The 64,402-nt window shown below is 42.5% G+C and overlaps 1 protein-coding gene and 1 long non-coding RNA gene across 2 annotated transcripts; one reads left to right on the top strand and one right to left on the bottom strand.

Moving 5' to 3' along the window:
• The first annotated feature begins 25,373 nt into the window (after positions 1 to 25,373).
• Positions 25,374 to 28,950, top strand: LOC133136933 (uncharacterized). The gene is made up of 3 exons (XR_009709569.1): positions 25,374 to 26,529; positions 27,844 to 27,952; positions 28,886 to 28,950. It is a non-coding gene; the product is annotated as an uncharacterized LOC133136933 (long non-coding RNA).
• A 25,172-nt stretch (positions 28,951 to 54,122) lies between these two features.
• On the bottom strand, positions 54,123 to 56,053 carry LOC133136697 (beta-galactoside-binding lectin-like). The gene is made up of 4 exons (XM_061254343.1): positions 56,010 to 56,053; positions 55,720 to 55,891; positions 55,228 to 55,321; positions 54,123 to 54,139 (listed from the first exon to the last, which is right to left on the bottom strand). Exons 1-4 carry the CDS (start codon positions 56,051 to 56,053, stop codon positions 54,123 to 54,125), a joined length of 327 nt encoding a protein of 108 aa, XP_061110327.1.
• Between the last annotated feature and the right edge of the window lie 8,349 nt (positions 56,054 to 64,402).

Raw genomic sequence — 64,402 nt, 5'->3', positions numbered from 1 at the left:
AAAGCAAACAGTGTCGTATTATTTTCGGGTGAGAGGGTAAGATGTCATTAAAAATCGGACGGACTGAGTAGATACGTAGGCGCTCCGCGCGTAAGCCACTGTTCATTCTTATCAGTGGAGAAAGGAGGGGGGGCCGCGCCCTGTGCTTGGCAAGCGCAAGCTCGCTGATTCGAATCCGACCCCGGCCCTGGCCCTGGCCCTGAAATTGCCGAGTTATGTGTATGCAGAATTCAAGGGCCAAATAGTATAGGAACTATTTCTGTACTGGCACTATATTAGTAACAGGAACTATATGTACATGTCTAGGCATTATATCATTAACTGCATTGGTACTATGAATATGCAGAATGTCAGAAATTCTAATTGTAAATGTGCATAATTTGAATGTCAGGAATTTGTAATGAATATGCAGATTGTCAGAAATGTTCATCAGTGATGGGAATTCCGGCTCTTTTTAGAGAGCCGGTTCTTTTGGCTCGGCTACCTAAAAAGAGCCGGCTCTTTCGGCTCCCAAGTGGCTCTTCAGATTTTTTGGTGTTTAAATTAATTAATTACCAAAAATAACGTAAAATTATATGTAAAATGAATTACTAATGTAAAAACCATACATTATATCAAATGTTTATTATTTATATGGCTTATTATACTCAATAAGGAGCAGAGTGCTACAAAAAATAAATTATAAAGTACAAAAAACAAAGACCCAACTCAATTAGACAAAAGGTCCAATCTCTGATTGTATTATTTATTAACTTTTAACTATTTACAGTGAAACAACAAAGAGAAGCTTAGAGAATCATACTTTACAAAATAATAACACAATAAGGTTTTTGAAATAAACAATAATAATAATAACTAGAAAAAATTCCAGGGAAATTTTAAGGGTGCTGCTGCTGGTGCCCATCCCTCACACAAACACAGATGTAACCCACAATTTGGCAGAGGCAGAACATACATACAGTTCAACAGCATCACAAACTACAGATAACAAACAACCAAATCAACACCTCTCTAAAATAATAAAAACTTTATAGAATATTACACTGCATTAGTTTTGGTAAATATAAATTACAGTGACAGTTCACTAATCAGCTGGGCTTAGTTAGCCAGTCAGCTGACTAGTTAGCCAGTCAGCTAGCTAGCTAGTTAGTTAATCAGTCAGCTAACTAGTTAGCCAGTCAGCTAGCTAGTTAGTTAGTCAGTCAGTCAGCCAACTTGTTCGTTTGTTAATCAGTTAGTAACAGTCACTTAGTTAATCAGTTAGTCAGACCGTCAGTTAGTTAGTTAAGCTAGCTAGCGCCGAAGCTAACGCTAACTAGCGCGACGAAGCTAACGCAAGCTAGCGCAACGAAGCTAACGAAAGCTAGCACCGAAGCTAACGTCAAACAAATCGCTGTATCTTGAAAACTATAACTCACTTTTTTTTTTTAAATCATTTTGAGTGAACCGAGACTTCAGTGGCGAGATCGATCTATGAGATGTGTCGGTAGGATTTAGAATCCTAGGAGTTGTGGCAGTTTAAAAATCGCCATATTTTACTCTGCAGTTTACCACTCAGATAACATGGGAAGCTAGCCAAGGCTAGCGCTAGCTTCGGCTACTTCCGGTTCTATTCCGGTCACAGGCTGTGAATGCTGCGGTTAAAACGAGTGATACTACATGTATTGTGCTTATTTGTGTCAGTTTAGACTTCATATTTATGTTGTGGTCGAAGCTAGGGCTAGCCTCGCCTGAACATACAAGCATGTTGCAGCCTGCTATGTGTCAGGGCCGTTGCTAAGGCAACCAGCACGCGCGCGTGTGTCTCTGGTGATTCGTAACCACATTTTACAACTTTGTGTAAATGTTTAACTGCTTACGGCCTGAATGCTAGTGGTGAAGCTAACTGGCGCTGGTGCCGAACAAATCCATGTATCTTCAAAAGTATAAGTCAGATCTAATTTATTTTTGTATTTTGAGCGACCCAAGACTTCAATGGCGATTCCGATCTATGAGATGTGTCTGTAGGATTTAAAATGCAGGAGCGGTGACAGTTTATAAATCACCATATTGTGCCTACTTTACGTGGCAGTTGACGCTTCAGATAACATTGGAGTCAATGAGAGCTGGATCCGGCACTCTCTGCACTTTTGACGTAAAGAAGCCGTTTGTGGCGAGTCCTAGGACAGGGAGACACTGAGTTGGAGGTGCTAAAAGGACACTTGGTCCAGTCCTCTGTACCTGTGCTCCATGTATCAGCCTGTAACTTGGTATCTGTGTCATGAGGGGGCATGGGGGGGGGGTAATGCTTCCACAAATGCCCTACAAGCATAGATTGCAATCATAATTTCTCCCAATTTCTATCTTGATTATTTTAAATGTGTACAGAATTGTTCTCATTCATGCGATCTTCATAACATTTGTGAAATCAAGTGAATCGCTGTCTGGGATGGGTGTCACAGGGTCTGCACTTGCTTGGTTTTCCTCCTACCTCTCTGGTCGTTCCTACCAGGTGACTTGGAGGGGCTCAGTCTCTGACCCCCACCCCCTACAAACTGGAGTCCCGCAGGGCTCAGTTCTTGGTCCTCTCCTCTTCTCGCTATACACCATGTCTCTTGGTTCTATTATATCTTCCCATGACTTTTCTTACATGGGTTTGGAAGAATCCATGCACTTGTGAGTTGGTTTGGATTAAAAGCGTCTGCCAAATGACTAAAATGTAAATGCAAGTGCCTTCTGTGTGGGAGAGAGCAGACTGGAATGGGTGCTGACACAGAGTACACTGGGAGGGAGCGTCGCTCCAAGCCAACTGTCACACACCCTGATACTATTTGTTTGATAACCACATTACTTTATTTAACAACACAGTTGTTAAATAAAAACTCCTACAGGAAACAATGAACAGGATTGGCAAATGAAAACTGATAATTATCATTGTGTGGATCTGGAGAAGGCTGATGATTGTTTTCTCTGTAGTATCTTGTTGCATTAGTGTGGGGTGCCGGGGTAGTGAACAGCACACTGTTAAGGTATACAAGTACAAATATCCATCAATCAACATACATTCACAAAAACATTTTGGTGCCTCAGAGTGGATCCTGAGGTGTAGTGGGTGGGCCCAGCTGCAAACCAGACACGGGAGTCAGCAATTATCAAATGAGCAAATATTTCTCTTTTTTTTTTTTCTCTTTTCTTTTTTTTCGGGGTATTGGTGATAGCGCCCCCACTCAGGGCAAGGGTAGGGAAAACTGGAGAAATAAAAGGGGCCGTTCAGGCAAAATCTTCCTGCTCCAGAACCTCCTTCCCCCTTCCCTCTTGGACCGCGTCAGGGCTGGGGGGAAGCACAGAGGTAGAGTAAGTATGACGGGGCTTTATTAGGCTCAAGTGGCAGTCTGTTTCCAGGTCTTTGGGGTTGCCATTCGTAAAAGGTAGGGTCTCCTTCAGGGTCAGTACGGCAGGGCATAGACGGTCCTTCCTCTCTCTGCCTTTCACACTCTCACACGCTCAGGAATGGCACCGACTGACTCTGTTTGCAGCCTCGACCGTGCCTTAAATACCATTCCCTGCTCATTAGGAAACAGGCTGCAGCTGAGTCAGTACTTTTCCACTCTGCTCACTCGCTGAGTCCTGGACTGCAGGAAGAGGGATCTCTCTCCAAGGTGCTGATCTCCCCATCACCTCTCGAGGAAGATACACTCCTTCACACACCTCTCCCAATGCGTGACGTCTGCGCGGTTGACCTGCACGGGCCCTTCCAGGGTTCTCCACCCACGTGGCACAACATGCAGGAGCAGGGGTGCCACAGTGTGTATGTGTGTGTGAGCATGTGTGTGTATTTGAAAGAGTATTAGGAGTGAGGGGCTCTGTGTTTGTAGACTAAGTGCTGTAATACTAAATCAGCGAATGTACGTACTGGTGATGTCTAAATACTGCTCTGCAGATTTTTCTCATATTGCTCAATAGATGTCTCTCTGTGCAACGTACTTATTCAAGGTTTTATACATGATTGAAATATTGACTTAAACTGCATTAGATGTTTTTGGCAGTTGTCTGTGACAATATTTGTCTGTGCGTAGGTGTGAGCCAGTTTTATTAACAGTTATATGTACGCATTGTTACATAATGTACCCCATTGTTAATAGATGCAGTAAAAGGCCATGGGTAACATCCACCAGTTTTTCAGCATTCTACAGTTAAATACCCTGCTTACTGAAAGTATGCCTTCGTCATCTCTTTGTTCCGACAGCTAGTAATGGACCAAGCCCTCCAGGAATAGAGGTGCCTGTGTAGGTTTTGGGTGAGACAAGGAGACTTGTCAACCCCATTTTATTTATATAGCTCCTTTCTGGAATCAGGCTCCTTGTTTATTACATTTAAACATAGAGACTGATAAACATTACAGCAATTTAACCGCTTAAGGTAAAATGCATGGAATGCCCCTTCCCAGCTCAGCCCCAAATGTATTCAAAGCCTATAATAACATGACATAACATAAGGTAGTGGTGAGAACAGGCCATTCAGCCCAGCAATGCTCGCCTTTTCCTACCCCTAAGTGTACCTACTGCCTAATTTGCCTAAAAGCTAAATAGAATCTAACACCGTTTCAAGCCTGGTCTTGAAAACCCCCAGTGTTTGTGCCTCCACTACATGCACTGGCAAGCTATTCCACACATTGACCACTTGCTGTGTGAAAAAATACTTCCTAATATCTGTACGGAAATTCTCCTTTGCCAATTTCCATTTGTGTCCTCTCGTTCTGTTAACCAAACTCCACCTGAAGAATCCCCTATAATTCACTTTGTTAATCCCTTTAATGAATTTAAAAGCCTCAATCAAATCCCCCCTAAGGACCCCAGAACATATCATGAATACCACAAAGTGATTATCCTTGGATTATCTCTCAAGGATTGAATTAAATAACAGAATTCTGGTGACACATTGGATGTGAAATGGGGCAGTCCCCTGAGCTGCCTGAAATGCCAACACTAGGGCCTTGAAGCGGATGTGTGTGGGAATAGGCAGCCAATGAGGCCAGGTGCTGGTCAGGTGGGCTAGTACATTATCTGTTGTTGCAGTCATAATGGACGCATGCTCACAATAAATTACATATCTTGGTATATGGCTTTTGGTTCTCTGGTTTTGATATCAACATTTCAGTTGAAAGACTCAAGACGTGACATGCAATCAATTTAAATACCTTCAGACCATTTTCTAAGTTGCCCTTTATCTCAAAGATTCTATAAAATGCTAGCTCCAAACAATTACTAGCCTTTAGAAGATGTGATGGTGAACTGCATATCCAATTAATGAACCGAAATACTGCAAGAAGAGCTGCTTCATCTATTGTAAGCATGCACAATGAATAACTCTATTTAATAAATGATAAAACTTTGTCCAGCAAATATTGAATTTATTTGGACATTTTAAATCACCTTAACAAATTGCACTCCCAGTGTAACGAGGAGAGCCAAGCGTGACTAAGGGTGAGCCTAAGTGAGCGAACACACAAAAGTGTCCGCCACCCAGACCCCGGGGAAATAGCAGAGACCGGGGTACAATCGGAGACAGCTCCGCACAAATAAGAGCCCCAAATAACGGCTCAGAAATTAAAGCTACCCATTAAAACCAGGGCGAAGAAATAACGAAAAACAGAGTGCATAAACGTGCGCACTCAACCCCCGAAACGGGGGGAAACCCAAAATAAACGTACAACCTAGTGTAAAATACTAGGCACAGAAAATAAAACGCCAGGAGTCGCAGCTCCGGAAAAACGGGACACCGTCCGGTACCCACAGACTCACACGAGCCGAAAAATAAAAGTAAACCAAGAAACTCAAACTCAAACCCTAGGAAGGTGTTCGAATAAGGCACACTGCCAGCGAGCAGAACCCCTTCCTTACCTAAATTAATAATTCTCTTTTTTGCGAATAGAAAGAACCAAAACCCAGCACAATACCCGACTCAATTACCAGAGTCTACCGTGTGCATATACCAGTTTGGGTGACAGAGCGTAAGTGTACACCGAGGCAACGACTGAAGGGGAATGAGAGCTTAAATACTCTCACAGCCGGTACTCCTTCCCAACCCTGACACCCAGGGATTTACTGTGCACAACTTCATTTCTTTCTTTTTTTACATCTGGGTACAATTAAAAAAGGAAAGATTTATTCAATATTCATTCATTTAAATGACCAGATTTCATACTTTACAGTTTCTACCGATTGCTTACACACTTGTTGCGGAATTTGGCTCATTGTGTCAAAAGCCAAATAAGACACAACTCTTGGAGATAAACATCTCACTTCTATGGCAAAATGAAACTTTTCAATCAAAACCTAACAATCCTTTTTCAATCCTATCAATCCTTACAATGATTTTTCATTTTTGCAACAAAATGATACACACATTCATAATTTGAATTACTCTTTCAAAGCAACAGCAACACACTGATGTACCTCACACAAAACACTGCTGTCTTTACTACTTTGTATACCTTTTGCATTTTCTCATACAGGCTTCTGTGAGAGATTGTCCCAGTACAGTCTCTACTCAAATTTCAATGAGTACAAAAATAGAAAGGCACATATACATTTATTTATTTATATTTATTTATTTAAGTAAATTGAGTAAATTAAGTAAATAGTTTACATACAGAGGGGCAAGCCCATGTAAGGCTTTAAAAGTCAGAAGTAGTATTTTGTAATCTATTCGGAATTTAACAGGCAGCCAGTGAAGTGAAGCAAACACTGGGTTGATGTGCTCAAATCTCCTTGTTCTAGTAAGAATACGAGCTACTGCATTTTGAATTAGCTGGAGCCCTTTCAGAGAGGAATTTGCACATCCAGACAAAAGAGCATTGCAGTAATCTAATCTTGAGGTGTAACAAAAGCATGCACAAGCTTTTCTGCATCATTTAGGGACAGTGTCTTCCAAATTTTGGAGATATTCCTCAAGTGATAAAAAGCAACCCGAGAGATGTTTTTAATATGTGCATCAAACGCAAGATCTGGATCAAAAGTAACACCAAGGTAATTGCATTACATGTGCATCACAGCACTATACCTATTTTTTTGGTTCACTGAGGAGCAAAGACCTAATATTGTAGGCCTACATTGTATTGTACTGTGATGCAGAATGATGTGCAACCCCTCATCATGATTTATGACATGGTCCACCAAAGTGGCCCTAATATTGTCGAAAATATGTCTCCATCTATATTCTGGTCCCCTTCTCTGTTCTTGTCTTTGTCCTCCTCCTTCTCCTCTCTATCTCTAAAATGCCAATAATGTATCTCTTCATCTTCCTTTTCCTCTTGCTCTCACTGCCTCCATGTTTGCAAAGTTCTCACAAAAGAGGTTACCTTACCTGAGGTCTATTTGTACTGCTAAGGCTCAGACTGATTGCTGTTCAATTAATTAACATGTATGTGTGTGTGGGTGGGTGTTGCCAAGTTCAGGTGTGTTTGGCTAATGATTGCAAGAGATTGAATTCATGAAAGTGTCTAATGTAAGAAACAGTGTGTAGTGTTTTGCAAGAAGCGTGTTGCAGAATTGCAAACAAATTGCAAATGAGAAAATGTGTTCGTATTTTTGGTGCCTTTGTTTAAGGCATGGTTACTAAAATAAAGGTTTTTATGCTTTTGTCTGAGCATTCAATTTTAGTGTGTAAGCTATCGGAAAAAAAACAGTAAGCAATCAAAACCTCTGTGATTTCACCCGAGACCCCATAACTGAACAAAACTATAAGAATAGTGTACTTGAGAAAACAAATTTCCATCACCTGACACAATGAAGTCATACAATGTTAATGGAGTGTGATCAGTGGTGCGTCACCACCTGACACAATTAAGTCATACAGTGTTAATGGAGTGTGATCTGCAGTGAGAGAAATAATCAGAGAGGACTCCTCCTGACCTCAGTAGGAATGGCTACTGGTGGGAGATCAATACATTTGGCTGAATTCAGGGGCTTGAAAAATCCCGGAATATTAAATATAAATAAAAACCCACTTAAGAATTAAAACACCAACTATCACTGTAAGAGACACAATTAAAAACCTAAAAATGGCAACACACAGTGTCCTGTTTCACAAGCCCCTGAGCTTTGAACATAATCTGTGCAGAAATGGATTTTGAAAGCCCAGCTATATAGTTCCTTTCAGAAAGCACCTCTATGCATCATGACAGAGGTGTGACAGAGCCAGAGATATCTCATTGTAAACAACAATGGTGTTAGGGTGTAATGCGAAGGTGTTAGCTGCTGTTGTAATGTCCCAGGCATCTACCAGCACCACCTTCAGGTCCCTGAACACCTTCCTCTGAGCCAGGTTCTGCACATAGCCAAACCAGTCACTCAGGTGGGTCATCGTTGAACTAAACTCCCTGGTGTTCTCCAGCTTGATGATGACGAGGGTCTGGGGGCTACGTTCCTGGAGCCTCAGGATGGCCTTCCGCATGTTGATCAGCCTCTGGATGAAGATCTCCAGGGGAAAGGGCCTGAAATGCTGTCCCACTCCAATGACCACCACATCACCAACAGCTACTCTGTCTACTTCTTCGGAAATGTACCCGCACAGATCTTTAACCACGTTGTAGCCAGTGACAGAAGGATGGCCGTGCATTTTCCACTGGACAGTGATGTTCTTTTCAGGGTCCACAGCCCCGGCAAAGTAATGTGTATCATACGGTTTCACATATTTCAGACCTGAAACAGCAAAACACTGAATGGTTAATTAGGTAATCCTGGTGTCCCTTTTAAAAATTGTGTCACACACTGTCATTCTGGACAATTTGAAGATCTGTCACTATACAGAAAATGTGGTCAAGAAAGAAGCTATGACATCATTCAGAAACATGTATCCCATTTAAATACATTCAGGCCAATTTCTAAGTTGCCCTTTATGCAAAAGATTCTATAAAATGCTAGTTCCAGACAATTACAAGCCGTTAATGAGTAGAAATGAAGACAAATCCTGTCTGGCTTCTGCTCAATGGAAAGGAATGAAATTGCCTTAATTAAAGTAGCCTTCTACAAAATGCTGATGCTGGAAATTCCTCCATTTTAGTTTTATTAGATCTCAGTGCTGCCTTTGAAACAGCTGAACCTGCCATTTTAATGGACCACCTTAGAACATGCATTTGTATCGATCTTCAGCTCTAATTATTGTGGAGTGCCTCAAGGGTCCATTTTAGGGACAGCTTTGGTCTCTCTTTGAAGCACAAATAGTAGATATAACACAAAAGTAGTCACTATGTGAATAATTTTATGTTACTTTCAAAAAATCTGTAACACAGAAAGTTGGTTAATATCATTACAAAACAAATATTTTATGCAGGCATTAAATATGCTGGCCTACAAGTGTTCACCCAAATGATCGTGTCTATGTGATATTGTAGATTGCCATTACCTCTCAGCATTCTCATGAGTGTCTCTTGCCACTGACGCACAGTGGAATCGCCCATGAGTTTCAGCTTCTTGTCCTTCAGGCATCTGCTAATGGCGTCTGCACTGAATAAGCTGCCAGTCTGGCAGGAGGAGGAAGACCATCTGTTTTTAAAGAAGTAGCCAGTCGGTAAAGGGGACTTCATTCCAAATCCCACCATGCACTTTTCAGTTGGTCTTTGGTTTCCCGCTGAGGGAATGAAAAAGATGGAGAAAGAAAGAGCAAAGGAAGAGATTCACAGTGTTAGGAAGGTGGATAAAGTTGTGGCTCAAAGAATGACACCATTATCTCTTTTCAAACCTGACAAAAAAAAAAACTTTTCCTGGATTTTGAGCTGGCCTCTCTCAGATCCCAAGAGTGAAATAGTTTTCAGTGTCCTAAAGTCACACCATTATTAACTCATTACTGCCTCTGACTGAATGAAGAAATCTTTCCACACTCCTGACAATCTGTGATTCTTCCTGTCACGTTTCAGGTCCGTCTCGCCATGTTTTATGTTTTTTCATTTTGTCTTAGTCTTGTATTGTCTTATCATGTTTTACGTTAGTCTAGGTTCGTTATGTTGTTTAGTTTATTTCTTGTTACGATTTATTTTCTCGTCATGTCAAGTTATGTTTCGTTACGATTATATTACCTTGTTATGTTGAGTGGTTATCGTCTTAGTTTCGTTTTGTGTTATGTTTTGATTTATGTTTATTGTTACGGAGACTGGTTACTGTTTTCAACATACACTTTTACATGTCTTTCCGCAAACCTTGCTTTCCGCCTTTCTCTCTCTCTCTTTCTGTCATTCACACCCTAATTGTTTCCATTTGTCTATTTACTAAAACTACTAACGCTAGATCAGGATTGGGTAGAACTAACAAACTAATCATCTGTTCATGTTACCTTACGTTTCTCGTGCATGTCATTTACTAATTTACTAATGCTAGGGCAGGAAAGGTTTATTACTAACGATTACTAATTACCTTGTTTAACTTGTCATCCATCGCACCTGTTTTCTATTTCCTTGCTGCGCTCTAACTAATTGTCTACACCTGTCTACACCTGCATTTATATCCCAGTCGCGCTACTGTCCACTGCGAAATTGTCTGCCTCTAGTTTACTACGCAACTCTTGAGCATTTTTACTGATTGATTCACGTTAAGATCCAAGCCTGTTTTACCGACCATCATTTATTGATTTCTGTTTCGTTGACCATTGTTTGTTTTTTGACCACGTCTTCGCCTACCGTTTTGTACCTTTGCCTCGTTGATTGTTTCATGGTTTCGACTTCTGCATCACCCTCGACTACGACTCTGCCTGCCGTCCACCTGTACTTCTGCCCCGCTGACGGCTCTCCTGCTACCGGACCTTCCTGCACGTCTACCGACTACGGGTTTGCCTCTTCCCTCGGCACCGTGCTTTTTGTTTGTTTAATATTTGTTTGGCTGGATCTACGTGTATGGACATTTCTTGTTTTGACTACGCTCCTGGGATTCGTCCCGAATAAAGCCCTGACGGGACTTTATCTAACCATTGTTTCTGAGTCGTGCATTTTGGGTCCAACCCCCACGCACCCGTCTCAGTAACATTTGTGAGAACATTTTCACTAGTCTGGGTTCACCGGCAGCTCTGTTAAAATGAAGCAGGTAACTGGCAGTTGGCAAACATCCACAGTGTGGTAACATTGATCCAGGGGAATCAGAAAAGGAACAGTGAGAATAGCAGGAGAAAATGAGACCGACTGCTTCAGACATAAGGGGACATACCGAGGCAATTGACGACTTTCACAGAAGCAAAACTGTTTCTCATTGCAATTCCAGTGTTTTTCCTTCAAATGAAAGGTGGGAAAGATTTTGAAGTTTAGCTCAGTACACATCAGTACACATTCTCATGAATATTTAAAAAATGAGTACAGCTAGATAATTTAATTTCAATTTCAACCAACAGGACAGGAAATATAGATAATCAAAGACAGTGTTATAAATTATATAAATATAAATTATAAATGTAAATTGTCACTTTTTTTGGCAGCTGTATTTCAGTAAGAGATGCTATGGAAATAGAGCAGAACACACAAAGAAACATCTGAGTGTTCAGAACCTGGGCCAAAGTTACAGTCACTTGGCAGACGCTGCTGTCCAGGGTGACGTATAATAAAGTGCAAATAAAGATTGTCATTTATTTGTCTTTTAATATTTGCAACAAATGTTCACAAGGGTGTCTAGGACAGTGATACAGACACAAAGTACTATTTGTTTTATTATACCATGCCATTAGTTAGCTCACATTAAGCCTTCAAGGGTTTTGAGCACACTAACATTACAAATCAGGAACCAGTCGCATTTATTACTGGTTTCAAAAGACGAATCAAGGATCAACAAGCATCTTGTTGGGTAAAGGTCGCTGTACCTGTTAATTGCAGAGTAACCATGAATTCATTAAGAAATATCAGGTAAACCATCATTTATTAGCTAATATGCTGACTTAATTATTAGATATTGTACCACTGTCACAGTGCTTACAAACTGCACTGCATCTCCTCCAAGATAGATAATAGATGCCTGTATACATGTTTTCTGAGGCCAGTTATGAGACTTAGGGTTTTTCCTTACAAAGATAGGAACCTCTAAAAATCACAATTTTGTAATGTTCCTGAGTTCTGTCTGTTTAATTTTGTTATTCTCTGAATTTATTATTTTAAATAATGTCTGGTCCTCTGTTTATTTATTCATATTTCTTTGCTTCCCCTGTGATGTCTGTGTGTCAGTGTAATCTGAGCTCGGTTCATTTCCCTGTCTACGTGATTCACTATTCGGGTGGTTTCGGAATTTTCCGGGTTCCCACGATTCCTTCTCAGTTTCATTTCACTTACTTCCTGCTTTTCCTCCATTGATGTTTGTAGATAGCACTAATCTACTAATAACTACTAACATATAATTTGTACAGTACTAATTATATTAGCACACTAATATGTTTGTCTAACTAACATTATCATCATCATCATCATCATCATCATCATCATCAATGGCATTTGATTAGACGTACAGTTGATTTGACTAAGCAGGAGACAATCCTCTCCTGGAGCAATGCAGGATTAAGGGCCTTGCTCAAGGGCCCAACGGCTGTGCAGATCTTACTGTGGCTACAGCGGGGATCGAACCACCGACCTTGCAGCTCTCAGTCATCCCAGTCATGTACCTTAAGGACTACGCCCTACGCACTACGGCACAAACTACTAGTTTAGAGTATTTATAGTTTCATCACATAACTAACAGACTAACTGTTAAGCGAAGTGTTTGCACCTGCTCTCCCCTATCGCTACGTTCCTTAACTCTGTGCAATTGTTCACTCCCTAGTCCGGAGCCGTTTCTATTTCATGTGTGTCTTCGTGCATCCCTCGTTATTGTATTATTGCCCTTTCATGTTTTTCACCTGGTGTTTATTTGTTAGACCGCCCTCACTCCCAAGCCCCACCTAGGTTGTCTCATTCCCCTGTTTATTTATACCTGTCCTTCTCAGTTGTTCTTTGCTAGTTCGTCTCTCCCAGTTTTTTGAGTTCCAAGCCCTTGTATTCCTTTCCCTGAGTTCTAGCCCCCTCCCCCGTTCCTTTGTCCTTGTTGCATTCTGTCTTGTTTCTCAGTTTTTGATATTTCTGGTTTTTAATTCTGCCTGGCTTTTGACTCTCTGTGTTTTTTGGATTTTGATTTGTTCTTTTTCTGGTTTGATCTTTATCTTTAGTTTTGAACTCGATTACGCTCTGCCTGCCCCTTGTCAAATGAAGCCTGCCTTTTGCACATTACCCCTGCGTCTGCTATTGGTTCCTCTGTCCCCCACTCCTGACAATTATGTGCCACAACGCATTAGTCATCATGACACCCCACAACCCAGTTCTTGATCTCACTATCTCCCAAAACAAAGAAAAAGAAAGAACATCCAAGGGGTGTTGTGGTGCAATGTAATGCCCCATAGCAGTTTCTAACATAATGTGCTAAAGAAACTAACCCCTAAAAACAAGAAACGGCCCCATTTAAGAAAAATGTACCATTTGTTACAATTGTGGAACTGTGACTGTGGTTGAAATGAAAGCCAAGGTACACAGGGGTCCCCAGGACCGAGTTTTAGAACCACCCCTTTAACAGTTTGCATTGTCCACAGACCAAGACTTACCGGCTCAAGAGATCATACTCATCCTTGGTCATGTTAGGAATTGGGCCATTTCCTGACCGCATGGTCCTCAGGGTGCTGCAGGGAAGGGTTTTGGGTGGGATGCAGGCGTAGTACTCCGCATCTTCCTTCTTCCTGTACTCGCAGAGGGGCTTGTCCGATTTGAGCCGGACACCACACCGAGATTCCTCCTTTTTTTTCCCTCTATAGAAGACTCCGGTGTATATGATCTTATCATAGTTGTGCGCACTGATTCTCCTGAGGATCCCAACTGCCTCAGAGGAGTGCATGAGAATCACAGACACCAGTACGTCTCCAGGCCAGAACAGGTGGAAACTCACACGGTAGGAGCCATTGAGCAGGTCAGTGACTTGTCCTGATGCAGAAGCCTGGAGTTCGGGAGAGTGGATCCGGGCCAGGATGAAGTCGCCTCCATGCGCTTTTGGGTTCCCCCTGTAGTCCTTCACGTTCACCTGCACGCTCAAGGTGTCCCCCACACAGTACTGGGCTCTGGGCTGCTCCAGGTTGACCACACTGTGTCGGCCACTGGAAGAGCTTTCGATAGAGCTGAAGTTACCAGCTTTTGGGAGATCGCCCAATATTGAACGCATTATGTCATCCACAGACTCCTGTTTGAGAATAATGAAAAACTCAAAGGTTGCTGAAATTGAGGTTCATCAGACGTTTGATCAGTCATCATAGACTTAATAATCTGACCCCAACCCCTCCTCACCACCCCCATTTCCTTATTATTGGTTGTCTGTTTCATTGATAGAGGTCCCAATATGATGCAATGATGTTATATTCAGAGTGAGGTCTGCTCAGAACAGACAGAGAAGTCTCAAAATATGTGCAACTCACCCATTTCACCTGCAAGCTGTTGGGGTACGGTTTACCCAATACAAGCTGAGGGCAGAGAGAATTTAATTGAATTTGGTGTCTCTCTGTTCCTCTATACTCTGCACATACTCACACATCACATGCATGGACACATCCTCACACACATACAGAAGCACACATCACATTTCAAACACACTGAACCATCCCAGTGAGCTTTCAAACCTAGAGGCCAAACTAAGAGAAACACTGACCATAGTATCCCTGTCTCATAAAACATCAGTTCAGCAGTGTCAGGGAAATGAGATTCTGTTTTAAATGGCAACTTCTTTAATGTTTGGCAGTGCATACAGAACATGTACATGTAAACAAGTTCATGAACATTTAAAACGCCTCACTTTTCCAAAGTAAACTAGAAATGTTTACTTTACTAGAACAGTTTACACAGTGTATACAGTGTTTGCATACACACTTTGCATATGTTCTTACGTCTGTATGACAAGGTGGCTTTTACAAACTCAGCTCACAATAAGACATTAAACTGCTATTACCATTATAGTTGCCCAGTTGTAAGTTCTAGAAAAATAAACAGAAAAAAACCCAACGAAAAGTATTAATATACGTAGTGTCTTGATCAACAAGCTGTTTCTCCATCTTCCCGGGACAGTGTGTACTGGTTGAGCACTCTGTGAAAATAAATAAAATATATACATTTTATTGATTGTGTGACTGATGGGAATTAATTTTCTCTTGACGCTCTCGACAAAAAAGCTTTTTTTTCCCATTAAAACAGATTATTTGATACAAAATGTCAAGAGAATTAACCTTGCCGTTTGTTTTATTCACACATATAAGTGTTTTTGTAAAGCATGCCCAAAGTGTTCAACAAGCTCACCAGAAAGGATTACTCTTTACTGGCTTTCTAACCAACCTGCATCATATTTAAAATGGGACTTTACTTCAAAATTAGGTTAACCAGAGCCCCTTTAGCCAGTACAATTACAGATTTATCTACAGCAATTCAAAATCCTGTAGTTATGCATGTCTGTATATTTATTCTGCTATGTGCAGCAACAATATTCCTACACTGTCCATCACCTGAATATGAGACACTATACCTTGTTGGAAAGGGGAGGAAACCCCGAACAAGAAACTTGCCATGTTCTACCAAACCGGAAATATATAGGCAGGACATGGAATAAAAGCCAATGTGTTTATTCATGCAACTTCTGGTATATTTTTGTTCTTATATTGGAACATGATTTTTTAACATAGAGAAATGGTATCAAGGATTGTTTGAATATGCCTTTTATTGTCTGAGTCTGTGGCAAGGTGAGCATGGCTCGGGGGAGGCTGGAGTTTTTTTGCCCTGCTTTGCAAATAAGAGGCTGATAAGCATCTACACTGCTGTTCTCGCTAGCGTCTTTTTAACAATCTGGCACTGCCATTTTGTGGTTTTTTGGTCACAGTTTTTTATATGTACAATATGAATATGAATGCAACAAACAACCACAAGGGGGCAGAGTGGATAGGGTTAACCACGCTCTGATAATAATCCTTTCAAATACTGCGGAACAGTGCAATTAAAAAGAATTACACAATTAGACATGCATTTGTAGCAGTTACACATTAAAATAAAATGGTGTAATAAAAGTATTTGACTTTCTGATATCCAGTGTCCTATGTATTAATTTTTTATCTAATCAAATCAGGAATCAATTTAGCTTTCTCACATTACAGAAACTTAGATGCATACATACATACATACAATACCGATCGGGTATTACAAAATAATGCAAAAGAAATAGTACATTTTATTAATGACAATAAATGAATTACCATGGTTCCTCAGAAGAATAAGTGAGAACTGAATGTAAGTTTTCTTTGGATAATTATGTGTCCATCTCACAAAACAGGGCTCTTCTTGTGGATGTTCAGGTTGATATGGTTTTCTGTAAAACAGGTGAATCCATAAAAAAGTAATTATGGTGTTGAAATTATGTTGAATAATCAGTCAATCTTGATAATTGGGCCAGAAATGTGATGTATGGTCTACTTAAATCGTGAACTCACTTTGTGAAACCCAAAATCTTGAATGTATCCTAAAATGGCAAACTAATTGGGCTAACTGTTGTATTTAATTAAACTAATTTAATTGCATATTTCAGCCTTGCACAACAGTCCAGACATGTTGGGGTGCAGAGGCTTGATTAATAAAAGGCCACCCAGCCATTAGCTACTGTTTAGTTTAGCCTGCTGTAAATGTATGTGTTTCTGTTTGGAGTTCACCGTTATTATTTGAATATGCCTTTAGCTGTGTAGCTTATTTATGTGAATCTGTTCGCCGTTATCACGTATGTAACGTGTGGAGTTAATCACACACGTTTTTCACTCCTAACTACTAGCACAGTGTCCTCCACCCTCTTATCTGGAGACAAAAAGGGTTACTGGTGAGCGCGCGTGCACACACACACGCACACACATCCCTACCTTAGTCAGCATTGTTCTCCGTGATTAGATTAGTCCCTCTCTACTCTGTGTGTGTAGTTTTGTTTAAAATAAATTATTTCATTAGATAAATTATTATTTAATAAATTATTTTATTAACCCTGGTGTGTTATGCCGGGGGGAACAGAGGAACCAAAAGCAGACAGGGGTGCAGAAAAATGGCAGATTTAATTCCAAAAGGGGCAGACAGAGCGGAGTCAAAAACAGGCCAGGGTCAAAAACCAGGGGGTCAGTCCAACAAAGCAGAGGTACAGATATCCACAATGCAAAGAAGAGTCCAGGGAAGCAGGCAGGGGTCAGAACCGGAAATCCAGATAAACAAGGGCAAGGGCAAGGGCAAGAGAGAAACGGAGAGCACAAAGGAATGGGAATGATGAGGGCAGCTGAGAGGGGAACTGGGTAGGGTCTCGGATGGGAACGGGGGTCTCGGACGGAAGCGAGGGTCTCGGAAGGAAACGGGGGTCTCGGACGGAAACGGGGGTCTCGGAAGGGAGCATAGGTCTTGGAAGGAAACGGGGGTCTCGGAAGGAAACGGGGGTCTCGGACGGAAACGGGGGTCTCGGAAGGAAACGGGGGTCTCGGACAGCAACGGGGGTCTCGGAAGGAAACGGGGGTCTCGGAAGGGAGCATAGGTCTTGGAAGGAAACGGGGGTCTCGGAAGGAAACGGGGGTCTCGGACGGCAACGGGGGTCTCGGAAGGAAACGGGGGTCTCGGAAGGGAGCATAGGTCTCGGAAGGTAACGGGGGTCTCGGAAGGAAACGGGGGTCTCGGACGGAAACGGGGGTCTCGGAAGGAAACGGGGGTCTCGGACAGCAACGGGGGTCTCGGAAGGAAACGGGGGTCTCGGAAGGGAGCATAGGTCTTGGAAGGAAACGGGGGTCTCGGAAGGAAACGGGGGTCTCGGACGGCAACGGGGGTCTCGGAAGGAAACGGGGGTCTCGGAAGGGAGCATAGGTCTCGGAAGGTAACGGGGGTCTCGGAAGGAAACGGGGGTCTCGGATGGCAACGAGGGTCTTGGACAGAAAAACGGGTTTCTCGGACGGCAACGGGGGTCTCGGACGGAAACGGGGGTCTCGGAAGGAAACGGGGGTCTCGGAAGGAAACGGGGGTCTCGGAAGGAAACGGGGGTCTCGGAAGGGAGCATAGGTCTTGGACGGAAACGGGGGTCTCGGACGGCAACGAGGGTCTTGGACAGAAAAACGGGTTTCTCGGACGGCAACAGGGGTCTCAGAGGGAAGGGAGGGAGCTCGGGGGCTTCTCGGAGGGAACAAGGGGTCTCGGAGGGGTCTCGGAGGGAACAAAGGGTCTCAGAGGGTTCTCAGGGGGAACATGGGGTCTCAGAGGGTTCTCAGGGGGAACATGGGGTCTCAGAGGGTTCTCAGGGGGAACATGGGGTCTCGGAGGGTTCTCGGGGGGGAACATGGGGTCTCAGGCGGGCACGGGCCTGGGGTCTCTTTCTTCTTGACCTGGAGGGGTCTGGAGCCCAAGTCAGCACCTGGGCCAGGGCCAGAGCCTGGGACTGGGCCAGACATGGCGCAGGGGCCAGACCAAGGTCCTGAAGAGGAAGCGACTCAGGGGCCCGAGACGGGGCTTCTCCGCCTGCTCCGCCCCAAGGTCCTCGGGCTGGTCCACGGCTTGGTGGGGACGGGGCACTTTGGAGCCAACAAGACGCTCCACCGGCTCCGACACCGGTTCTACTGGCCGGGGCACCGCCTGGACGTCGAGCTCCATGTGCACTGCTGTGACGCTGGCACGGCCTGTAAAGGGCCTACACACGGCCCCCGAGTGCACAGGGCGTAGCCATGTGGGCCTTGTTTGCCCGGGGCAGGGGTAAATTGAAGTTATCTTCCCGCCCTGTGTCATAATGTGGTGTTCAAACAGTTTGTCTGATCTGCTATTAAAAAAAAATTGTCGCCCGACCAGTTGTTGCTGTGAAGAGCATTACTGTTAGTCTGTTTTAATAAAACGAAGCCGCCAAGCGATTCGAAAACGCCATTATGTCTCTGCCTCAGTCTTTGGATCCAGCGCTCGCCACAGTATTTTTAATTAAATTTAATATGCACACAGACGACAGATACGGAAGCCGAAATCTTATGGCAACAATTGTATTAATTAAAATACTACATTTGTGGTTAGATATTTCAGATAGTTCTTATTATTAAGTTATTTGGCGCTGTGAGGACTGAGACTTATACATTTCAAATAATCACTGTTTCGTAGAGCGTAAAAACCTTACATAATTATTATTATTATTATTATGATACTATAATGTTTTATACTTGTTAAACTGTGCGTGTGTCATATGTCGAATGTTTCCGCCCCGTAACAGAAAAGTTCCTCGCAATGAAAATGAAGTACTTTTAATTAAATTGAATACGCACACAGACGACAGATACATACCTTTTAGCAACAGCTTTTGGCAACAGCTGTTGCCACACCACTGTTAAAGTCTTAAAAAATATCAGTAGTATTATAATTCTTATTTTCCGTTTTTCTGTTCTTTTCTAATAGAGCATAGGCTACGATTTGGCATTAAACTATTTGATTATTGGCCCACCTAATTATGTTGCTCCACCAGCCCGTTATGTTCTTAACTCGCGATACAGACTTGACGAATGTCCAATACAATTCTTGATTCGGTAATCATTTAATAGCCCACACTGCAAGGTGTGAGTAGTTTGAGCATTCTAATGTGTTCGCTTGTTCACAAAACATAATCTTTATGTTTTCATTTCCACTATTAAACATACATTTCAAACACAGTGTTGACAGTAATATAATAGCCCACATGACCAGTGCGACCATACATTTAGATAATGTTCTAATTATTTAATCAATACGTGTTTTAAATTCGTAGAGGTTTGGGTGACTCTCAATGGACTCCAGTGTGGGATGGGATATGGGATAATTATTTCACATTTCAGTAAAAATAAATTTAATTGCAAAAGTAACTTACCCGTTTCCATAAAATGCGCGGATTATTTTCAAGACGGATTCTTTCTTTTTCACCTATTATATAAAAGACGCGCGAAGAATAGTCCGATTTATAAAAGAGTAAATATAAGATTGGTTTCCACCTCCAAACTTCGTTCTCGGGTTTGCTATTTGTCTGTGACAATATTTGTCTGTGCATAGGTGTGAGCCAGTTTTATTAATTGTTATGTGTACGTGTCAGGAGCCTGATGGCTGGGCTGGATTTGCCAGACTTGGGTGAGGCTCGGTGTCCCACTGTATATGCCAAGAGACTGCAAAGAAAAAGTTAATTTCACTCATGGAAATAAATCAATGTTGGCTGTACAGTCCCAGGGTACTGTATGGATAATTATGCGTCCATCTCAGAAAACAGGTCTCCTCTTGTACATGTCCATGGTGATGTGGTTTTCTGTAAAACAAGTGAATCCTTCAAAAAGTAATTATGGTGTTGAAATTATGTTAAATTATGAGTAAATCCTGATAATTGAGACAGAAATCTGACGTATGGTGTTGTAAACGTTCACTAGGTGAAGAGTCCAAGGGTTGTCACTTAGACAAATACTCTGTACACCTAGATGTGCTAAAAGGCCTATTCTCATTCTTATGTTCTTATGGCCTACATGGCCCCTTGTCCTCTTTATTTAATCTGGTGCTCTCGTTGTGCTCTAGTTGTGGCCACCAAAACTAGGTGCTACTAGGTGCTGGAAGTAGGGGCGTTGAGGGTACTACACCACCCCTTACTGGTTAGAACTGAGAGTTGCCAATATAGCTCATGATTCTTATTTTATTATAAGTCTCTCAACCTATATTTCCACCCCCTAGATTCCTGTTTTGCTTTTTTGGATTCCACAAGGTGTTGAAAACATCCCTTTGAGATTTTGCCTCACTGAAGAACATTGGACTCATTGTCAAGTTCATTAAACCAGTTTCACATGCTTTGTGACATTATCATGCTGGAATTAGCCAGTAGAAGGTACATTTACATTTACATTTTAGTCATTTGAATCAAAAGCGACTTACAAGTGCCTAGGTTCTTCCACAAGTCAAAGCATCACATCCATAACTCGGAAAATACACATTAAATGCTGTTCTAAACATATAGTCATCATAAGTGCAATTTTTTTTTTGGGGGGGGGGTTAGACAGGGAGTGTTGCGCTAGACATCTTTCAGCAGAAGTCTATCGTGTATCAGTCGCCAAAGTGGTTAGTTAGCTCACCTCATTATTCACGGAGAAAAACAACAGACCTTGGTCTCGGAACACTCGCTGACCATTTTCGCATGCTCATAATACCATCCCTTTTAAACAGTGCACACAGGCACGCTCTAATAATGATGCGTAGGCTATTCAACATGACTTTGTTCTCATATTGTCAAATATGTTTAACAAGGAGGATAGGGATATCAGAAAGGGGGGGCAGGGGAAATCAGGAGGGAGGACTAAGGTAGAGTTTGAACAGGTGTGTTTTTAGTCTGCGTCGAAATAGGGGGAGGGATTCTGCTGTCCGACCGCCAGGTGCACGTAGAGAGGGAACCATGAGGCGACCAGAGCTGGCAGACCGGAGTGGTCTAGCTGGGGAGTAGGGAGTGATCAAGGATTGTATGTAAGGTGGGGCAGTCCCCTTAGCAGCCTGAAATGCCAACACTAGGGCCTTGAATCGGATGCGTGCGGCAATAGGAAGCCAGTGGAGGTCAATGAGAAGCGGGGTGACATGAGCCGACCTGGGCTGACTGGTGATCAGGTGCGCAGCAGCATTCTGGACCAGCTGGAGGGGCTTGATGGCACAAGCTGGGAGACCGGCTAGGAGGGAGTAATCCAGGCGGGAAATAACGAGCGCCTGGACTAGGAGCTGGGTGGCTTTCTCAGTCAGGAGATGACGGATACGGTGTATATTGTACAGAAAGAACCTGCAGGTTCTGGCAGTGGAGGATACTTGTGGAGCCAGGGTGAGTCACCCCAAAATTCTTTGCTGTATGGCAGGAGGAAACTACAAATTCCTCAACAGTCAGTGAGAGGTCGATTGACGGAGAGGACTTAGCAGGGATGTAGAGAAGCTCAGTTTTGGCAAGGTTAAGCTTTAAGGTAGGTACATTGTGGCCAGTAAGGGATGCCCATGGTCAGCAACAATACTCAAATATAGGCCGTGCCATTCAAGCAATGATCCATTGGTATCAATGGGCCCAAGAAAGCATTCCGGACACCGTTACACCACCGCCGCCAGCCTGGACTGTTGACACAAGGCAGGTCGGGTCCATGGATTCATGCTGTATGCCTGTATGCCTCAGCAGAAATAAAGATTCATCAGACCAGGCTACGTTTTTCCAGTCTTCAACTGTCCAATTTTGGTGCGCCTGTGCCCACTGCAGCCTCAGCTTTCTGTTCTAGAAACTGTTGTGTGTGAAAATCCCAGGACATTCCAGAAATACTCAAACCAGCCTGTCTGGTACCAACAATCATGCCACGGTCAAAATCACTGAGATCGCATTTCTTCCCCATTCTGATGGTTGATGTGAAAATTAACTGAAGCTCCTGACCCGTATCTGCATGCTTTTATGCTTTGCACTGCTGCCACACAATTGGCTGATTAGATAATCATGTGATTAAGGAGATGTACACGTACACAAGTGCTCAGTGAGTGAAGAGGGCAAAAGATTCTTTGTCTTTTCTAAGACAAAGACAGAAAGGCAAAACCCAAGGCTAAAACCAAGAGTAGACATTCAGAATTCTTTATTTTGTAACAAATCAGTCTAACAGGACACATCTGGGCAACAAGAAACACCTGTCAATCACAAAAGGTGAGATCTGGTAAGCTGTTCTCAGTGTGAATACAGTGTTCTCAAACATGTGCTTTCATACGAGGCTCAAGTGTTCAAGTATCAACTGGTGGGGAGGAGAGTTATAGAGTAAAAGGGGGAGAAAGAGATAGAGTAAGAGGTGGAGAGTGAGAGGTAGAGAGATAGGTAGAGTGAGAAGGGAGAGAAAGAGATAGAGGGAGAGAGAGAGGGAGAGGGGAGAGAGATAGGTAGAGTGAGGGGAGAAAGGGGTAGTGAGAGAGAAGGAGAGGGGGAGAGAGAAATAGTTAGAGAGGGAGAGAGACTGATTGGAGGTTGGGAAGTATGTGACCTCAAGAAGAATAAAGACGGAGATAAAAACATTATATTTGAAAAATGATAATAAATATAATAATGTATAAATAAATAAATAAATAAATAAATAAATGTATAATTAGTTATTTAGTAGACGCTTTTATCCAAAGCAACTTACAGTTGATTAGATAAAGCAGGGGACAATTTCCCTAGGAGCAACGAGGGCCTTGCTCAAGGGCCCAACAGTGGCACTAATCTTATTTTGGCTTGAACCACCAACCTTCCAGTTCTCAGTCATGTACCTTAGCCACCTGTAGCCGGCTGCGCCATTTAATATTTAATAAATGTTAATAACAATAGTTAATAAATGTTATATTAGCATTATTTATGTTTCTGTGTTGTGTGATATAATATAATATAGTATAATTACTTGGCATGTGGAATTGCAAATTATGTTTGTGTGTGTGTGTGCATGTGTTAATACCTTTCTTCTGACAAGAAAATCAGATAAAAATGCTCGTTGTAATCTGCTCTCATCTGAAACCCTCCCCCCACTGTCAGTTACAATATGGAGAATGTAAACAAACTGGTAGCTTTGGTGAAAAGATTTGGGAACACTTTTCAATAAGGTTTATAATTAGCATTAACTAATGTAGCTGTTAACATGAATTCATGACTTACATTAATTAAGCATGAAATTAACTTTCCATTAGTTTCTGTATTTCCTAACTACTAACTAATGTATTAATTACATAAATGTGTGTGTGTGTGAGTGTGTGTGTATGTGAGTGTGTGAGTGTGTGGCGTGTGTGTGTGTGTGTGCGTGCGTGTGGCGTGTGTGTGTGTACGCGCGCGCGTGCGTGCGTGCGTGTGTGTCTACCTCTACCTCGATACCGGCTCTGTGCACGTGTCAAACTGAAACACTAAAGCTCAGAGCAGTGCCAGAAAGAGATTTGAATAGCTCTCCTAGCAGCTGACTGCAATCGGCCATGATTACACCCGCATTCCACATGCGGGAGGCAATTTCTCCTGCTGAACTAAGCCGGCAAGCCCTCTAGAGGTCTAGAGCGGTGAATACTGGAATTTCCAGAAGTAGACCGTGAAAACCATGACAGAGAGATGCTGGGCTGAATGGCCGGCTCTCTCACAATATGTTATGCTGTAGCTTTTAGTTTACATAGCAGATTAACAGCTAAAATATACTGTGGCTGTCCCTCTCCCAAATATTTGTCTGACAGCTACTGTACTGTTAGAGGGGACATGTTGCTGGTTTGGTTTATCTGTGCTGTCTCTTCTGGGCCCCTTTAAGTGTGGGCCTGGAGACAACCTGAATAAGTGGAAACATATTTTAATTAGATTTGTAGTGAACTGCCGCTTTAAACTCCAGCTAAGTGCACTGTAGCTGACCCCCTGCGTCTCAGGTGCACATTCGCGATTGAAACATTTCTGTATGCAGCATCGTGATTAATTCTGGGAGCACGTATAAGTTCAACAACCTCTCAAAGCTTTAGGCACAACTGCCACACTTGGTTATCCACAGGTTTTTTTTTTATCCGTTCACCTGCCTACACTGAGTCCCGTGTTTTCAGCTCTGCAAAAGACGAGGCTGAATAACGCCGTTAATCATTTTTTTTAGGAATTAGAACTTCATGCTGCATATTTCTTTGCGGTAGTCATCTGTCACTGCGCCGGAAGACGCTGAGACGAAAATGCTAAATCGTGACGCCACTACTTCAATAATAGTTACTTTTATTGTATTTTGTTATGTATGTGTATAATGATACACGGCACTATTTTATGTTAGTAGCATGATCCGCCATGCAAGATATGTTGTACATGCGCATTGATATGTATGTGTGCTGTTGCCCTTGAACCAGTAAATGGTTAAAGTGATGTCCATGGTTCCTGCGTCTTTTTATTTTAATATATAATGAAAATCACGTTGTTGTCCACCCCGCATCGGTGCTAGCTAGCTAGCCTAACGTTACGCCACGGATTGGAAAACCCAGCTACGGTCGGAGGAAGGAGCACGTGAGTTAAGTTGGAAACTGAATAAAGTGATAACATTAAAAGTGGAAATGGCTGGACGTCTAGGACAAATGGACTGTTTTGACAGTACTGTAGAGGATTGGTCTACTTACATTGAGACACTTGAGCAATACTGTGTAGCCAATGATGTGACGGCTGAAAAGAAAGTCGCTGTGCTTTTAAGTGTAATGGGGGCTAAAACTTATAATTTGCTCCGTAGCCTTAAAGCTCCGGCAAGGCCATCAGAAATGACTTTCGCGCAGAATGTAGAGTTACCGCTTGTGATTGCCGAACGTTTCCGATTTCATAAGAGAGATCAGCACAAAAATCAGTCTATTGCGGAGTATATTGCAGAGCTACGCAGGCTGGCTGAACATTGTGAATTCGGAGCGGGGTTATCGGATGCGCTCAGGGATAGACTCGTCTGCGGGCTGCACAACGAGAACACACAGAAACGGCTCTTGACAAAGAAAGATCTTACGCTAGAGGTCGCGTGCGACATTGCCGTGTCAATGGAAACGGTCGCAAAAGATACAGTCAAACTGCAAAAGAAAAATGTGGGGGAATGCTCTTTGAATAAGGTGGAGAGAGATTCTGTCACAGCCAGGACCGCTGTCTTACATCGTGCGTGTAGGGCCCGACATTGTCTGGCGCAGCATTGACTGGATGCAACAACTAAGGCTACCACAGCTAAGTCAGTCGCACACCAAGACACCAAGACACCATGAGTATACTCTTAGAACACCAGAGGAACTTGGTGCTGATGACACTGATCCTGCCCTTGGTGCTGATGACACTGATCCTGCCCTTGGTGCTGATGACACTGATCCTGCAGAGACTGTTGAACCTCATCTGAGGGCCGCTGGCTCTGGTTCTGAAGAACCCGTACGTTACCCTGAGAGAAATTGTAGAGCACCTCAGAGGCTTGATTTGTAGCTGGTTATGATTGACTAACTTACTTTGGCAGGATCCACAGTTCATCAAAAAAAAAAAACAATGTTAAAGAAGGACAATGTTAGATCAGGATTGGCTAATACTAACATACTAATCATGTGTTCATGTTACCTTACATTTCTTGTGCATGTCATTTACTAATTTACTAATGCTAGGGCAGGATAGGTTTATTACTAACGATTACTAATTACCTCGTTAACTTGTCAATCCTCCACACCTGATTTCCATTCTCTTGCTGCTCTCAAGCTAATTGTCTACACCTGTCTACACCTGCCTAAAAGCTCAGTTTCATGTCATGTCTGTGTGAAATTGTTTGCCTCCTGTTCGTCAGTGCATTCTCTTGAGCGGTATACCAAGCCATTGTCTACCCGGTACGATCCAAGCCTGTTATTGACCATTGCTTATTGGTTTCTGTTTTGTTGACCGATCGAGGATCAGTACACCACTGAAGGAGAGCGGGCTGTGCGACGGCGCCAGGAGCTGGGGAAAGTGATTCACGGTGAATATTTCCCGCATACCTATTTAAGGGACCGGCCCCTTGGAGAGAGCCGCGCAGGAAAGAATCAGCGCCAAGGTTAGCACCACCGGAACGTGTGCGGAATGCACGTCACTAACCTCTCTAGTCAACCAGGCACAGCTGCACCGAGTTGGAGGGGAGATCAACACCCTACAAAAGGGCGAACTCGGGAGCAGAGCGGGGCTCAGGGGTGAACGAGAGGAGACAGGCAGAGTCCGGGCAGAGCCAGGCAGAGCCAGGGCGAGTGAAAGTCACATGCGCCCATCAATCCGGCTAGAAGCCAATTAACCGTTTTTTGAAATCCCTAATTTTTTGAGCACTGACTTATTTTCTAGTTTTCCTTTTTTGTTCTTTTTGTGACTTATTCCCGTGTTTTGAGAAGGGAATTTTTTCGTTTGATCTGGACACTCAAGAAGTGCCCTGAAGGCACGAACACAAGAAAAAAAAATGTATATATTTCACCAATTCTACTCTCTCTCTCTACCAGCGGGTTACCACAATATATATATATATATATATATATATATATATATATATATATATATATATATATATATATACATACATACATAAAATGAAGAAAAGGACTGGCCAAGAGTAATACCTGTCAAAGTCAAATAAATAACGTGACTGATATTTATTCTCCCTCTGAGTGTGCTGCGCAAGCTACAAGCAATAAGCATGTTTTTATGTCATCTCTGACCCTTGTACAAGCAGAAGAATATCCTAACGGATTAATGCATTAATTAATGAGCCAATCAGTGCGCACATTTTCATTCTGAATAGAGATGCGTGACGTGATGAACAAATAATGTTTTCGAGCTGACCAGCAAAAGTCCTCGTATTAGAATTCAAAGGCTGAATGAAAAGCATCAGTTGGATAAAGGTGCTTTGGATAAAGTCACTATATATAAATGCCAGCCATTTACCATTCATTATGTTCAAGGGGGAAATTGCTTTTTCAAATGACTGATATGAGGGCTTAATAATGTTTCTCATGAATAAATTAGTTTTATGTTTTTTGTTTTATATTTTGTCTAATGATCTGAAACCATTCAGCGTGACACACATGCAATAATAGAGGAAATCAGGACGAGGGCAAATACTTTTTCACGGCACTGTAGTGAGCAGGACAGGGGAGTTTGTATAGATCCGACTCTGCCCCTGGAGATCTACTTCAGGTTTTCACTCCAACCCTAACAAAGCACGAAAGGTTGGACCAAGTATTCATCACTGTGCCAAGTGTTAAAGCCGTGTTCAACTAGTGAACCTGTATAAGACCATACATCAGATTTCTGTCTCAATTATCAGGATTTACTGATTATTTAACATAATTGCAACACCATATCTATGGATTCACTTGTTTTACAGAAAACCACATCACCATGAACATCCACAAGAGGAGCCCTGCTTTGTGAGATGGAAGCATAATTATCCAAAGAAGACTTGCATTCGGTTCTCATTTTTCTGAACAACCATGGTAAATGGTATTGTATGTATTTTTTGTAATTTGAGAAGGCAGCAACTACATGTTTCTGTAATCCAAAAAGGAAAGTAAGGCAAAATATGAGGTTGAGGAATGGCGGAGAGCCAGGCGCGACTAAGGGTAATCCCTAGTAAGCGGGCACGCGAACGTGTCCGCCACTAAACCCCGGAAGGTCGAGGAAACAAAACAACTCGGAGACGGCTCCAATCAAATAAAGAAAATAGCCCCAAAAAACAGCTAATGAAAATAAAGCAACCCTTAAAAACCAGGGCGAATAACCCAACCAAAATGAGGGCTAAAAAGCGAGCCCTGTAACCCCGGACCGGGATCGCCAAAATAAAAGTACAACCTAGTATAAAAGACTCGGTAAACAAAATAAACAACCGTGAGTCGCAGCTCCGGAAAACGCACAAACCAAAAAACATACCGGGGACAACGTCCCTCACCCACAGACTCACACGAGCCGAAAACAAAAGAGAAAAAAAACTAAAGAACCTACAGGAAGGTGAAGGTGTCATTTAACAGTGAGTCTACCGTGTGCTTACCAGCTTGGTGGTAGAGCGAACAGTGACACCAAAGCGTCGACCGACGGTCAAAGAGGGTTCTAATGAGCACCAGGTGAAAATAATAAACCCCTGGTGACCACAACCGGTACTACCTCCCAACCCTGATACAAAATTGATATTTAATCATATAAAAATTAATACAGCATTATGAGGACACTGGATATCAGAAATATAACATCAATAATAATAATAATAATAATAATAATAATAAATCAAATTATTTTATTATACCACTTCAGCTGAATGTGGGACAGCTACATGCTACTTTAAATTACACAGTTACACAGCATGGAAGAAGGGTCAGGGTTTTGTACCACCGGGTCATGCAGTCAATAAAATATATTCTTTCTTTTTTTCACAGAGTACTGAACCAACACCTCTTACCCCAGTGCCTGTAAAATACAGAAGCAGCTTTTTGATCAAGACAGTACTTTTCATTTTAATTGTTGTTTATTTTTCTGGAACTTACAAGTGGACAACCCTTATGGTAATATCCGTTTAATTTCTCACTGTGGGCTTAGTTTGGAAATTGCACCTTGTCAAACGGAAAACAGAATATGAGAACTATATCACTGTCAAAGCTCATTGTCAGAAGCTCATTCTGAAAACATTCTGCCCATACTGTCTTCATATGTAAAATCATGCTGATGAGTAAAAAATCTAACATACACAGGTAGGATGAATACAGAGAAAATTCCAGTCTGTTGGCTGTTAATATACCTCATACAAGTTAATGAGAATGAGTTGCAGTTCTCCATTCAGCATCAGAATATGTACCTGAGATAATAGGCTCCATTTTCCAGAATCACAAGATGCATGGGCATAGGCAAGGGGAAGGTGTGTAGGAACACTGGGTAAGACTTTTGAATGTAGATATTTTTATGACCAGGAAACATGCACTGCAGGTGGAAATGGGCAGGATTATGATGAAACTAGTATCAGTAGGTGTGCTGCAGCTGTATTCCGTCAATATAGCAATAAACAATAAAGCAGAACAAATACAATCAATCTGCGGTTCTAACCCAGACAAGCCCCCAGTCTGTTACGACCCAAAGTCCGCCTGAATTACAACAATCAGGTGGAAGTGCATAGCTATATTGGAAAGCCACTTCAACAATGAAATAACAAAAACCACACCCTGAAAGAAGACCCAGTTGAGCCACTAGTTATGTTTTAAAAGGTGAGCAGGTGTTTATTAAACCGTAAAGTAGATAGTGAGGTCTATCCTAAAGATTTTACAAGGTAAGCATATGTACAAGCTCAGCACAGATTGAAGGGTCTCACCGGGTGGTATCAGTGAGGAGCTGGTAGTCGATAGTTGGAATTGGGGTAGTCCTTACAACCTGCCCTCTTAACCTAAATAATTTCAGTGAAGTCTCGGGCAGAAGTTGGTGGATGTTGGACAAAGGAATAATGGTGGTCTAATTTAAAAAATGACATAGCGCTCGTGGCAGGCTCCACCCTCAGTCATCCCTCACGGTTGGCCCGGTGGTATCCCATGGTGTCACATACGTCTCCTGAAGAGGGTCATCAGGAAGAGGCATGCATCTTGTCTCCAGCGTGTCTCCACAACACGACCATGGCATCATTACCTCCTCCTGTAGGCTAGTCAGGACCATGATGTTGTTATGTCCGCCTGTAGGGTAGTCAGGACCATGATGTCGCTATGTCCGCCTGTAGGGTTGTAAGGCGGAAATTATTCTGTCACTCAGTGTACTGGTCAGCTTGCTGACCTCCTCTGATATAGTGGCAATATGTTGTAAAGTAATTTAACTCTCCCCCCAGGAGCATACATCTTTAGCCCCTACTTCCTCGGCACCCATACAGGCAGGAGCCTGTGGGGGAAAAACTCATGCATTGTTCCCAAAACAGATGTCTTCTTGAACCCCCTGTAAATCACCCCCTCCTCTCACATTTCTTTCGGGGCTCAGACCTTAAACCTCATCATGGCATGGCCTTCTCTCTCCCTCTCACATCTCCCTCATTCCTCCGTCACTGAAATGGTGTATATGGCATAAAGATGTTTCATGACAATCCCAGATCAGAACATAGTAATGTTTGGTATTATTCTGATTGTTTCAGTGCAACTGGTGCAATGGTCTAATTTCTACAACAGTATACCGAGGACATCATAACCATTCAGGAACCTAGGTAAAACTGTGCAGAAATCTGTCCCTGTGAAAGCCATTGGCCTCACCCCCTGACCAGGCTCTAAAATTCCAAATGCTTATAAATGCCAGATGGTTCATTGTGGACCCAGTTAAGATCAAAGGCCTGATTTTGGATTTAAGGAGACTAAACCAAGCAATCTGGGAAAATCGTAACTGACTTTCCACACCTTGCATATTCTGTGTGTGTGTGTGACAAGCCTATCAGTTACTGACCGGCTCAATGGCTCCTACCATGTGCGCTTCCACTTGTTCTGGCCTGGAGACGTACTGGTGTCTGTGATTCTCTTAGCCAGTTGGGATCCTCAGGAGGATCCATACGCACAACTATGATAAGATCATATACACCGGAGTCTTCTTTAGTGGTAACAAAATGGAGGGATCTCGGTGTGGCGTCCGGCTCAAATCAGACAAGCCCCTCTGCGAGTACAGGAAGAAGGAAGATGCGGAGTACTACGCCTGCATCCCACCCAAAACCCTTCCCTGCAGCACCCTGAGGACCATGCGGTCAGGAAGTGCCCCAATTTCTAACATGACCAAGGATGAGCATTTGCTCTTGAGCCGATAAGTCATGGTCTGTGGACAATGCAAACTGTGAGAGAAGTGGTTCCAAAACTCGGTCCTGGGCACCCCTGTGTACACTGGTTCTCATTTCAACCACAATCACAGTTTCAGAATTGTAACAAATGGTTCATTATTTTAAGTACACTTAAGTACATTTAAAGAAAGCTTTGCCTACTCAACATCCAGTGTACTCAGGTGTGCTGAATAGTAGGCCATTACGCTGATTCAGACACATGGTAAGAGTTCAGATACAGATTCCTTGATCTGAAGCCAATCCTGGGTTATTTCTAAATGGATGTTTTTACAGTTTTTTACAATCGTTTTCACACTTGTCTCAATACCATGTCCACTTTTTCAAAACACTTAACACATTCACCATATCATTAGACTATGTGAACTAAACTGTAGATATTTTTGCATTGCTTTCATACTAAAGGCATTCAATCACCACTTCTTCCAAAATTCATGAATACCTCTCTCAGTCAGTGTTCACTACCAGCAAAAGTTTGTACAAATACAGCAAATTTTGCAGACATTTAGATACTCTGTTCAAAACAGTTAACTTTCAGTTCAAAACCCAATAAAATTCTGATCATTGTGAAAGGAAATATGCTGCATGTTGGCTGAAAAATGAAACTATATGCTTGAAATACGTAAGACAGATCATTCTTATTTGAGCAGAAAGTTTATTCAGTTTATTCAATTTTTTTGTTTGCAGCCTTGTCATCTATACAAAAGTGATCATACTTGCATTGAAATGTGCATGTATATAGGGTAAATATAGATGTAGTTGTCACTATTACTGCTGTATATGAACTGTTGAAACACCTGGCTGTCATTTCAGTGAACAACCTACCCAGGTGTTTGTTGTTTTTTCCCCGTTACCACAAATACAAAAGGGGCCTTTGGATTGGCATTTGCATTCTTTAGCCTTGGTGGGGAAAATGGATGCAGCCAGAGGCAGAGGAAGAAGACGTCGCAGAAAAGCAAGAGCAGTTGTGTCTGATGAAATCAGAGCCACAGTCATTGATCATGAGGTAAATCATGGTCTGTCCCTGAGTGAAGCAGGTTGAGGGTTCAACCAAACTTGCCTAGATCCACAGTGGCTTCAATAGTGAGGATTTTCAGGCAAACCAACAGGTACTATACAGTATTCACAGTATTCTGACTGAAGGAGTTCAATTGATGTGTATATTACAGCAGTACTGTGATTTGAGAAGTCTCCAGAAAAACAGATGTATCAGTGCACATTTGTCTTTGACTCACTACAGGACCCAGTGGTTACCTCACACAGTAACACAGGGGTAAGGGGAAGAATGTTTACACCTCAACAGGAGGATACAATAGTTGGGATGGTCATAGTCAACAACAGCATCAGGCTAAGAGAAATATGCAACAAAATAATCGCAGACAACAACATATTTCCAAACATTGACAGTGTAAGCACTACAACCATTTCAAGAATGCTACAGAAACATCAGATCAGGATGAAACAGTTGTACACTGTCCCCTTTGACAGGAACTCTGAGGGTGTCAAGGAAGTCAGGTACCAATATGAAGTTTATGAAGGTATATGTGAAGGTTGAGGACCACCATCCACATGAACAGATGTCACTTCTAGATGCAATGGCTGCTGGGTGTATGGACATAACAGTGGAACACATCCAGGGCTGGATAAGGCACGCAAAGAGATGTTTTCCACAGTGTATAGCAAGAGATAACATTCGGAGTGATGTTGATGAAAATCTATGGCCAAATGCAGAGGACAGGATGGATGGGCCAGGCCAACAGTAGACTTCTGATACTGATGGGCAGACAATATATGTGCAAATTACTGTATCTAGTGAAAATATTGCATATTGTATTTGTTATTGATTTCTTTATCATATATTGTTTTACATTACACAGTAAAAATTGTTATTCTGGGTTTCCAATATAGTAAAACATTCATTCATTTACAGTTTACTGTAAATTTACCACACTCAGTCATGACATCTATTGTGGGAGGCAAACCAACAGATCAAAAGTTTCTTTAGCTACTTGGCTTGAAATATTTGTGGATGCAAAAATAGAGGAAAGGGAAACAAATAATATATGTATTTAGTAATGCTCCAAGTTGTTTGTGTTTTGTAATTCATTGAACATTGAGTGACAAAGTAGTCTTATGGGAGAAAGCATATGCTATAGTTATGGCAGCATGAGTCACTTTTGGGTGAAATATTAAGTGTTTTGGTGGTTGAAGTGCATTTTGCACCAAAGGTTAACTGATGTGCTCAGGTGTGTGTTTCAAAAGCACACTGTGTGAAGAGTTTTGAAAAAGAGGACATGGTATTGAGACAAGTGTGAAAACGATTGTAAAAAACTAACAACCATAAAATGTAGGCTATATAAGCTCAAACAATCTTGCCCAAACTAATTCAGACATATGTACTTAATGTAGTAGGTAAGTTCATATTGCTATTTAGTCCTTGCAGAATCCACAGCAGTGGTTCGCAATTGTTATTATTTTTTTAATTTTATATAGTTAAATACACGACATTACATTGCTAACGTTAACATTAGTTACGTAGCTAGCTAAGTAAAATGCCGTGCAGTTAGCAGCTAACGTTAGCTAGCTGCAACAGACAACGCTAACGATACCGTAGGATAGCCTCCTTCTGTCTTTGTAAGATAATGTTAATTAACTTAGTCCCTCATAATTGACATAATCAACTAAAAGGCAACGCAAAGTATTTGTTCCTGCATGACATTCAAATGAAACACACTGTCATAGAGTGAAGCCTGCGTAGGAATCGATGTGAAACAATGTTATTAGTGAGCTGGTAAGGGAAAACCAAAGTTTCGGAAAGTTATCTTGTCTACACAATAGTTATTTGGGAAAATTTTAAAACAAACAAACAAACAAAAAAAAAAAAACGTTTTGCAAATATTTGTAAATATACCATTTACTGACTTTTGCTGATTAGCTACTAATGTAGCTAGTAGTATTCAGTTAACGATTGGTATCATTTCTGCCGTTGGGTCAGTGCAGAATGCGGACAGTTTGTGTGGTAATACACTTAAACACCGGCAGTTATTGTTTACGTTGGCATCGTGAACTGCTTGACTTGAATCGTGGAGAAACGCATTAATTCACATCAGAAATTCCCCGCATTCCCCCATCATCCCGGCTGGAATGTAAGGTGCTTCTTCTTCTTCCGGCTACGACCTACCAGCTGATTTATAATATATTCTTATAATTTCTTATAATATGTAATTATTTCTTATACTGCAGGACAGTGTATACACTGATACAGTTTTAAAAGCTAAGGGTGTCACAAGAAAATATAGATCACAAGTGAGTACCAGTCAAAAGCGTATGCATCAGCTGTGTTATAGTCATAATAATTATTTGACATGATGTTTAATACTGCTCTTCACAATGTAATGATTACAGTACGTCAAAAAACATTGTACACATTGCTTATTATCCTAATACCCTTGTCCTCTGGTAGAGATATGGCGCCCCCTACTGAGACAGGAGTGGAATGCCTGTGTTTGAGAGCAGCTGGTTTGAAACATTACATTACATTACATTATTGGCATTTGGCAGACGCTCTTATCCAGAGCGACGTACAACAAAGTACAAAGAGCAAACCTTATGCTCTTCCATTCAAGTGTATCAGATAGGATGTTACAGCAATGCAACTGATAGAATTCACCAAACGTTTATGAAGAATGACATTCTGTGCCATTTGTTGAGTTGGTTTGAATAGGCCTATCCACCCTCATTCAGACCCCCAACTACAGAATATAATTATTCATCAGCTGAAATAAAAGACCATTGTTTTTTTAGTAAAGCACATCCTTGTCATTTGGACAGATATACTCATACACATACACACTATTTGACAGATATTTTAAAGACAATACTTTGGATTTTATTTGGCTCATGAGTTACTTTGGTTAGTGGGACACAGGCTACATTGTTTGCAATACTTTAGAACATTTATATTAATCAAGTCAGAACCATGGACCAACACGGACAGTCATAGAATCAAATCAACTAGTCAACAAATCAACTAATGATAGTTGGGATGTTTACATAACTAAAGCTTAGGCCTATGCTACTCATGTGTCAGTATCAGAGGAAGAGCACAACACAATAAATTCACTGAATGTATTGTTCACTGTGTTCTTATGCCTAATTCACCGGATACATTTTTTACAATAAAATATGAATTAATGTATGAAAATCAGTTACTTTCTTAGCTTTTGTTTTAGCCTTCAACTTGTCATTATTACTGTAGAAAAATAACAGTATTTTTATTTATTGCAGGTACTTATTCTTATTATGGACATAACTCCTCCTCCAGTTGATAAAAGTAAACGGACCTATTTGGCACACAGATCACACCTGATATTCTCCCATTTGTCACCTCCCTTGTCAACTCCTCCCTGTCTTCCGGCTGTTTTCCGGCATCCTCCAAGAGGGCCCACATCACTCCGCTGCTAAAAAAGCCTACCCTGGATCCCTCCATCATCCAGAACTACCGCCCGGTATCTCTTCTTCCTTTCCTTTCTAAAACTATAGAACGAGCTGCTTCTACTCAACTTTCTTCCTTTTTTTCTAACAACAACCTGCTAGACCCCCATCAGTCTGGCTTCAGATCGGGCCACTCGACAGAGACTGCGCTCCTCTCTGTCAGTGAGTCACTTCATGCCGCACGAGCAGCCTCCCTCTCCTCTGTCCTCATTCTTCTAGATCTCTCTGCTGCCATCGACACTGTGGATCACTCCATCCTCCTGTCTGCCCTGTCAGCAACGGGCATCTGTGGCACAGCCCTGGACTGGATTGAGTCCTACCTCTCTGGTCGCTCCTTCCAGGTTGCCTGGGCTGGTTCGGTATCGACACCTCGGCCCCTCGCCACAGGAGTTCCCCAGGGCTCAGTCCTTGGCCCGCTTCTCTTTTCTCTCTACACTCGCTCCCTTGGCCCTGTGATCACTGCACATGGGCTATCCTACCACTGCTATGCGGACGATACCCAACTCTTCGTCTCGTTCCCGCCGTCTGATACGCAGGTTTCAGCCCGTATCTCTGCTTGCCTGAGGGACATCCAGAGCTGGATGGACAACCACCATCTAAAGCTCAACCCAGGTAAAACTGAAATGATATTCATCCCTGCTAATACCTCTCCCCATCTGGATCTCTCCATTTCCCTCGGGGATACCACACTCACGCCGTCACCCAGTGCAAGGAACCTCGGCGTGGTGATGGACAGCAGACTGTCCCTTTCCGAGAACATTGCGGCGGTGACCCGGTCTTGCAGGTTCTTCCTATACAACATATGGAGAATCCGCCCCTTTCTCACCCCCTACTCGACCCAGCTCCTGGTCCAAGCGATGGTTCTGTCCCGCCTGGACTACTGCAATTCCCTCTTGGCTGGCCTCCCAGCGTCTGCCATCAGACCCCTCCAACTCATCCAGAATGCAGCAGCTCGTCTGGTCTTCAACCTTCCCAAATACTCACACGTCACCCCCCTGCTTACTTCCCTCCACTGGCTGCCTGTCATGGCTCGCATCAAATTCAAAACATTGGTGCTAGCCTTCCAAGCAGTTAAAGGGTCTTCCCCAGCTTATCTGCAAAAAATCATCAGACCCTACACCCCTGCCAGACCTCTTCGTTCAGCCTCCACAGGCCGCTTGGCACCTCCCCCTCTCAGAACCTCCACCTCACGCTCACGACTACTGTCTGTTCTGGCTCCACGGTGGTGGAACGAACTCCCCGTTGAGGTCAGAACTATAGAATCCCTCCCCACCTTCAAGCGCAAGCTGAAGACACACCTCTTCAAACAGCACCTCTCCCCATCCCTCCCTACCTCCCTGTGAACCTTAATTGTTGTCTCTGTGACTTGTGTATCAGTATTTTAGTTGGCTAGGTAAGCAGTGTTTGGATAGTTAACTTTGGTGACTTTTGCTCTGTTTGTTTGTTTGTTCAAAAAAATATATATAAAAAAAAATAATAAAAAAAATGGCCCTTGTCCTTATCTTTGTTGTACAGGTAGCAGTTGAAATTGTACTTACCTCTGGGGTCTTTCAGCGAACTTATCCCTGGTTATGGGTATGCACTTTGTTGTACGTCGCTCTGGATAAGAGCGTCTGCCAAATGCCAATAATGTAATGTAATGTAATGTCATTTGGCTGACGCTTTTATCCAAAGTGACTTACAGTTGATTATTCCTCCCCTGGAGCAATGCAGGGCCCAATAGTTGTGCGGATCTTATTGTGGCTGCACTGGAGGTCAAACCACCAAACTCGAGGGACAGTATAGGTACAATATACACAATATAGAAAATATAATGACACTATAAGAGTATACACTACACACACAATGGGCCTCATTTATCAAACGTGAGCTGAGCGAAATTGACCCCAAATCCTTCAGAAATGCATTTACACAAATAATGTGGGATTCATCAAAGTTTTCGGATGTCAGTTTTTTACTAGGAGTGGTCTCAGCTGTTCACATTGTGTGCGGAAATGCAAGTGGAACCGTGAAGCGTGTTTTGTGCTTTTATTGTTACATTTATTCATATTTCATTTTTGACAACAATCATTCATATAATATGAAAAAATGCAACCTACAGTGTGTTACATTTTTCTGTGTGTTTCTATATATAGTATATTGTATGTGGTACTTTGACAATATAGCTGTAGTTGTGACTGCAGAAACACAACGCAGACAAATACACACACATTCTGCCGAAACTAACTTGTTGGGGATTCACACAAACACACACAGCATTTTGAATTTAACTGAATTGGAGAGATAGAAGAACAACCAAAATGGTTTAATTGGCAGTTAAAATTAATGTGTGATGAAAAACATGGAAAGTCTGGAATTGAATTGGTATTAATCATTCATGAGAAATATCACTCACGAGCCTAGAAAATCCTGTGAAATTTAAGTAGTGACTGAAGAGTGAAATTGTGACCCTTATAGTCATAAGATCTGGAGAAAGAACTGGACCCCTCTCCCCCCAATGAACAGCCACACACAGATTTACTCATGATAGAGATTTATTATTGAAGCTGGATTGATTATCATATGCAGACACCAGAGGGTCTAAATGTCGCAGAGAAGCACAAGATTAAAGGCATTGATCTCTGGGAGGGACAAAGTGCACTCATAGCACAACTGTATTAAGGCACCAGGAAGCAGAAGCAGAGCAGCCAATCAGGAGCAAGAAGGGGGACGTCTGGTCCTCCTGGTGGGTCTTCAGATGATACTTATGCCTTCGATTGACACATGTCCATCAAACCATATGTAGTCATAATATTTCTCATTCAGGCTATTCCCGAAGTGCGTGTACTTGGAACTTATTTTAATTTGGAAGTTGTCACTTTTGAAGGAAATGGCCATCTGGAAGAGAGAAGCAGAGATCATGGGTATTACTGTAGGTGACATTGATAAGTTAGGGAGCTGGGGTGAGAAGGCAGGAGAGATAAGTTATCCAACAATAAAGAGCATAACATAGGATGAAATGTATAATAATGTAATTATTTATCGCTGATTTATTTATTCGATCAATATTTAAATTGGAGAAATTATGATTGCAATCTATGCTTGTAGGGCATTTGTGGAGGCATTACCCCCCCCCCCCCCCCATGCCCCCCCATGACACAGATACCAAGTTGCAGGCTGACACATGGAGCACAGGTACAGAGGACTGGACCAAGTGTCCTTTCAGAACCTCCAACTCAGTGTCTCCCTGTCCTAGGACTCACCTCCAACTCAGTGTCTCCCTGTCCTAGGACTCACCGCCAACTCAGTGTCTCCCTGCCCTAGGACTCACCTGCAGCTCAGTGTCTCCCTGTCCTAGGACTCAACTCCAACTCTGCTGCATAATATATGCAAATGTGGCTTGCTTGGTAAAAATAATGCAACATTAATTTTTAACATATGTTTTTAAACATATTGTAAACTATTACATGGTCAGTACTGGTCAGTACGTACTGTCCGAGGATGAGGTTGAAGAATTCATTAACAATTTGGCCCTTTAAAACTTCTTTTGAAGTGAATGAGATTCACAATATCTAACTTGTCTGACAGTAAATACTACAGTTCATGATGAATGGTGACAGTTGGCTGTGTCACTTATAAAGTGCATTGTAAGTCATTCTGCTTTCTAGCGCAGGAAAAGCACCCAAAAAAAACAAGAACCAGGAATTATTTCGTTCAGTGATCAAAGCAAAATTAAATGTTAATGCAATTGAAAAAAAACGCATAATAAAAACACATATTCATGATGTGGGAGAAAAATATAATATAACCTGGGATATATGTATCCAGATATGTACAATGCATATATAGTTAGAAAACTGCTTAAAAGAATAAAATGTGCTTGTGACAGATAACCAGCAAAAATGTAAGGGAGGGGTGAGTGCTTTGCCACAGCTTACATCATATAGGCATACGTGCGGAGATAAAGCAGAACACGCTTCCATTGTTGGGTGCGCTCATGTGCTTGTTATGATGAAAAATAATGAGGAGGAATCGCACCCAAGGTCGGCAGACTGCCACAAGGGCATGGGCTCGGGTATAAGGGGGCAAGAACAGGGGGAAGGGAGCAAAAGGGCTGGAAAAAGCAGGACCCGCACAACGCAGCCACGCAAACGTCATGCATTGGGAATGGTATGCGAAGGGGTGTATCTTCCTAGAGAGGTGATGGGGAGATCAGCACCCTGGAGAGAGATTCCTCTACCTGCAGTCCAGGACCTCGGACAGCGCACGTGAGTGAGCACTGTGGAAAACTACTGACTCAGCTGCAGCCTGTTTCCCTAATGAGCAGGGAAGGTATTTAAGGCGGTTTTTTTGGAGGTTGAAGCAAATGAAGCAAATGATGGTGTTGAACATGTGCTGAGCCCACCCCAAAGCCACAAGTTACTTTGGTGAGTGGGACACAGGCTACATCGTTTGAGGGGGCATGGGGGGGGGTAATGCCTTCACAAATGCCTTCACAAATGCCTCCACAAATGCCCTACAAGCATAGATTGCAATCATAATTTATCCCACCCATGGCTGGCGATCTTGATTATTTTTCATTAATTGAATTGTTCTGATTCATGTGATGTCAATAACATTTGTGAAGTCAAGTGATATATTATGCTCTTTATTGTTTGATAACTTATCTCTCCTGCCTTCTCACCCCAGCTCCCTTCAATGAGGCCTTTTTCCAAATTCAGGAATCCTGTTGTGAGTTCGTGCAATTCAAGAATAGCCTGGATTACCCATATTATGACTACATATGGGTTGATGGAAATGTGTCAATCAAAGGCATAAGTATTAACTAAAGACCCACCAGGAGGTGCTAGACGTCCCCCTTCTTGCTCCTGATTGGCTGCTCTGCTTCTGCTTCCTGGTGCCTTCATACAGCTGTGCTATGAGTGCACTTTGTCCCTCCCAGAGATCAGTGCCTTTAATCTTGTGCTTCTCTGCGGCATTTGGACCCTCAGGTGTCTGTCCAAACCCACTGGGTATGATAATCAATCCAGCTTCAATAATAAATCTCTATCATGAGTAAATCTGTGTGTGGCTGTTCATTGGGGGAGAGGGGGCCAGTTCTTTCTCCAGATCTTATGACTATAAGGGTCACAAATTCACTCTTCAGTCACAACTTGATTAAAATACAGAGGGTTTTCTAGGTTAGTGAGTGGTGTTTCTCATTAATGCTTAATACCAACTACATTTCAAACATTATGCATCACACATTAATTTAAACTGCCATTTTAAATATGATTTAAACTCTTCAGTTAAACCACTTTTGGTTGTTCTCTCTATCTCTCTCAATTCAGTTCAATTCAAAATGCTGTGTTTGTGTTTGTGTGAATCCCTAACATGTTAGTTTGGGCGAAATTTTGTCTGTGTTGTGTTTCTGCAATCACAACTACAGTCATATTGCCAAAGAAACACATATAATACAATATATTATATTTTGAAACACACAGAACACACTACAAACTTAAAACAGTTTGTATAATCTCATATCCTACTCGACAATGAGCCTGACCAGGTTCAGGTTTCATATCTGTCCAAATGACAGGGATTTGTTTTTCACAAAAAAAAAAATGGTCTCAATGATCTTTTATTTCAGCTGATGAATAATTATATTCTGTAGTTGGGGGTCTGATTGATTGATAAGCCTATTCAAACCAAATGGCACAGAATGTCATTCTTCAGAAAGGTTTGGTGAATTCTATCACGTTGCAGAAAACCAGTTACACTGCAGTAACTTCCTATTTGAAAGTGCAAGTCACAGTGAACCATATCTAAGGTATGTAAAGTAGAAATATTAATTTGAAACTGAAGATTTAAGATAATAAATAATATTTATTTCGGCTAAATATTTTATACGTTTTAATCAACAATGTTGGGCTACTACCAATGAGACCAACCTAAAGGATGGAAATGTATTTAAGCATATTTAACTGCTCAGTTGAGACTGCAAGTATGCATGTATAGTTAACAAGCACAATTCAAAACAGCATGAAATGGCTGGTGATGAAGTTGGCAGGTGAACAACATTTCTGTTGTGATAAGAACAGTCGTCTCATTGGCTCAGGCGGTAAGAGAAGTCGTCTGCCAGATTTGCCGGTTCGATCCCGCCCCGGGTGTGTCGAAGACATACAAGACACCTAACGATGAGCTGGTTGGTGCTCTACATGGCAGTTAATCATTGTTGGTGTGTGTAGAATGGGTGAATGAGAAGAATCAACTGTACAGTGCTTTGAATAAAGGAGCTGTATAAATCCATACATTTCCCATTTCATCAACCTGAGTGCAGAAGGATGACTTCTGAGGGAAACTCTGTATGTAAATAGAACTATAAATAGAACTAATCAACGTTGTTGGGCTACTACCAACAAGACAAACCTAAAGGATGGCAACTTTTTCATATTTTCAATTCAACTTTTATGTTTACAAGTTAACAAGGACAATTCAAAACTGCATGAAATGACTGGTCGGCAGGTGAACAACATTGCACAGGATTCCACTCTTTGGCCTGAGATAACTCATTGATCAACCTGAGTGGAGAACCATGACTTCTGAGGGAAAATCTTGTAAAATACAGGAAGCAGTTTGTCTTTTTTGTTGATCCTTTTGTAGAATTCTGCATGTCTTGAAGGCAGTGATGGTCAGTGAGATGGTGATGAGGCACGATTGACTCCTAATTGTCCAGTGAGGTCTCATCATCATGTTATCATGTTACCAGCCCATCCCCATGACTACCAATGAATACCAGCCCTGTGTGAAACTCTGCATGTTTTACTGATGGAGGTAAGTACAGCTGACATGTAGGACTGCACCGTCAATAGACTGGGAGCAAATGAGCTTAACGTTGGGTGTAATATTTACAAATGACCACAAGAGGGCAGCATAAGCCACTTTATTATGGACTTGTGAGTCCAGGCTTTGCTAAAGAGGCGACCTGGCTCAGGCTGTAAGAGCAATCGCCTGGCAGTCGGAGGGTTGCCGGTTCGATCCCCCACCCCGGCTGTGTCAAAGTGACACCTAACGCCCAAATACTCCTGACGAGCCGGTTGGCAATTGGCCTTGCATGGCAGCCAATCGCCGTGAGTGTGTGTATGAATGGGTGAATGGAGAAGCATCAATTGTACAGTGCTTTGGCTAAAGGTGCTATATAAATGCCTGCCATTTAAAGTGGCTTTTTCTAATAATTTGCACTCCAGATTCAATTACAATCTCGTCATGCTTGACTCTAACCCAATTGCGCTGTTTTTGTCCTGTTTGCAGGATATATTACATTTACATTTATACAATTGATTAGACTAAGCAGGGGACAACCCTCCTTGCTCAAAGGGGCCTTTCTTAATTGCGGCTACACTGGGGATCGAACCACCGACCTGGCGCGTTCCGCTCATGTACCATGAATCCCCTACCAATCAGCAATAATTCTGGCTCCGACAGACCAGTTAGTTTTCCATTAAGAAGCACTCCTTATCTCAACTCATTACCCAAAACACCTGTGTCAACTCATTACATCGTTATGTAGCTGTATAACAGACACCTGTCCACACAATCAATCAGATTGTCACGAAGAGAACCATCAGTAACACACTACACCGTGCAGGATTAAAATCCTGCTGCACGCACAAGGTTCCTCTGCTGAAGACGGCACATGTACAGGCCTGTCTGAAGTTTGCCAAAGAACACCTGGATGATCCAGAGGAGGCTTGGGAGAAGGTGATGTAGTCAGATGAGACCAAAATAGAGCTATTTGGCATCAATGTTTGGAGGAAGAGAAATGCTGAGTACAACCCCAAGAACACCATCCCCAATGTGAAGCATGGAGGTGGAAACCTTATGCTTTGGGGGTGTTTCTCAGCTAAGGGGACAGGACGACTTCACCGTATCGAGGGGAGGATGAATGGGGCCATGTACCAGGAAGTTTTGGGCGACAACCTCCTTCCCTCAGTGAGAGCACTGAAAATGGGTCGTGGATGGGTCTTCCAACATGACAATGACCCAAAACATACGGCCCAGGCAACAAAGGAGTGGCTCAAAAAGAAGCATATTAAGGTCCTGGAGTGGCCTAGCCAGTCTCCAGACCTAAATCCCATCGAAAATCTGTGGGGGGAGCTGAAGCTTTGAGTTGCCAAGCGACAGCCTCGGAACCTTAAGGATTTGGAGAGATTCTGCAAAGAGGAGTGGACCAAAATCCCTCCCAAGATCTGTGCAAACCAGGTGAAAAACTACAACAAACGTCTGACCTCTGTGCTTGCCAACAAAGGTTTCTCCACCAAGTATTAAGTCCTATTGTTCTATGGATCAAAAACTTATTTCATGTGAAAATATGATATAAAATTTATATGATGTTGTTATTGTGGATTATTTTGTGATATTCTGTCTCAATGTTAAAATGTACCTATGATTAAAATTCTACACAGTTCCATTCTTTGTAAGTGGGCAAACCAACAAAATCAGCACGGTATCAAATAATTATTTTTTTGTGTTCATATAAAATAACTCATTTGAGATTTCCAAATATTCATTTTCCAAAAGATTTAATGGGACATTTTTGTATTTAATTAGAAAAAGTAACATGTTTCCGTTGGAAATTGACTACTTTTTAGATAACTTGATCACAGCTGTCTGAGATCAGAAGCAAGGAGTCAACCAAAGTCTGCAGAACTCTGGCAAGTTCTCCAGCATGCTTGGAACAACCTCCCTGCTGATTGTCTTGAAGTGATGCAGTTGTAATGCAACTTGTAATTGATTTGATTCCGTTTTTTAACTACTCTGCTAAATGACAAAGATGTAATGTAAAATGTATAGTATGTTTATTTAGGACCTTTCATTGAATTATTTTAGACAGAATCTTATCTGTACAGAATGTTATACAGGTGCCTAAGACTTTTTCACAGTACTATATGTTTTCAGATTGTTCCAGCTATGAGGCTCAAGGCATTTGCATGATGATGTGCTATGAATGATGGGCTATGAAGAATATAGCTCCTGTAACAATGTGCAAAGCACTCCAGTATACCATATCTAAGGAATGTAAATAGAACTAGTAATTTAGAATTGAAGACGTATGATAATAAATAAATAAATGTTTGGCTAAATGTTTGGTTTTTTTAGCTTTTAGTTTTTTTGATAGAAACTATCAATTCAGGGTTAGAGTTCTTTATTCTGCAGAAGGTGAGTTGGTTCATGCAACAGGATGTTAAAAGTCTCACAGGACACAAGAATTCCTCAGACAAATGTTGCTGCAAAAAATATGTCAGTTAAAACTTAAACAGATTGTGTTGTAGTACAGTAGTAGGATGGAGATCCACATTCCAAAAGTCACCTTTGTGTGTATAGATGCTCTTCTGTATATCACTGTTGTAATGTGTGGTTATTTGCGTTACTGTCACCTTCCTGTCAGCTTTGACCAGTCCGGCCATTCTCCTCTGACATCTCTCGTTAACAAGCCGTTTCTGTCTGCAGAACTGCTGCTCACTGGATTAGGTTTTTGTGTTCATGAAACCACCCTTGGAAACCACCATTGGAAAATGGGGACATCATTATGAGGAAACAGTGTTTGTGATATAGGCCTCACATGGTTACCCCCTAAAATGACATTATAATTCTGGGCTGATACATTACCATGCAGAACTATCCATGAGATTACCATCCACACCACGTCCATCTCCATGTTTAACAGGTGGCAACAGACGATTGATGGTTCCTTTGGCTTTCTTTGAAATTAAATCCATCCAGACAAGCTTTGCAGCTGATCAGTCTGGATTATTATTAATCTGATTATTGTCCAAAAAGGGAAGACTCTGTAAACTGATTGAAAATGTTTAAATCATAAACACATGTTTGATAATAATGCGGACAGACCAAGATTACACTCATAGTATCTTCTTATTGTGCACGACTGCAAATTCATTTCTAAGAATAATTTCATTGTATTTATATTTAATTTAAATACTAGTTTATTCAAATGGAGGTTTGGGTCATGTTTGCAGTGGCATTTCAGGGTTAGAGAACAGAACTCAAGCCAGTGCATGAAGTGGGTTGGTTGCCTACTGACTTTTGGTTTTGGCCTTTTGTATTCTTGGATCCAACACTTGTTATAGTGCTAGGATTTAGTTATTCACCACAATAAGAGTATTTGTCTTGGGCTGTAGGTTTGTGTTTGAGTACCTTTCCTAGCCTACTAATATAAAGGCTCTTACTGCCCTGTGAAATGTGAGATTTAAATGACTATAATCCATTTACATGTACATGTATTTCATTTTATTTCTTTTTATTTCATTTTATTTCATTTTATTTCATTTTATTTCTTTTTATTTGTTTTTATTTCATTTTATTTCATTTTATCTTTTTGCCTGGTTTTGTACAGCACTTTGGTCAACCATGGTTGTTTTAAATGTGCTTTATAAATAAAGTTTATTATTATTATTATTATTATTATTTAGGGAATTCAGAATTGAGAATGTAAATGGGACTGCTTGGTTATGTCATACTGGGACTTCTACTTGAGCACCGAGTTTCACTGAAGCAGTTGCTGTGACAGACTAGCTTCTTGATTTTCAGATGTGAAGGATGATTTAGTTTTCAGTATAATGGAGCTTGCCAGGGAAAATTGCATTCAAAGGATAAATGCATTATTTGCATAATTTTTAAAAAATGCATTAAAACATTGTTTGCATTGCTTAACTTCGGCATTTTGGGCAGTTTGAAAACATTACTGCTGATTGGATAAAAAAAATTAACACAAATGAGTAATTTTGTATCAACATTTCTTTCCTTTGGAAGTAAATGTAAATAAAATGTATTTAACATCTCTTTAAAGAAATCTATTACATAATGAAAGGTGTGCCATTTGATTCTTACTCTTATAACACGTTTTGACTTTTATAAACAGTCTTTGGCACATTTGCTGTCTTCCTTGGTCCCACACCATTCTTGAATAAATCTGCTTTCTCAAAAAATAAGCCCTGCAAAGTGAAATGTTTTAAAGCAGAACAACCTTTTCTCCAGATGTCCTTATTAAGGGCTGGTCAAGACTGCAAAATAAACACAGGATAAGATGGCCTTTATATGATTGCTTCAGTTTATTAAGCAGCAGAACAAGAAGTCAAAAGGTTTACAGATATTATACGACCATCCACCAAATGCCAATCAATTTTGCTTTGATATAAGTGGAGGGGTGTTGGTCACTGGCTGATCTTCAGCATGTACACAGTGTGCTACAGCTTGGTGACTGGCTGTGTCTTTCTTGTCACTCGGCTGAAATTGTACCAGCGTATGAAAGCAAGACTTTCCCACCATCAGTGAACACAACAGAGTGATGGGAGTTGACGTAGGCGCTGTCTGTGACATGGTCACCATCCTCGTAATACACAATGACATGCATCGGCTCACTGGCGGAACATGCGATGTAGCTTTTGGCAGGGATTTTCACAGATTTGGCCTTCTTTTTGTCATTGATCGGGTCCTTGCTGTAGTAGGCAATCATGGGTGTTTTTGTCCCGTTGGAAATATGAATTTGAATTTGAGCGTTCCCCATCTCTGAGAGAGAGAGAGAAAGAGAGAGAGAAAGGGAGATATATATTGTAAAAACATAATACAACCAAATGGAAAGGGAATGAGTGTCTGGGTGTGTGCATGTGTTGCTTGTGTGTGCATTTGTACAAGTGTGTGTGTGTGTGTGTGTGCATATGGGCGTGTTTGTGTGTGTGTGTGCACATGTGTATGTGTGTGAGAATGTGTGTGTGTGTGTGTGTGTGTACATGTGTGTTTGTGTATGTGTGTGTGTGAGTGTGTGTTTGTATGTGTTTGTGTATGTGCATGTGTGTGAGTGTGTGTGTGTGTATGTGTTTGTGTGTGAGTGTGTGTGTGGGGGCATGTGTGAGCGTGTGTGTGTGTGTGCGTGTGTGTGAGTGTGTGTGAGTGTGTGTGTGTACGTGTGAGTGTGAGTGTGTGAGAGTGTGTGTGAGTGTGCGTGTGTGTTTGTATGTGTTTGTGTATGTGCATGTGTGTGAGTGTGTGTGTGTGTATGTGTTTGTGTGTGAGTGTGTGTGTGGGGGCATGTGTGAGCGTGTGTGTGTGTGCGTGTGTGTGAGTGTGTGTGTGTGAGTGTGTGTGAGTGTGTGTGTGTGTGTACGTGTGTGTGTGAGTGTGTGAGAGTGTGTGTAAGTGTGTGAGTGTGTGTGTGTGTTTGTGTGTGTTTGTGTGAGTGTGTGTGAGTGAGTGTGTGTGCGTGCGAGTGAGTGGGTGTTTGTGTGTGTGTGTGTGTGTGTGTGTGAGTGTGTGAGTGTGTGAGTGTGTGTGTGTGTGTGTTTGTGTGAGTGTGTGAGTGTGTGTCCGTGTGAGTGTGTGAGTGTGTGTCCGTGTGAGTGTATGCGTGTGTGTGTTTGTGTGTGTGTGTGTGTGTGTGTGTGAGTGTGTCCGTGTGAGTGTGTGCATGTGTGTGTGTGTTTGTGTGTGTGTGTGTGGAAACAGTGAGAAATCTTTCAGTTACAGTATTGTACATTTCCCCCTGCAGACTGAACCCTGTGTTAACTGAAGCTGCATGTCTGTGAGGAGCCCCTGGTGAGCTGGGATTGGTTTACCTGTAGCTGAGCCCCTGATGAGCTGGGATTGGTTTACCTGTAGCTCAGCCCCTGGTGAGCTGGGATTGGTTTACCTGTAGCTGAGCCCCTGATGAGCTGGGATTGGTTTACCTGTAGCTGAGCCCCTGATGAGCTGGGATTGGTTTACCTGTAGCTGAGCCCCTGATGAGCTGGGATTGGTTTACCTGTAGCTGAGCCCCTGGTGAGCTGGGATTGGTTTACCTGTAGCTCAGCCCCTGATGAGCTGGGATTGGTTTACCTGTAGCTCAGCCCCTGATGGGCTGGGATTGGTTTACCTGTAGCTGAGCCCCTGATGAGCTGGGATTGGTTTACCTGTAGCTGAGCCCCTGGTGAGCTGGGATTGGTTTACCTGTAGCTCAGCCCCTGATGAGCTGGGATTGGTTTACCTGTAGCTCAGCCCCTGGTGAGCTGGGATTGGTTTACCTGTAGCTCAGCCCCTGATGAGCTGGGATTGGTTTACCTGTAGCTCAGCCCCTGGTGAGCTGGGATTGGTTTACCTGTAGCTCAGCTTGACTGTGAGAAATACCATTTTCCTGTTTCTTTTTGTTTTCCCAATTTGCTTATCACTGGTTGTGTTTTATCTGCTCAGACAAACAGCGATCCAACAAATAATTCACGGTTTGGCAGTTTGGAGGATATGGCGGTGCTGTTGCCATTCCCAAGAAAGCGAGGAAGGTCAGAAGAGCCAAAATCACCTCAGGGAGCAAAAGTCTGCTCAGCAAACTTCATCAAGGTTCTTGGTGAGATGGATTTTTTATTTTATAAATTCACTCTCTTTTTGTGCAGAAAACTATTTGTGTAGCCCTGCAGCTAAAAGAAGACATCACATGTGCTTTACTAAAGTAACCAGGTCACATTTTAGCTGATGTAAACTAGCAACACAAAGAAGCTAGGCATTTCCTTCTTTTTAACTGTTCTCAAAACTATAGTATTATTAGATCAAAGACTCTTCAAATTTATATTTTGTCAATCATCATTTTGTAAAATATCAACTGTGCATAACTCATTGCAAAAAAAACAATACCATAAAAAAGCAATATTTGTCTACCAGTTGATGAATACTTTTTATCAAGACGTTGTATCGTAAGGCAGGCTCCTCTGTCCTGGATCTCACCTGTTCAGGTAGGCGGCTGGGTGTGGTCACAGGTGAAGGTCACAGGTTGCTGGAGAGCTGAAGATCAGAGGTGTTCTGAGTGCCTCTCTCTCTGGGTTCCTGGCCTTATATTCTCTCTGGAGGTGAAGGTGGGGCCAGTTATGACTCGCCTGTTTGGGGATTTCATAACTTCTCAACTATTGTTCCTTCACTTCACAAGAACTATGAGGCATTGAGGCTGCATAATATATGCAAATGTAAGGGAAGGGTCTGCCACAGCTTATGTGCTTGTTATGATAAAGTTTCTGTTTGCTTGCTGACCGGATTTTGCTTGGAATACCGTTTACTAACTGCCAAATCTACACCATTCCTCAAAGTTAATAAGGACTTTACCTTTAACTTCTGAGGTCTTACTATTATGTTCATTGTTCTGGTGCCTTACAAGTGGTTTAATTGAAGGGTTGAAATCATATTTAAAATGTTTTTGGAAATATTCCAGCTGATTAATTTAGTGTGAAGTACATTTGTACATGAGCCTTGGTGGATTATGTACAAAACCACCGTGGGACTATCTTTCTGGATGAGACAGGCTACACTAGAGACTGTCTTTCCTGGATGAGACAGGCTTCACTAGAGACTGTCTTTCCTGGAAGAGACAGGCTTCACTAGAGACTGTCATTCTGGATGAGCCAGGCTACACTAGAGACTGTCTTTCCTGGATGAGACAGGCTTCACTAGAGACTGTCTTTCCTGGAAGAGACAGGCTTCACTAGAGACTGTCATTCTGGATGAGCCAGGCTACACTAGAGACTGTCTTTCCTGGATGAGACAGGCTTCACTAGAGACTGTCTTTCCTGGATGAGACAGGCTTCACTAGAGACTGTCTTTCCTGGATGAGACAGGCTTCACTGGAGACTGTCTTTCTGCATGAGACAGGCTTCACTGGAGACTGTCTTTCTATTTGAGACAGGCTTCACTAGAGACTGTCTTTCTTGGATGAGACAGACTTCACTGGAGACTGTCTTTCTGTATGAGATAGGCTTCACTAGGGACGTCCAACTCCAACAGGTTCACCTGCACCCCTCTCCAGGAAGCGTCTGCAGTTACTGTCACTCTGGAACACACTAGACCTCTGGAACACACTGTCACTCTGGAACACACTGTCACTCTGGAACACACTGGGACACTCTGGAACACACTGTCACTCTGGAACACACTGTCACTCTGGAACACAGTGGAACATTCTGGAACACACTGTCATTCAGGAACACACTGGAACACTCTGGAACACACTGTCACTCTGGAACACACTGTCATTCAGGAACACACTGGAACACTCTGTCACTCTGGAACACTCTGTCACTCACTGGATCTCTGGGACACACTGGAACACACTGTCATTCAGGAACACTCTGGAACACACTGGAACACTCTGGAACACACTGTCATTCAGGAACACAATGGAACACTCTGGAACACACTGTCACTCTGGAACACACTGGAACACTCTGGAACACACTGTCATTCAGGAACACAATGGAACACAATGGAACACACTGGAACATTCTGGAACACACTGTCATTCAGGAACACACTGGAACACACTGTCACTCTGGAACACACTGGAACACTCTGGAACACACTGTCATTCAGGAACACAATGGAACACAATGGAACACACTGGAACACTCTGGAACACACTGTCATTCAGGAACACACTGGAACACTCTGGAACACACTGTCATTCAGGAACACACTGGAACACTCTGGAACACACTGTCATTCAGGAACACACTGGAACACTCTGGAACACACTGTCACTCTGGAACACTCTGTCACTCACTGGACCTCTGGGACACACTGGAACACACTGTAATTCAGGAACACACTGGAACACACTGGAACACACTGGAACACACTGGAACACACTGTCATTCAGGAACACACTGGAACACTCTGGAACACACTGTCACTCTGGAACACTCTGTCACTCACTGGACCTCTGGGACACACTGGACTCACTTTGGCAGAGGCTCTTATCCAGAGCAACATACAGTTGATTAGACTAAGCAGGAGACAATCTTCCCCTGGGGCAATGCAGGGTTAAGGGCCTTGCTCATGAATTTCACTTCCCCTGTCTGTTGTGGTTTAGGCCACAAGGTTTCCCCCCGCTCCGCTCAGAGCACGGCCTGGTGTAGCTGAGCCTTCAGCTGCAGCACACGCTTTTGGTATGGGGTCACTTTCAAAGCAGAGACAGGTTTGGTTAATATGGTCCTTCTTAGACCCAGTTTGATGAGAGAGAATATGAGGAGGGCTCCAATCCCCAAGATCCATCCTAAGTGAGGTAGTATTGCCGTTATCCATGACACTACCCATTCGCCTAGGCTTACTGCTGATTCACAGAGGCAGAAGTTCAAACAGAGGTCTGTCTCTATTTTAAGATCTTTCTCAACAACAGCCTTGACCAACTTCCCCCTTTTTGTCTGCATTAGCTCAGTATTTCGAGAGAGGTCGTACATCGGACAAGGTCAGGATATTACCCAGTTTGACCCTGACATTCTTGTCAACTGCTCCCTGTTTTCTGGCTGGTTTTTCATCATTCTCCAAGATGGCCCACATCACCCCGCTGCTAAAAAAGCCTACTCTGGATTCCTCGATCATCCAGAACCACCGCCCAATATCTCTTCTTCCTTTTCTATCTAAAACCATAGAACGAGCCGCTTCTAGTCAACTTTCTTCTTTCTTTTCTAACAACAACCTGCTAGACCCCCATCAGTCTGGCTTCAGATCGGGCCACTCGACAGAGACCGTGCTCCTCTCTGTCAGTGAGTCACTCCATGCCGCACGAGCAGCCTCCCTCTCCTCTGTCCTCATTCTTCTAGTTCTCTCTGCCGCCTGGACTACTGCAACTCCCTCTTGGCTGGCCTCCCAGCGTCCAGAATGCAGCAGCTTGTCTGGTCTTCAACCTTCCCAAATACTCACATGTCACCCCCCTGCTTACTTCCCTCCACTGGCTGCCTGTCATGGCTCGCATCAAATTCAAAACATTGGTGCTAGCCTTCCAAGCAGTTAAAGGGTCTTCCCCAGCTTACCTCCAAAAAATCATCAGACCCTACACCCCTGCCAGACCTCTTCGTTCAGCCTCCACAGGCCGCTTGGCACCTCCTGCTCTCCGAACTTCCACCTCACGCTCACGACTACTGTCTGTTCTGGCTCCACGGTGGTGGAACAAACTCCCCGTTGAGGTTAGAACTGTAGAATCTCTTCCCACCTTCAAGCACAAACTGAAGATGCACCTCTTCAAGCAGCACCTCTCCCCATCCCTCCCTACCTCCCTGTGAACCTTAATTGTTGTCTTTCTGTGATTTACTTTCTGTGTATCAGGATGTTTTAGTTTGGCTAGCTAAGCAGTGTTTGGCTAGTTAAGGGGTTTGTTCATACATTTGCATGTTACAGTTAAAAAAATTTTTTTTGGAAAAATAAAAAAAATGATGATCAAATAGGCCCTGGTCATTATCTTTGTTGTGCAGGTAGCAGTTGAAATTGTCCTTCCCTCTAGGGTCTTTCATCGCACTAATCCCTGGTTATGGGTATGCACTTTGTTGTACGTCACTCTGGATAAGAGTGTCTGCCAAATGCCCTGAATTTAATGTAATGACCAAAGCATGCATGCTGCTTGTGCACGGTCTGTCTGGGTACATGGGTATGGGGGTGACATGGCTCAGGCAGTAAGAGCAGTCGTCTCATTGGCTCAGGCAGTAAGAGCAGTCGTCTCATTGGCTCAGGCAGTAAGAGCAGTCGTCTCATTGGCTCAGGCAGTAAGAGCAGTCGTCTCATTGGCTCAGGCAGTAAGAGCAGTCGTCTGGCAGTCGGAGGGTTGCCGGTTCGATCCCCTGCCCGGGCTGTGTCGAAGTGTCCCTGAGCAAGACACTTAACCCCCAAATGCTCCTGACGAGCTGCTCGGCGCCTTGCATGGCAGCCAATCGCCGTCGGTGTGTGAGTGTGTGTATGAATGGGTAAATGAGAAGCATCAATTGTACAGCGCTTTGGATAAAGGCGCTAAATAAATGCCAACCATTTACCATTTACATCATTATTGTGAAACAACAAACATCAGTCTTAAATGAAAAGTAATACGTGAGAATTAATTAAACACTTCAATCACACAGATTTCTCTATTGGTTACACATTTTGATTATTCAAATGATTCATGTTGATTACCTCAAAAGATACATATGTTTTAACTGAAGAGATATATATGTTTGGTAAGTGCCCAGGGGGAAGTGCCCATGTCAGTACCAACATAGAAGAGGCCCTTTCATTATTTTTGTGGCTCTGATAATACCTTCTGAGGTTTGGAATGCGATTGATCTGATCACCCTGTGTGGAGAAGGATGACTTCTGAGGGAAACTGTTATTGGAGAAAGCAGTTTGTCTTTTTTGTTGATCCTTTTGTAGAACTCTGCATGTCTTGAAGGCAGTGATGGTCAGTGAGATGGTGATGAGGCACGATTGGCTCCAAACTGCACAGTGAGGTCTTTCCCAGAGGTGGGTTTAGCTTTCCCAGCTCCTGAGAGTCCATGGGGTGGGCCCTTTGCTGGCTGCTGGCCTGGGTGGGCTTGTGGCCATGAACTGATCCGTCATTTCTTGGTCAGGTCTGAGGAACATTTGGAGTTTCATGGTTAGAGAACAGAGAACCACTGCAAAGTAATAATTTCTCAGAAAACTAATGTGTGTCTCATTATTACTCCACTTGTGTTCACGAGGATTGTTTTATTGGCTATGTAAGCTGTTTATTCTTGTTTGTACACGTGTAACATTCTTTCACGTTGTTTTCTATAAAAACGGTTTTATAGATATTTTCCATTGTCAGATTAATCTGCAAGGCCCAAGTCCTAATTCATAGCACTTGAAATTGTACTTCCCACTAGGGTCTTTCAGCCCACTTGTCCCAGGTTATGGGTATGCACTTTGTACATCACTCTGGATAAGAGCGTCTGCCATATGCCTATAATGTAATGTAATATTTCAAGTTACTATTTGATCGGGTTGTTGTGTTGTATTACTGTTAGATTCCAGTGGCAAAGTAAGAGGCAGGGACTGTGTGTAAATGGTCAGTTTTTTTATTCTGCAGAAGGGGAGTTGGTTTACTAACATGTTAGGGATTCACACAAACACACACATCATTTTGTATTAAACTGAATTGAGAGAGATAGAGAGAACAACCAAAAGTGGTTTAATTGAAGGGTTTAAATCATATTTGAAATGTCAGTTTAAATTAATGTGTGATGTAATGCGTAATGTCTGAAATGTAATTAGTATTAAGCATTCGTGAGAAACACCACTCACTAGCCTAGAAAATCCTGTGAATGTGAATCAAGTTGTGACCAAAGAGTGAATTTGTGACCCTTATAGTCACAAGATCTGGAGAAAGAACTGGACCCCTCTCCCCCCAATGAACAGCCACACACAGATTTACTCATGATAGAGATTTATTATTGAAGCTGGATTGATAATCATATGCAGTGGGTTTGGACAGACACCAGAGGGTCTAAATGTCGCAGAGAAGCACAAGATTAAAGGCACTGATCTCTGGGAGATCGTAGCACTCGTAGCAAAGCTGTAGGAAGGCACCAGGAAGCAGAAGTAGAGCAGCCAAGGAGCCAGAAAGGGTATATCTAGCACCTCCTGGTGGGTCTTTACTTAAGATATATGCTATGATGTCTGCTGTAAACCAGATTTTACTGTATTGGGGCTGTTTCAGGCGGTTGGGGAACTCCAGCATGTGGCCGTTGTGCAGGCTAATGTAAAACTGCTCATTGGCAAAGGTGATGCACACCTGGAAGAGGGAAGGAGAGAAGGTCAGGAGCGCAGAGTTATCTTACAAAAGAAGAAGGTCAACACCGTCAGGTTCACGTTTAACACCCTACGACTGCAGTGAAAAACAATGAAATAACAAGCCAAATGATATAATGATGAAATGTACTTTACACTGAATGAATTGGCAGGAATATTTCCCATGAAGCTTTCCTGGGAGGGTACAGCATCTCAGTCCCTCCCCTCAGCATTTCTGATCCCCCCCCCCCCCCCCCCCCAAAAGGGTCAATTTCTCTTACGTACAGGACTATGAAGGAATGGTGGCTAAAGATTCCTTGGTGAACTGTCTCACAAGTGGTGCCAAGTTACAGCCTGATCCATGGAACCGAGGACTGGAAGTCTCCCTGTCTGAGGCCTCACCTCAAACTCCTCGCCCTGCCGGAAAGGAAAGTTTCTTTCATCTCTCACTTCAGTACCCCAGGACCCATCCTTCATGGCATTCAGGACGATGACACCTGGGCCACAGCCTTGAAAGCGAGGGTTGATGCGGAGCGCAATGTTGCACTCAGATTCACCCACATCGATTGCGAAACTGGGAGGGAAAGAGAGCCACACACAGGATGGATGATGGATGACCATGGATGAAGACATCAAGAGATTAAGCAGCAGCATCAAGAGGTCTCGTAGAGTCAGAGGCAGCAGTGACTCACCCATGCTTAAGGGATCCAGGGACACCGGTGACTCGCAGTTCCATTTCTTGCTTGAAGGAAAGATTTTGCAACTCCACTCTCTGTTTAAAACAAAGAACCAAAAATAGGACATGTATGGTCAAAACCTAAAACATTCCTTTTGTGATTTTGTGAAGTTGTGCAAATTTATCTGCATTCGGTACACTGACTCTTTCACTTCTCTAAGGCAGTAGACATCAGAAAGCCGGCAATCTCACAATTTGTTCAGAATGAAGACAATTTTCTCAGCAGGCAGGCTGACCTGTCATACCAGTCTGCTGCATGTTCAGAGTTGGGGCGAGCAATACAATGAGACACGGGGACCTTGCTTTGTTAACTTTTACACAATTAACTGAGTAACTTCTCTCTTAACTGTATCAATTATTCATGCAATTATCTAATCAGCCAATTGTGTGGCAGTAGTGTAATGTATACATCATGTAGATACAGGCTAGGAGTTAATGTTCACATCAGCCATCAGAATGGGGAAGTATCCTTTTACTAAATGTCATGTAAAAATCATTTCAATGATAAAACAAACTTGAATTTACTAAAATCAAAGTAATTAGAGGCCTCCTCTGCGTATCATTTGCAGTATTCTCGTTTCTATTTTTCTAAGGAATAAAACCAAAACCAAAAACCAAAAGGTGGGGCCAGTTATGGCTCGCCTGTTTGGGGATTTCATAACTTCTCAACTGTTATTTCTTCACTTCACAAGAACTCTGACTGGAAATATAAATATTTGTAATATTATTGCTTTATATTCTGAATGCATGCCATGCACCCATGAGGCATTGAGGCTGCATTATATATGCAAATGTGGCTTGCTTGGTAAAAATAATGCAACATTAATTTTTAACATATGTTTTTAAACATATTGTAAACTATTACATGGTCAGTACTGGTCAGTACGTACTGTCCGAGGATGAGGTTGAAGAATTCATTAACAATTTGGCCCTTTAAAACTTCTTTTGAAGTGAATGAGATTCACAATATCTAACTTGTCTGACAGTAAATACTACAGTTCATGATGAATGGTGACAGTTGGCTGTGTCACTTATAAAGTGCATCGTAAGTCATTCTGCTTTCTAGCGCAGGAAAAGCACCCAAAAAAGACAAGAACCAGGAATTATTTCGTTCAGTGATCAAAGCAAAATTAAATGTTAATGCAATTGAAAAAAAACGCATAATAAAAACACATATTCATGATGTGGGAGAAAAATATAATGTCACCTAGGATATATGTATCCAGATATGTACAATGCATATATAGTTAGAAAACTGCTTAAAAGAATAAAATGTGCTTGTGACAGATAACCAGCAAAAATGTAAGGGAGGGGTGAGTGCTCTGCCACAGCTTACATCATATAGGCATACGTGCGGAGATAAAGCAGAACATGCTTCCATTGTTGGGTGCGCTCATGTGCTTGTTATGATGAAAAATAATGAGGAGGAATCGCACCCAAGGTCGGCAGACTGCCACAAGGGCATGGGCTCAGGTATAAGGGGGCAAGAACAGGGGGAAGGGAGCAAAAGGGCTGGAAAAAGCAGGACCTGCACAACGCAGCCACGCAAACGTCATGCATTGGGAATGGTATGCGAAGGGGTGTATCTTCCTAGAGAGGTGATGGGGAGATCAGCACCCTGGAGAGAGATTCCTCTACCTGCAGTCCAGGACCCCGGACAGCGCACGTGAGTGAGCACTGTGGAAAACTACTGACTCAGCTGCAGCCTGTTTCCCTAATGAGCAGGGAAGGTATTTAAGGCGCGGTCGAGGCTGCAAACGGTGTCAGTTGGCGCCTATTCTGAGGAAGGAAGAGGCAGAGAGAGGAAGGACTGGCTGCCATACTGACCTGGAGGATTGATCCGAAGGGAGACCCCACCTTTACCAACGGACACGTGAGGATAATAAAGCGCCTTCAAATCACCCTATCCCTTTGTGCTTCCCCCAGCCCTGACGCGGTCCAGGAGGGAAGGAGGAAGGAGGCCCTGAAGAATACCCCGGACTGGGAAGAACCCAAGTTATTTTTGCCTGAACGGCCCTTTTATTTTCTCCCGTTTTTCCCTACCCTTGCCCTGAGGGGGGGTGCTATCAGAAATACCCTGACGAAAAGAAAAAAAATGATAGATTTTTTTCTGAATATTGCTGATTCCTGTGTCTGGTTTCCAGCTGGGCCCACCCACTGCCTTCAGGATCCACCCCGAGGCACCACAACATATACACACACATCTACATATGCAGTTTGCTGCAGTTGCACACCGGGGACCGGGGTTCGATTCTCGGTCCTGCCAAAAGCCAAGTTTGGCCGGCTCATGTGGGGCAGCAATAATTGGCTCGCTGCTCCAGAGGGAGGGACTTGGCAGGGTTATTAAGCACCGCACAATAAGCGCCTCGGAATCACGGCAACAGGCACGAGACGAGACGGCTTGAAGAAGGCTTGTCGCTCTCATTCGGGCTGCCGAGGGACGGGGTACGGGCGGTACATCTAATACGACTACCTCCAATTGAATCAGACGAGGTACAATTGGTTACCAAATTGGGAGAAAAAGGGAAAAATCTGGAAAAAAACAAAAGCTCCTCTGGAGCTTTGGAGGTCGAAGCAAATGAAGCAAATGATGGTGTCGAACATGTGCTGATCCCACCCCAAAGCCACACGTTACTTTGGTGAGTGGGACACAGGCTACATCGTTTGCAAAACTTTAGAACATTTGTATTAATCAAGTCAGAACCATGGACCAACATGGATGGTCATAGAATCAAATTAACAAGTCAACAAATTTACATTTACATTTTTGTCATTTGGCAGACGCGTTTAATTGCATAGGTTCTTCCACAAGTCAAAGCATCACATCCATAACTCGGAAAATACACATGGAATGTTGTTCTAAACATATAGTCGTCATCATAAGTGTAATTTATTTTTATTTTTTTTGGGTTAGACAAGGTGTGTTTTGAGTCTGCGTCGAAATAGGGGAGGGATTCTGCTATCCTGACAATGGTAGGCAAGTCATTCCACCACTGAGGAACCAGACGAGTTTGCTTTTAAAAAATAAATCGAGTACGTCCGATTTTTAATGACATCTTACCCACTCACCAGAAAATAATACAACACTGTTTGCTTTAAGACTGGTGGTGTGGTTATATATCCTTAAATAAGCAAACTCGTCTCAGTCATGGGTATTACGCTTTCCATCGACAATATGTGATCATACCGTGCGTCTAATTTACAGAAAAAGGGCTATAACGTATCAACTATTCAATGAAATGGCGGGAGGCATTTGGTGTTGGTGTTATTTTCTGATATGCCAAGAGTGCTGCTGGGAAATATGTTTGTTGTTTTCCAATGTGAACTGTCTTGATCCTGTGTTGATATTAACTACTCGAATGTGTAAAATATTGAGCGCCATTTAGCTGCCTGTTGTGAAAATGCCCTAAAAAGCACAAAAGTGGGTTGCAGAAAAGAAAGGATAAAAGGGACCAGGAGGAGAAGGTAGCAAAACTACGTAAACTGGACGGCTTTTTGGAAAAAAAAATCGCTCAAATGCTACCCTGTTTTCAGTGGCAGTTGCCCATCGCAATCACTGTGAGAACGTTAAGGACGTTAATGTGAGAACTGCTCAATCTTGTAATCATTAATTAACATTCGTCATACGTCCGTAAATGTACTTCACTCGTATTGTATTCAAATTAGCCTTGGAAGCTGCTAATTCTCCTGAAGTTACTGTGGATTTGTTTTTTCAATTGTTGGACTGGTTTTCTGCTGTGAACCTAGCGTTCCACCAATGTTAAGTCAGGGGGCTGTTTTAAAAAAACCTAATGATATAGAAAGTATAAATTGTATCCCTTAACAAAGAGGAAGCGACCAAATAGGTCCGTTTAGTTTTATCAACTGGAGGACGTCCATAATTAAGAATAAGTACCTGCAATACATAGAAATATACTGCTAATAACAATAATAATGACAAGTTGAAGGCTGAAACAAAAGCTAAGAAAGTAACTGATTTTCATACATTAATTCATATTTTATTGTAAAAAATGCATCCAGTGAATCAGGCATGAGAACACAGTGAACAATACATTCAGTGAATTTATTGTGTTGCGCTTTTCCTCTGATACTAACACACGAGTAGCATAGGTCTATGCTTTAGTCATGTAAACATCCCAACTATCCTTAGTTGATTTGTTGACTTGTTGATTTGATTCTATGACCGTCCATGTTGGTCCATGGTTCTGACTTGATTAATACAAATGTTCTAAAGTATTGCAAATGATGTAGCCTGTGTCCCAATAACCAAAGTAACTCATGAGCCAAATAAAATCCAAAGTATTGTCTTTAATATATCTGTGCACGCATGCATAGGTTACATGCATTTACGTGCACATTCCTGCATCTTGGTTGCCATTTTTTGTTAAGGGAAGGGACAAGAAAAAAAATGCTGCTGCCACTGACTGAATGCATAATTTATCTATCTCTTCATGTTTTAACCATATATTTTTCTGTTTTTTGTCCTCCTCTGTTTTAAACAGGATGCTGAGGTGATTAACATACCCTTTTATTCAACAATGAAACTGGTTATCAAGGGTGTCCCCGAAGATAGGTGAGTCACAGCTGTCTCTGACTCTATGAGACCTCTTTATGCTGCTGCTAAATCTCTTGGTCTTCATCCATGGTCATCCATCATCCATCCCTCGTGTGTCTCTCTTTCTCTCCCAGTTTCACCATCAATGTGGGCAAATCCAAAGACATCATTGCACTTCAATATAACGTGCACTTCAGCCAGGGCGTTGACACTGAGTTGGAGGTGAGTCCTAGGACAGGGAGACACTGAGTTGGAGGTGAGTCCTAGGACAGGGAGACACTTGGAGAGTTGGAGGTGCTGAAAGGACACTTGGGCCAGTCCTCTGTACCTGTGCTCCATGTGTCAGCCTGCAACTTGGTATCTGTGTCATGGGGGGGCATGGGGGGGGTAATGCCTCCACAAATGCCCTACAAGCATAGATTGCAATCATAATTTATCCCACCCATGGCTGGCGATCTTGATTATTTTTCATTAATTGAATTGTTCTGATTCATGTGATGTCAATAACATTTGTGAAGTCAAGTGATATATTATGCTCTTTATTGTTTGATAACTTATCTCTCCTGCCTTCTCACCCCAGCTCCCTTCAATGAGGCCTTTTTCCAAATTCAGGAATCCTGTTGTGAGTTCGTGCAATTCAAGAATAGCCTGGATTAGCCATATTATGACTACATATGGGTTGATGGAAATGTGTCAATCAAAGGCATAAGTATTAACTAAAGACCCACCAGGAGGTGCTAGACGTCCCCCTTCTTGCTCCTGATTGGCTTCTCTGCTTCTGCTTCCTGGTGCCTTCATACAGCTGTGCTATGAGTGCACTTTGTCCCTCCCAGAGATCAGTGCCTTTAATCTTGTGCTTCTCTGCGGCATTTGGACCCTCAGGTGTCTGTCCAAACCCACTGGGTATGATAATCAATCCAGCTTCAATAATAAATCTCTATCATGAGTAAATTGGTGTGTGGCTGTTCATTGGGGGAGAGGGGGCCAGTTCTTTCTCCAGATCTTATGACTATAAGGGTCACAAATTCACTTGATAAACATTTACATGATTTTCTAGGCTAGTGAGTGGTGTTTCTGAGATGGATGTGTGGGGGGTTTGGACCCAAAATGCACGACTCAGAAACAGTGGTGTAATAAAGTCTCGTCAGGGCTTTATTCGGGGAATATCCAGAGAGCGTGGTCAAAAAACAAGCAATGTTCATACACAAAAAATCCAGCCAAAAAACCAAAGCACAGTACCGTGGGAGAAGGCAGTCTCGTAATTGGTACACATGCAAAAAGTCCAGTAGCCAGGAAAGCTGTCAGCGGGGCAGAAGTACAGGCGGGCGGTAGGCAGGCTCAGGGTCGATGACGGCGCAAGAGTCAAAAGCGAAGTCTGCTCCGCGGGGCAAAAGCACAAAGACAGGCAAAGACATGGACATGACAAACACGCTAAAAAGTGCACTGACGAACAGAAGGCAACAATTTCACAAGGACATGACATGAAACTGAGCTTTATATGCAGGTGTAGACAATTAGCTTGAGAGCAGCAAGAGAATGGAAATCAAATGTGGATGATTGACAAGTTAACAAGGTAATTAGTAATCGTTAGTAATAAACCTATCCTGCCCTAGCATTAGTAAATTAGTAAATGACATGCACAAGAAACGTAAGGTAACATGAACACATGGTTAGAATGTTAGTATCACCCAATCCTGATCTAGCATTAGTAGATTAGTAAGTAGACAAGGGAAATTGAAACAATTAGGGTGTGAGTGACAGAAAGGGAGAGAGAGAAAGCAGGAATGCAAGATTTGCAGAAAGACACGAAAAAGGGTATGCTAATCAATGAACAGTACAACATAACATGAAACATAAATTGTGACATAACAAGTTTGCAAAACCATGACAATAAACTATATTACGTGACATGACCAGACTAACATAATACGTGACATGACAAGCCTGAAACGTGACAGTTTCTCGCAAATGCTTAATACCAATTACATTTCAGACATTACGCATGACATCACACATTCATTTAAACGGACATTTTAAATATGATTTCAACCCTTCAATTAAACCACTTGTAAGGCACCAGAACAATGAACATAATAGTGAGACCTCAGAAGTTAAAGGTAAAGTCCTTATTAACTTTGAGGAATGGTGTAGATTTGGCAGTTAGTAAACGGTATTCCAAGCAAAATCCGGTCAGCAAGCAAACAGAAACTTTATCATAACAAGCACATAAGCTGTGGCAGAGCACTCACCCTTCCCTTACATTTGCATATATTATGCAGCCTCAATGCCTCATAGTTCTTGTGAAGTGAAGGAACAATAGTTGAGAAGTTATGAAATCCCCAAACAGGCGAGTCATAACTGGCCCCACCTTCACCTCCAGAGAGAATATAAGGCCAGGAACCCAGAGAGAGAGGCACTCAAAACACCTCTGATCTTCAGCTCTCCAGCAACCTGTGACCTTCACCTGTGACCACACCCAGCCGCCTACCTGAACAGGTGAGATCCAGGACAGAGGAGCCTGCCTTACGATACAACGTCTTGATAAAAAGTATTCATCAACTGGTAGACAAATATTGCTTTTTTATGGTATTGTTTTTTTTGCAATGAGTTATGCACAGTTGATATTTTACAAAATGATGATTGACAAAATATAAATTTGAAGAGTCTTTGATCTAATAATACTGTAGTTTTGAGAACAGTTAAAAAGAAGGAAATGCCTAGCTTGTTTGTGTTGCTAGTTTACATCAGCAAAAATGTGACCTGGTTACTTTAGTAAAGCACATGCGATGTCTTCTTTTAGCTGCAGGGCTACACAAATAGTTTTCTGCACAAAAAGAGAGTGAATTTATAAAATAAAAAATCCATCTCACCAAGAACCTTGATGAAGTTTGCTGAGCAGACTTTTGCTCCCTGAGGTGATTTTGGCTCTTCTGACCTTCCTCGCTTTCTTGGGAATGGCAACAGCACCGCCATATCCTCCAAACTGCCAAACCGTGAATTATTTGTTAGATCCCTGTTTGTCTGAGCAGATAAAACACAACCAGTGATAAGCAAATTGGGAAAACAAAAAGAAACAGGAAAATGGTATTTCTCACAGTCAAGCTGAGCTACAGGTAAACCAATCCCAGCTCATCAGGGGCTGAGCTACAGGTAAACCAATCCCAGCTCATCAGGGGCTCAGCTACAGGTAAACCAATCCCAGCTCACCAGGGGCTCCTCTCAGACATGCAGCTTCAGTTAACACAGGGTTCAGTCTGCAGGGGGAAATGTACAATACTGCAACTGAAAGATTTCTCACTGTTTCCACACACACACACACACACACACAAACACACACATGCACACACTCACACGGACACACACTCACACAAACACACACTCACACACTCACACACACACACACACACACACACACAAACACACACTCACTCACACGCACACACACTCACTCACACACACTCACACAAACACACACAAACACACACAAACACACACACACACTCACACACTTACACACACTCTCACACACTCACACACACACGTACACACACACACACACACACTCACACACACGCACACACACACACACACGCTCACACATGCCCCCACACACACACTCACACACAAACACATACACACACACACACTCACACACATGCACATACACAAACACATACAAACACACACACACACTCACACACACACACACTCACACTCACACGTACACACACACACTCACACACACGCACACACACACACACGTTCACACATGCCCCCACACACACACTCACACA

This window comes from Conger conger, chromosome 9, assembly GCF_963514075.1.
Source record: "Conger conger chromosome 9, fConCon1.1, whole genome shotgun sequence".
NCBI lineage: Eukaryota > Metazoa > Chordata > Actinopteri > Anguilliformes > Congridae > Conger > Conger conger.
This window is presented reverse-complemented; position numbering and strand designations above follow the sequence as displayed.

Bases quoted from the DNA above. Each gene is read 5' to 3' on its own strand.
- LOC133136697 (XM_061254343.1), bottom strand. From the start codon at position 56,053: ATGGAACTGCGAGTCACCGGTGTCCCTGGATCCCTTAAGCATGG. The intron at 55,892-56,009 runs GTGAGTCACTGC...TTTCCCTCCCAG, and splicing joins CCTGGATCCCTTAAGCATGG to TTTCGCAATCGATGTGGGTG. The intron at 55,322-55,719 runs GTGAGGCCTCAG...TCCCTCTTCCAG, and splicing joins GGCAGGGCGAGGAGTTTGAG to GTGTGCATCACCTTTGCCAA.